Source organism: Blennius ocellaris, assembly GCF_963422515.1.
Source record: "Blennius ocellaris genome assembly, chromosome: 4".
Lineage (NCBI taxonomy): Eukaryota > Metazoa > Chordata > Actinopteri > Blenniiformes > Blenniidae > Blennius > Blennius ocellaris.
The window spans coordinates 33,503,735-33,575,823 of record NC_137653.1 but is presented as its reverse complement, the minus strand read 5'-3'; positions in this window follow the sequence as shown (position 1 = coordinate 33,575,823).

Below are 72,089 nucleotides of genomic sequence, written 5' to 3'. Positions count from 1 at the left end.
GGGAGAGAGAGTTTTAGAAAAGATGGGCACATTTTCTTGAATAGAAATTGAAAGCTTTATTTATATTGTGGTTTTGATTCTCAAAAAAAAAAAAATCAATGTTAGACACCTGATTGGTTACTGAGTTTTGATTGTTCAAAACTTGTTAAGTGCAATTTGTGTCTGCTGTGTATAAGATGTGTCAATACACTGAGCAGATGACACTTTCTATTCTTTCTTGTCATTTTTTTATGTTTTATTAGGGCCAGGCAAGAGTAGAGGCACGGCTTTTCAGAGGTTGATGGACTCGGTGCTGCGCGACCTTGCTTTCGTTTCTGTTTACCTGGACGACATCTTGGTGGCTAGTTCTTCAGTTGAGGAGCATTTTTCACACCTAAAGCAAGTTTTTCAGCGCCTTGAGCAGGGGTGGGCAATTATTTTTCCGAAGGGGCCAAATGAGAAGCAGAAAATATTGTGGAGGGCCGGGCCAAAAGTTTAAACTCTATTCTGCATATGAATTTTATTTCTACATTGAAAGCAGCAAATGGCATTGTTTACACATGCTGGTAAGTGTCTGTGTTATTATTAGGTAAAGAGAAAGTGAGGGTTATTTTAACAAAAAAAAATTTTATTCAGTGCAGTTATTCAAAACAATTGTAAACATGAAACATTTGTAACTCTTTTTTTAATTACATTAACAAACATCATTAACAAGATATGTCACATTATGATTGTCAAACTGCCAAGCTGTGCAGACAAAAAGTAATAGTGAACACACTTTTGTGTATTTTCTTGTTCAGTGAGAGAAATCTAGCCTTTGCTGCCCTTTAACGAGTGCATCAAAGTCAGGTTGAATGTCTGAGGTGGAGATGCGAAGCACAGCTGACAGATGATCATCAGTAAGAGAGGATCTGAACCTGGATTTGGTAAACTTCATTACTGAGAATGTTTGTTCACATATGTAGGTAGATCCAAACAGAACCAACATCTGCTGAGCATGTCTCCTCATGTTTGGAAAGTTCTCCTCCTTAAGAGATGAGTAGAACTCCAGCAGTGATGCTGACTTAAAGTGCTCTGCCAGTACTGTGTCAGACTGCAGGTCAATGAGCTCCAGCTGAACATCACTGGGTGCATCATCTACTCTGCAGGCAAAGGGAGAGGAAACCAGGTGCATTTCATCCTCAATGTTTTTACAATCATCAAATCGCCTTAAAAACTCACCATGCAAATGTCCTAACATGGATGAGTACCTGCAGAGATGATTAGCTGATGGTCTGACTTCTTTAAGGGTTTGCATGTGAGTGAGAGTGTTGTTCTGTAGTTGACTTGAAAGAAACAGCAACTTTCTCATAAAAGCCTTCACCAGGTTATGCATGTCATGAACGAAAAGGCCCTTGCCTTGCAGTTTAGTGTTCAGTTCATTCATCAGTGCCGTCACATCAACAGCAAATGCAAAATCTGCCATCCAGTTCATATCTGAAAGCTCGGGATGTTTTTGCCTTTCATCTCACAAAACTCTTGAATCTCTGTTTTCAGGTCCCAAAATCTTTTGAGCACTTTGCCCAGACTGAGCCATCTGACAGCTGTGTGGTACATGATGTCACCATGTTCATTCTCATGCTCCTCTAAAAGTGCAACAAACTGCCTGTGATTTAATGCTCGTGCCCTGATAAAGTTAACCGTTTTTGTTACAACATCAATAACATGGTTAAGTTTTAGCACAGACCTGCACAGTACATGCTGATGTATAATACAATGTATCAACACTAAATGATGCTCTGTGCCGAGTTCAGTCACTTTATCTTGGATCTGTTTCAAAAGTCCGACATGTTTTCCTGTCATATTCGGACAACCATCAGTAGTGACGCCTACCAGTTTGTCCCATTTCAGTCCAAGCTTGACCATGCATGCATCGACCTCCTTGAACAGATCGCTTCCCGTTGTCGTTCCTTTTATTGACCTCAATGCTGCCAGCTCCTCCGTAATCTTGAAGTTCTGCCTTATTCCCCGGAGAAACACCAGTAACTGGGCAGTGTCACGGACATCACAGCTCTCATCCAAAGCCAAAGAGAAAAAGTCAAAACTTTCAACTCCACTTTTGAGCTGACATTCGAGATTCTCCGCGATTCCTTCCACCCTTCTGGTGACGGTTCGCCTGGACAGCGGGACTTTTTCAAATGCTTCTTTATTCTCAGGGCATATTAGCGCGGCAGAGTCCACCAAGCACTCTTTCACAAACTCACCATCCGAGAACGGCTTGCTGTTTTTAGCGATTTTGTGGGATATGACGAAGCTGGTCTTGGTCGCTGCATCCCGGGCTGTGTGTAGCTTGCTAAAACAGCCTTGTTGTTTTGCTAGCTTTGCTAGCAAGTTTTCTGATATTCGCGCTCTCTCAGCCTCCACCAAGTGTCTGTATTTCTCCGCGTGTTTTGTCTCATAATGCCGACTCACATTATACTCCTTAAACACGGCGACGTGCTCTCCACAAACTAAACAGACGGGTTTACCACCGACTTCAGTAAACAAATATTTAGTGCTCCAAATCTTCTTGAAATTTCGGCCTTCAGCATCCACCTTTCTTTTCTTGATGTGCCCGTACATCATTGAGGGGCGACAATGACCGCTAATCACATGCACTGATTGACTTGTTTTACGGGGTACGTATACGACGTACGTAGGTTACGTACACTGTTCATAAATAAACAGGCTTCAAAGTAAAAGCATTTCCGTTTTAGTTTATACAGCCGATGGTTTTAGTCCACGCATTAAAATTCGAAAGAAGCTTTTGTTTTCTTAATTCTAAGCAATCTTTCGCGGGCCGGTCAGAATCGGGTCCCGCGGGCCTTAAAATGCCCAGGTCTGGCCTTGAGGAACATGGCCTTATTGTCAACCCTGCTAAGTGCCAGTTTGGTCTGCCTGTGATTGACTTTTTGGGTCATCGTATTTCAACTCAGGGTGCCATTCCGTTGCCGTCTAAGGTGCAAGCGGTGACAGATTTTCCTCGTCCAGCCTCGGTTAAGGCCCTGCAGGAGTTTTTGGGCATGATTAATTTCTACAACCTTTCATATTGAGATTACAACTATATACCAAATAAATGTTTTATCAGCTCTATCAATTACAATGGTCAAATTGTCTCAATGGCTACATACAGAAAATCGTGGGGTTAAATCCACCTGGAGGTGTTTGTGGAATTAACTTGTGTGTGCATGTGTTTCCTCAGGGTTCTCTGGTTTTCTTCCACAGTCCAATTAAATGCATGCTAATGGTAATACTAAACTGACTCTCTGTGTATGTCCCGTGGCAGACTGATGACGTGTTCTGTTTCTTTTGTGGCTGTGTAAAACACATTGGTTACTGTGGAACTGTGCTGTGTATTCATCAACAACATCTCACATGTTGGAAGATAAACAAGAGCACGGAGCAACATTTTATCAAAAATAATTTATTTATGAAAAATTATTCATTAGAATAAATTGGTTATTTATCAAATAATAACGACATTGGGCCACCACCAGCTAAACTGGAAATAGTTAATGCCAAAAAAAGTGTTATTTAAATTGATTAATGTTTCTCTTTAGATATAACAATTTTGAATAACAGGGAAGGTGTGAGATTCGAGCGCATGCTGTTTCAAACCAGTGAATTCAGGCCCAGGACCGCTTGACCCCGTCAGCTAGAAAGGGTATGTACTGGGTTTCAGAAGATGGCAGTGCCTCGAGGTCAGTGGGGACGCGCACTGGGTGGGGGGGAGTGAGTCTGTGACTCCCCCCCCCTTTTGTGCGAGTCCCTTGCGAAGATCGTGTGATAATCGCGGGAGACCTCCTCATACAAATGCATCTCCTTGTTTCTGTTGTGGTAAAGCGCTTTGACTCGAAGCCTGAATAAGGTTCTTCTGGTACAGACATGGTCTGTTTACCTGAAATGTCTGTATTCTCTGGTTGAGTCATTGGAGCGTGCACAACCATGTCACCTTCGGTGCTCGGTTTTGTACCATGAAGAACCTGTTCAAGGTTAACATTGTGAGTGCTGGTGATGGTTTTGGTTGTGGAAATGAGGAGAGTTGTGTCATGCGTGTCGTCGCTGGTGAGGGGCGAAGGCAGATTGTCAATGAGATGAGAATTAGTTCAAGATTGTGGAATGAACTGTCAGTTAACATCTCTAAAGGTGGAAATGCGGTCACTTTAATCTGACCAGGTGTCAGATTTTGGACCCGTGGAGTGGCTGAACGATGGCTGTTAGAAGCTGGGTGGCCTAGTTCTTAGCCAATGGGAGTCGGGCTAACGACTTGGGACCATAGGCGCCGTTTGGTGGCAGCGAGTCGGTTTAGAATGTCCTGACCAATAAGCAGTTCTTCTGTGTCCAGATCAGTGACGTGGATGGGATGCGTCGCTGACATGTCCTGGAAAGCTGTTGACCCAGACACATTGAGTGATGTGGTGCAAGTCCTGAGTGAAGCCTCGGATGTTTATGCTACACTCTTCCACCTGAAGTGGCTTTCCTTAAGTGGCATGCGCAAGCGTGGTTCTAGCAACCCGTGCGAAGGTGTCTGAACACATGAGGGGGATTTCTGACCCAGTACCAAGCAGTGAGAGAGTGTCAACAACCCCTACCACCACTGAAGTGTATCTGTGGTTGGCATAGCCAAGATTACCCAAGAATGTCAAATGGGCCTCTTTCACCTCCTGGATCTCCTCCTCCTGCCAAAATGAACCTTGTGTGCAGAGGGGAGGGGCTAAGTCATGCGGTCAGGGGGAGCCAGGTCCCTTCTTACCAGGCGGGTTCAGGTGCTGCTTCACCTCTCTGATGCAGGTTACATCTGCATCCCAGTTGTTTTGAGTCTGACCTCAGCCTCGGTTTTTAGACTTACCTCTCCTCACTTGAGACCTCAGGACACCTGAGGTCTAAGGTGTCCTGACCATCATAGTTTTCACCTGAACGGTGGTGCAGCTCCCACACCATCTGCGCATGTTTGCGGAGGTCTTTCATGGTGGGGTTTTTGGTCCTGCAGAAAAGGGCGACATCGATCCTCACACTGTTGTGGAGGTTGTTAACGAAGAGGGACTTAAAAGTCTGGTCTTTGTCCAATCCTGGTGCATTGTGGCCTTGGAAATAGGCAGCCCTTAGGCACCTATAAATACTATCTGGGAGTCTCCGCCCCCTTTTGAGTGATTGTAAATGCACCAAAGTTTGCAGAGGCAGGATCATTGTGCAGATGATCCTGCTTCCCTAAGTGCATGACAGAGGGCTGAGTAATGGTCTCTGATGGCAGATGGGAGGGACTCTACGTAAACATGGACACTCCTGGATGTCATCTTCCAGAGAAGCGTAAGCTTCTCTCGGGACGAAGGATGAGGCAGGTTGAAGAGGCAGCGTTCAACCTCCCCCAGGTAGTCCGCTACACGAATTTCCGGGTTGTTTGGTTCGAACTGCTCTATGTCCTCTGCAAGGGACTCAAGCTGGCTGGTCCAAAGACCAGGTACCCTTGGGATATCGGAATGGTCAGAGTCATCTGAGCTAGAACATCCTGGTTCTCTCCGGTGGAGAGAGTGAGGGAGCTGATAGCACTGTGAGGTGCTGGAAAATTACAATGTTCCTTCTCCTGAAAAGGAGTGAAAGAGCTGCGAGACCACGTGGTGGTGCGGCTGAGAGCACTGATGGATGTGTGTCATAGCAACTCGCTGTTGAGGTTTCTTCTCTCCTGTGTAGACAGCCATAGAAAACCGGCGACAACAGTCTTCAACTGGGACATGTGGCTCCCGAGGTATCTTTGCTCCGAGCACGCAGTGTCTCTGACGACTCATGGTAGGAGTCACGCAAAAGCTGTTTCGAAAAGTGCGAAAATGTTGTTAATGCACAAGTGGTGGTTACACCTGTGACTTTCACTTCTGTAGTCTATACAAATTGTAACCTCGCAACTATAACACAGTGTTTTTAGCACCTTGGTTGAGCAATAGTTGTGTTAGTGTACATTTATCTGGGTAGATACTTGAATAGTGAAAGTACGAGTTTGTCCTAATGAAATTAAAACTTTATTCTAAAAACATACTCAGTATCTCGTCTGAAGCATCTTTTCGGCAACAACTGATGAAAAGACCATAAGAGTCAAACCTAGCATAATAAAAGAGGTTGAAACTGCTTTAACCTGATAAACACATCATTTAAACTTGAATTGAGAAAGTACTAGTTTGTTCTAATGAAATAAAAACTTTATTCGAAAATCACTCTGTATCCCGTGAGGAGCATCATTTCGGCCACTACTGATGAAATGAAAATAGCAGTTACTCCACTAAATAAAACTGGTTGAAACTGCTTGAACCTGATATACACATCATTTAAACTTGAATTGAGAAAGTACTAGTTTATTCTAAGGAAATAAAAACTTTCTTCCAAAATTACTCTATATCCCGTGTGGAGCATCATTTCGGCCACTCCTAATGAAATGAAAATAGCAGTTACTCCACTAAATATAATTGGTTGAAAGTACTTGCAACTGCTAAGTCCATCATGTTTAAACTTGAATTGAGAAAGTACTAGTTTGTTCTAAGGAAATAAAAACTTTATTCCAAAATTACTCTATATCCCGTGTGGACTATCATTTCGGCCACTCCTGATGAAATGAAAATAGCAGTTACTCCACTAAATATAATTGTTTGAAACTGCTTGAACCTGATAAACACATCATTTAACCTTGAATTGAGAAAGTACTAGTTTGTTCTAATGAAATAAAAACTTTATTCCAAAAGTACTCTATATCCCATGTGGAGCATCATTTCGGCCACTCCTGATGAAATGAAAATAGCAGTTACTCCACTAAATGAAACTGGTTGAAACTGCTTGAACATGATAAACACATCATTTAAACTTGAACTGAGAAAGTACTAGTTTGTTCTAATGAAATAAAAACTTTCTTCCAAAATTACTCTATATCTCGTGTGGAGCATCATTTCGGCCACTAGTGATGAAATGAAAATAGCAGTTACTCCACTAAATAAAACTGGTTGAAAGTGCTTGAACCTGATAAACACATCATTTAACCTTGAATTGAGAAAGTACTAGTTTGTTCTAATGAAATAAAAACTTTCTTCCAAAATCACTCTATATCCCGTGTGGAGCATCATTTCGGCCACTCCTAATGAAATGAAAATAGCAGCTACTCCACTAAATATTATTGTTTGAAAGTGCTTGCAACTGCTAAGTCCATCATGTTTAACCTTGAATTGAGAAAGTACGAGTTTGTTCTAATGAAATAAAAACTTTATTCCAAAAGTACTCTATATCCCGTGTGGAGCATCATTTCGGCCACTCCTGATGAAATGAAAATAGCAGTTACTCCACTAAATAAAACTGGTTGAAACTGCTTGAACCTGATAAACACATCATTTAACCTTGAATTGAGAAAGTACTAGTTTGTTCTAATGAAATAAAAACATTCTTCCAAAATCACTCTATATCCCGTGTGGAGCATCATTTCGGCCACTCCTAATGAAATGAAAGTAGCAGCTACTCCACTAAATATAATTGTTTGAAAGTGCTTGCAACTGCTAAGTCCATCATGTTTAACCTTGAATTGAGAAACTACTAGTTTGTTCTAATAAAATAAAAACTTTATTCCAAAATCACTCTATATCCCGTGAGGAGCATCATTTCGGCCACTACTAATGAAATGAAAATAGCAGTTACTCCACTAAATAAAACTGGTTGAAACTGCTTGAACATGATAAACACATCATTTAAACTTGAATTGAGAAAGTACTAGTTTGTTCTAATGAAATAAAAACTTTATTCCAAAATCACTCTGTATCCCGTGAGGAGCATCATTTCGGCCACTACTGATGAAATGAAAATAGCAGTTACTCCACTAAATAAAACTGGTTGAAACTGCTTGAACCTGATAAACACATCATTTAAAAGTTGAATAGTGAGAGTTTCGTATGTTTCGTGAAATACAAACTTTATTCTAAAAACACACTCAGTTAATCGTCTGAAGCATTTTTTCGGCCATAACTGATGAGAAGACCATAGCAGTCAAATCCAGCATAATGAAGCTGCTTAAACCTGATAAACACTTCATGTTTAAACTTGAATAGTGAAAGTACGACTATGGTCTAGTAAAATACAAACTTTATTCTAAAAACCAACTCTCAAGCTCCTCATCCTATCTCTAAGGGTGCGCTCAGCCACCCTACGCAGGAAGCTCACTTCAACCGCTTGTATCCGGGATCTCGTTCTTTCGGTCATGACCCATAGTTCATGGCTGTGGTGGAGGCAATAACTCGGGTCTGGGAGGAGTTCGGAGAGGCCATGGAAGAGGACTTTCGGTCTGCCCCGAGGAAATTCTGGCAAACCGACTCCATACTCCGGGAGCATGGAGTCCGGGGCCCTTCATCTCTGCAACATCGCGTGACGCGGGGACGGTACCTCTGGACAGGCAGAATGGAGTCGTGGTCCCTCTCTTGTGGTGAGAGGGACCACGTGGTGTGGTGTGTTCCAACTATAGAGGGATCACACTCCTCAGCCTCCCCAGGAAAGTCTATTCCAGTGTACTGGAGTGGAGGGTCCGGCGGTTAGTCAAACCTTGGATCCAAGAGGAATAATGCGGTTTTCATTCTGTTCGTGGAACACTGGACCAGCTCTATACCCTCCACCAGCTGCTTGAGGGTTCATGGGAGTTTGCCCAACCAGTCCACATGTGTTTTCTGGATCTGGAGAAGGCGTTCGACCGCGTCCCCTGAGACATCCTGTGGGGGGGTGCTCCGGGAGCATGGAGTCCGGGGCCCTTTGTTAAGGGCTGTTCGGTCTTTGTATTCCCGGAACAGGAGTTTGGTTTGCATTGGCGGCAATAAGTCGGACCTGTTTGCAGTGGTTTCACCTGATCCACCAGTGGCAGACAGAAAAAAGCATTAGCCAAATCTATACAAGAGAAAAATCTATGTTCAGGTGAGAGATGTGACAACGCAGTTTTGAGATGTCTGGAATCTCGTTTCTCTGCACAGGTTGCCGGGACTGGCAGCCAGGGGGGACTCGGCTGAGATCCTCAACACCAGCCCCTGGGTTCTTCTCAGGGTGATAAAGAGGAAGTGGTCCGAGCCAAGGTGAACGGGTCGATTTAAGGTCGTCAAGAGGACGTCTCACGCTGTTCGGCTGAGTGACAAAGGCTCCCCAGGAAAGTCTATTCCAGGGTACTGGAGAGGAGGGTCCGGCCGTTAGTCGAACCCTGGATACAAGAGGAACAATGCGGTGCCATCTGTCGCAGTGTACTCTGGCGGGAAAACCACATCGCACTCTTCAGGAAACCTCCATCCATCTGAAGCAAGTTGCCCCTGGATCGGCTAATCCAGGAGACAGCTCCACACGTCAAAGGGCAGAATAATCCCTGTACACCGAAGTAAGAAGAACACAGAGAAGTAGACGACAGCAAGGGAGGAGGTGAAATAGCGCTCCTCTCTGTTCATGTGACGTACCAAGTCCATCCATCCATCCATCCATCCATTTTCTGCCGCTTATCCGGGGCCGGGTCGCGGAGGCAGCAGTCCAAGCAGAGTTGCCCAGACTTCCCTCGTCCCAGACACTTCCTCCAGCTCCTCCGGTGGCACCCCAAGGCGTTCCCAGGCCATCCGAGAGACATAGTCTCTCCAGCGTGTCCTGGGTCTGCCCCGAGGCCTCCTACCGGAGGGACATGCCCGGAACACCTCCCTCGGGAGGCGTCCGGGGGGCATCTGAAATAGATGCCCGAGCCACCTCGGCTGGCTCCTCACGATGTGGAGGAGCAGCGGCTCTACTCCGAGCTCCTCCCTGGTGACTGAGCTCCTCACCCTATCTCTAAGGGTACGCCCAGCCACCCTACGGAGGAAGCTCATTTCAGCCGCTTGTATCCGGGATCTCGTTCTTTCGGTCATGACCCATAGTTCATGACCATAGGTGAGGGTAGGAACAAAGATCGACCGGTAAATCGAGAGCTTCGCTTTTTGGCTCAGCTCCTTCTTCACCACGACGGACCGATACAACGTCCGCATAACTGCAGACGCTGCACCGATCCGCCTGTCGATCTCACGCTCCATCTTTCCCCCACTCGTGAACAAGACCCCAAGATACTTTAACTCCTCCACTTGGGACAAGGGCACTCCACCGACCTGGAGGGGGCAAGCCACCTTTTTCCGGTCGAGAACCATGGCCTCGGATTTAGAGGTGCTGATCCTCATCCCAGCTGCTTCACACTTGGCTGCGAACCGTGTCAGTGCACGCTGGAGATCCAGGCTTGATGGGGCCAACAGAACCACATCATCCGCAAATAGCAGAGATGAGATTCTGTGGTCCCCAAGCCGGACCCCCTCCGGCCCCCGGCTGTGCCTAGAAATCCTGTCCATATATATGATGAACAGAACCGGTGATAAAGGACACCCCTGCCGGAGGCCAACGTGCACAGGGAACAGGTCCGACTTACTGCCAGCAATGCGAACCAGACTCCTGCTCCAGCTCGTATTATGTAATCTGATATATGTATTTTTGTAATCTCTTGTTTGTGTGATTATTAAATTCACTATTGAAGATATTAACTCTGTTCCTGCCTCTCCCGGATCAAACGAACAAGCAGGAATTCAGGGGAACACAGGAACGAATTCCAACACTAAGCATCTCTACCTAAAGTCAGTAACACGATTTCTCTAGATTAAACCAGTCTGAGATGCTATATCTAAAGACAGTAACGGGATTGATTTTTTTTTTTTTATTAAACCAGCCTGAGCAGCTCCATCTAGAGACAGTAAGGTGATTTTCTAAATCAAACCAGCCTGAGCAGCACCATCTAGAGACAGTAACGTGATTTTCTAAATCAAACCAGCCTGATCAGCTCTATCTAAAGACAGTAATGTGATTTTCTAGATCAAACCAGCCTGATCAGCTCTATCTAAAGGCAGTAACACGATTTTTCGAGATTAAACCAGCCTGAGCAGCACGTGATTTTCTAGATTAAACCAGCAAGATCAGACAGTAACACGATTTGTCTACATTAAACCAGCCTCAGCAGCTCTATCTTAAGAAAATAACATGATTTTTTTCTCAATTAAACCAGCCTGAGCAGCTCTATCTTAAAGGTGTACAGTAGGATTTTCCCGAATTTTAGGAAAGATTTTGAAAAATGCACATGCGCAAAGCTCTACCTGCTCCCGAGACGGAACGCCTACTAAAACGTGTGCGAGAGACATGAACGAGCCCAGTTCTCCTCGTGCACGCACTGTTTACAAGTCACAAGTCAGCATCGCTTACACAAGCTCACTTTACAAGAAGATTTGAACTTTTTCCACTAATCAACCCTGGAAAGTTACAATATAGACATAGATAACTTTTACTGGAAGTGATTTGAAATGGATTTCTCCAAATAGAATGCCAAACTTTACCTGTCGAGTAGAAACTTCGCGACTGAAGCATCAGTGGGAAGCCCAACCTGGGCTTTCAGCGCACGCCATCGTGTGAAAGAATCTCCCAAAAACACTCTGGTCTTGTTTCTCTCTTCCGAAGCCTTTCTCTTCTTCTCATACACTTCGAAGACACTTTTTCTCTTTTGCGACCCTCTGCCATTTTCAAAGTACCCGGTGAGAACTGCGAGCTCGCTGAAGGCGTAGCTCACCATATACACCTGAAAGCGCGCATGCGCAGAAAGTGAAAACTAATAGATCCACGCTACCTGGGGACGAGCACGTACGACGGCCTTGCGTAATATATCACCAGAATGATTGACAGTTGGGAGGACCAATGATCCACCCGGAAAAAGAAAATCCTCCTGTACACCTTTAAGACATGATTTTACTTGATTAAACCAGCCTGAGAAGCTCTATCTTAAAAAAGTATACTCAAAAATGAAATGACAGAATTGTTTTTTCAGTGTGACATGATTTTCCTCGATTAAACCATGGTCCAAGTGGAGGAACGTGGGAGCAGCGCTTCAAAGGGTTGAGTGGAAATCTCCACCAACGGCTGATTCCACGTTTCATCGGGCTCATCCATCCCTCCGGACAGGGCCTCACAGCCATGTAGGTGAGCCGTTTAGGGACTATTCAGTAACAAGAACTTAGAGCTGTGATTTCACTTGTATATAAGTTAAAGATGTAAAGCAAAGTTGGACTCTTCAGGTGATGAAACATACATTAAATGTCCACCAATGACTGTTGAGATGGTTGATCATTTAGTTTTAAACGTAGTAAACATAGAAAATACTTTGGCTGGTTATTGTGATTAAATTAAATTACATCTCACAACAAAACATGCTTTTAAAATAACAAAGATATTTGATCCAAATTACATTGAATTTAATACAAGAGACCCATTCTACAAAACAAACCTTTCCTCCTGCAATTAGCCTTTCAATACCACCTCACTCCGTGTGTGTTGTCCTCACAATCAATCAAAGTGATCTGGTGTCTCCTGGTGTTGATCTTAAGAGTCTCTCAACTTGTGGAACCTGTGCATTAAACACTTTTCTTTTGTCTACAGTGTGTTGTGGGAATCTCCCAGAACCTGTATCTCGCCCACCTTGCTGCTCCTCCTGTCAACTGCAGTACAAGGTGATTTCGTCTGTCCACTTCTGGCTCTAAAGACTCTTCTGGCTGTTTGTACCTACATGAACATCATTACATGCAGCTTGTTTACCAGAGCTTTACTTCAAGTCATTGCACAGCTAGAAAACTTTAGTTTATTAAGTCTCAGTAAGGTCTGAGTGTGGATCACATGTTTAGGTGCAACCAGGGTTGGGTAGTAATGGAATACATGTAACAGTGTTTCATAACTAGGATACAAAAAACATATAACATATATGTTATATAACATATAACTGTAATCTGTTACAGTACATAAAAAAATGTGTAATCTCGTTACAGGTATATTCGATAAAAACTGGGATTACTGAGCAGGATTACAGTAGAAATCAGATGGAATAAACTAGAAATGCAGCTGTCACATGCGCCATGCACTGGCATTGCGACACTTCCCGACGCTTTCAGGCTGACAATCCATGCTTTGCCATGGATTATGCAGAGAGTTGCTTTCATCACTATGTTTTAAAGTCGGAGAAATCTCTTAACCTCTCTGTACAATGCAAACTATGTCTCCCAGCCGTGAAAGTGCTGTGAACGTCCAGGAACTGGACATCTCACCTGAAGAAACATAGAAACATAAAACCCGCTCACTTTCACTGATACACACATGGACTCTGTTTACTAGTTTTATTAGCTTGTAACATGCTTCCTACCTGTTCTCAATACGTTTAGAGGCTCTTGTGTTTTAGGGATTAATTGGGGCGACACGTGCCATCACTTTTTTCTTTTTACTCAATGAGTGATTCATGCTGCCAGATACAGCCTCTCATCAAACATTCACATTTATTCCGGAAAAAAAACAACATTAAAACTAATGAGGAAGCGGGGCGAGAGAGAGAGAGAGAGAGAGAGAGAGAGAGAGAGAGAGGGAGACAGAGAGAGAGAGAGAGAGGGAGAGAGAGTTTTAGAAAAGATGGGGTTAAAAGCCCGGGAGAAGAGGAGGCCCACTCCTCCACTGAGAGGAGTGTGGTGGCTCAAAACGGCCTCCCCTTTCCACTCCTGCCTCCACTCAGCCTCATTGCTAAAATCACTATGGGTTTCCTGAAGGAACAGGACGTCTATCTTTTTGAGTGTGGCTGTCTCATAGATTGTTTGTCTTTTCCTCAGATCTCTGGCTCCGTTTACATTTAAAGTACCTAGTTTAAAAACATCCATAATAAAGGAGATGTTTAAAACCAGGATAAAAACAATAACATTAGTTAAAATAAACTTGGCTGTCAGCTTCATCTCGTAGCTGCTTTTTTGTTTTCAGCACAAGTTTCCTGAGTCTAAAACCCTCCTGCTCTGTGAGGCCAGACTCCTGTCTGCTGCTCATATGGAGTCTGGCCGAGAAAATAAAAAGACTGAGGTCTGGGAAATGGTCCTCTATTTTCACTCCGTGCTGATTTTTTGTCTGTTGTAAAAAGATTTTAAATTTTTCTGCACTGTAGGGTATTTTTGTTGTTTTTTGAGAACTGTTAAAAGAAATATCGCTGCTGTCTGACACACATTCACTTTCACCGTCTTCTGACACTCTGTTTTCTCCACAGCTTTTCTTTGCATCTGTGTTTTTGGTTTTTTTCCTCCTTTTTGTAGGTTTGTTTTTTGCGCTCTTTTCCTCCTCCATTTCTGCCTCCTCCACCTGCTCAGCCCAGGCTGCACTCTTTTCTGGCTCCTCCACCTGTTCTGCTCTGCAGCTCCTTCCTGCCTCCTCTCCTTCCTCCTCCACCTGCTGCTCCTCAACAAGCTCACTTTTTTTGTTGTCTCCTACTTTTTCTCCTTTTCTTTTTTCTCCCTCCACCTCACCAGTGATATTTACAATTGTTTCATTCACGCTGCATTCAGTGCCATTCACTCTTTCTCCCTCCTCCCCAGCCCCACCCGACACACTCTCCTCACTCACGCTCACATTCACACATTCCCCCGGTGTATTTACATCACTCACCCCGTGCTTGGTGCTCTCCTGGTCGGTCACAGCAGCGCGTCTCCTCGGTGAAGCCCGAGGAGCGGCGATCGGTCGCTCAGATCGAGCCCCGGCCACCGCATCTCCCGGGAGCCCGGACCGCAGAGTCACCGCCGGGGGGGGGGCCCCCCAGGCGGAGGTCCGCGGCCCCGGCACCGGGGTAGCGGCAGCCGCGGCGGCAGCGCCGGGGGTCTCCGCAGAGCCGGGCTGAGTCGACTCAGCTCGCAGCGGACAGGATTTCACCGTGTGTCCCTCCTCACCGCAGCCGAAACATTTCATTCCAGCTGAGCTCGCGAAAACAATGTAGTCATAATCATTTACTCTCACACGGAAACGGAGGCTGAGCTCCTCACACCGGTTGTTGAGTATCATAAAGACTTGTCTCCTGAAACATGTCGTGTGTTTCAGCAGCGGAGACTTAATTCCAGAGGCGATGTCTTTGTAGCTGGAAACTACTTTGCCAAATCTGGAAAGCTCCTTAGTTAGGAGCTCGTCTGGCGCATAAGGAGGGACATTGGACAGGATGACCCGGACAGCCGGCTGAGACAGCGGCTGCACCTGGACAAACCTGTCCGACACGGTGATTCCTGTCTCCACTACGGAGTTGGCCTTCTCCACCTGGTCCACAAAGACCACCACGGCACCGTTCATCCGGGCCGCCGCCTTCAGGCTGCTGTAACCGACCTTCTCCCCCACAGCCAGAGCAACCTGCTCCACATTGCAGGGGAAAGGTGCAGAGATGCGCACCCCGTGTTTGCGGGTGAGCTTCCTGAGCTCTGACATGGCGGCAGCCAGTCCCCGGCAAACACGGACCACACAAACCCACCGAAACCCAAGAAAGATTGAAATAAAACAAAAGGTGCTCTGTGATTATTAAACTACAGTGATTGTGAACATTAACAAAGAACAGAACAAGAAAAAAAATCACATAAAACTGTGACAAACGCTCCCCGCTCACACACGCTCCCAGCCCTTCCGCACTCCCAGCATGCACCGAGAGAGAGAGAGAGAGAGAGAGAGAGAGGGAGAGAGAGTTTTAGAAAAGATGGGCACATTTTCTTGAATAGAAATTGAAAGCTTTATTTATATTGTGGTTTTGATTCTCAAAAAAAAAAAATCAATGTTAGACACCTGATTGGTTACTGAGTTTTGATTGTTCAAAACTTGTTAAGTGCAATTTGTGTCTGCTGTGTATAAGATGTGTCAATACACTGAGCAGATGACACTTTCTATTCTTTCTTGTCATTTTTTTATGTTTTATTATGGCCAGGCAAGAGTAGAGGCACGGCTTTTCAGAGGTTGATGGACTCGGTGCTGCGCGACCTCGCTTTCGTTTCTGTTTACCTGGACGACATCTTGGTGGCTAGTTCTTCAGTTGAGGAGCATTTTTCACACCTAAAGCAAGTTTTTCAGCGCCTTGAGCAGGGGTGGGCAATTATTTTTCCGAAGGGGCCAAATGAGAAGCAGAAAATATTGTGGAGGGCCGGGCCAAAAGTTTAAACTCTATTCTGCATATGAATTTTATTTCTACATTGAAAGCAGCAAATGGCATTGTTTACACATGCTGGTAAGTGTCTGTGTTATTATTAGGTAAAGAGAAAGTGAGGGTTATTTTAACAAAAAATGTTTTTATTCACTACAGTTATTCAAAACAATTGTAAACATGAAACATTTGTAACTCTTTTTTTAATTACATTAACAAACATCATTAACAAGATATGTCACATTATGATTGTCAAACTGCCAAGCTGTGCAGACAAAAAGTAATAGTGAACACACTTTTGTGTATTTTCTTGTTCAGTGAGAGAAATCTAGCCTTTGCTGCCCTTTAACGAGTGCATTAAAGTCAGGTTGAATGTCTGAGGTGGAGATGCGAAGCACAGCTGACAGATGATCATCAGTAAGAGAGGATCTGAACCTGGATTTGGTAAACTTCATTACTGAGAATGTTTGTTCACATATGTAGGTAGATCCAAACAGAACCAACATCTTCTGAGCATGTCTCCTCATGTTTGGAAAGTTCTCCTCCTTAAGAGATGAGTAGAACTCCAGCAGTGATGCTGACTTAAAGTGCTCTGCCAGTACTGTGTCAGACTGCAGGTCAATGAGCTCCAGCTGAACATCACTGGGTGCATCATCTACTCTGCAGGCAAAGGGAGAGGAAACCAGGTGCATTTCATCCTCAATGTTTTTACAATCATCAAATCGCCTTAAAAACTCACCATGCAAATGTCCTAACATGGATGAGTACCTGCAGAGATGATTAGCTGATGGTCTGACTTCTTTAAGGGTTTGCATGTGAGTGAGAGTGTTGTTCTGTAGTTGACTTGAAAGAAACAGCAACTTTCTCATAAAAGCCTTCACAAGGTTATGCATGTCATGAACGAAAAGGCCCTTGCCTTGCATTTTAGTGCTCAGTTCATTCATCAGTGCCGTCACATCAACAGCAAATGCAAAATCTGCCATCCAGTTCATATCTGAAAGCTCGGGATGTTTTTGCCTTTCATCTCACAAAACTCTTGAATCTCTGTTTTCAGGTCCCAAAATCTTTTGAGCACTTTGCCCAGACTGAGCCATCTGACAGCTGTGTGGTACATGATGTCACCATGTTCATTCTCATGCTCCTCTAAAAGTGCAACAAACTGCCTGTGATTTAATGCTCGTGCCCTGATAAAGTTAACCGTTTTTGTTACAACATCAATAACATGGTTAAGTTTTAGCACAGACCTGCACAGTACATGCTGATGTATAATATAATGTATCAACACTAAATGATGCTCTGTGCCGAGTTCAGTCACTTTATCTTGGATCTGTTTCAAAAGTCCGACATGTTTTCCTGTCATATTCGGACAACCATCAGTAGTGACGCCTACCAGTTTGTCCCATTTCAGTCCAAGCTTGACCATGCATGCATCGACCTCCTTGAACAGATCGCTTCCCGTTGTCGTTCCTTTTATTGACCTCAATGCTGCCAGCTCCTCCGTAATCTTGAAGTTCTGCCTTATTCCCCGGAGAAACACCAGTAACTGGGCAGTGTCACGGACATCACAGCTCTCATCCAAAGCCAAAGAGAAAAAGTCAAAACTTTCAACTCCACTTTTGAGCTGACATTCGAGATTCTCCGCGATTCCTTCCACCCTTCTGGTGACGGTTCGCCTGGACAGCGGGACTTTTTCAAATGCTTCTTTATTCTCAGGGCATATTAGCGCGGCAGAGTCCACCAAGCACTCTTTCACAAACTCGCCATCCGAGAACGGCTTGCTGTTTTTAGCGATTTTGTGGGATATGACGAAGCTGGTCTTGGTCGCTGCATCCCGGGCTGTGTGTAGCTTGCTAAAACAGCCTTGTTGTTTTGCTAGCTTTGCTAGCAAGTCTTCTGATATTCGCGCTCTCTCAGCCTCCACCAAGTGTCTGTATTTCTCCGCGTGTTTTGTCTCATAATGCCGACTCACATTATACTCCTTTAACACGGCGACGTGCTCTCCACAAACTAAACAGACGGGTTTACCACCGACTTCAGTAAACAAATATTTAGTGCTCCAAATCTTCTTGAAATTTCGGCCTTCAGCATCCACCTTTCTTTTCTTGATGTGCCCGTACATCATTGAGGGGCGACAATGACCGCTAATCACATGCACTGATTGACTTGTTTTACGGGGTACGTATATGACGTACGTAGGTTACGTACACTGTTCATAAATAAACAGGCTTCAAAGTAAAAGCATTTCCGTTTTAGTTTATACAGCCGATGGTTTTAGTCCACGCATTAAAATTCGAAAGAAGCTTTTGTTTTCTTAATTCTAAGCAATCTTTCGCGGGCCGGTCAGAATCGGGTCCCGCGGGCCTTAAAATACCCAGGTCTGGCCTTGAGGAACATGGCCTTATTGTCAACCCTGCTAAGTGCCAGTTTGGTCTGCCTGTGATTGACTTTTTGGGTCATCGTATTTCAACTCAGGGTGCCATTCCGTTGCCTTCTAAGGTGCAAGCGGTGACAGATTTTCCTCGTCCAGCCTCGGTTAAGGCCCTGCAGGAGTTTTTGGGCATGATTAATTTCTACAACCTTTCATATTGAGATTACAACTATATACCAAATAAATGTTTTATCAGCTCTATCAATTACAATGGTCAAATTGTCTCAATGGCTACATACAGAAAATCGTGGGTTTAAATCCACCTGGAGGTGTTTGTGGAATTAACTTGTGTGTGCATGTGTTTCCTCAGGGTTCTCTGGTTTTCTTCCACAGTCCAATTAAATGCATGCTAATGGTAATACTAAACTGACTCTCTGTGTATGTCCCGTGGCAGACTGATGACGTGTTCTGTTTCTTTTGTGGCTGTGTAAAACACATTGGTTACTGTGGAACTGTGCTGTGTATTCATCAACAACATCTCACATGTTGGAAGATAAACAAGAGCACGGAGCAACATTTTATCAAAAATAATTTATTTATGAAAAATTATTCATTAGAATAAATTGGTTATTTATCAAATAATAACGACATTGGGCCACCACCAGCTAAACTGGAAATAGTTAATGCCAAAAAAAGTGTTATTTAAATTGATTAATGTTTCTCTTTAGATATAACAATTTTGAATAACAGGGAAGGTGTGAGATTCGAGCGCATGCTGTTTCAAACCAGTGAATTCAGGCCCAGGACCGCTTGACCCCGTCAGCTAGAAAGGGTATGTACTGGGTTTCAGAAGATGGCAGTGCCTCGAGGTCAGTGGGGACGCGCACTGGGTGGGGGGGAGTGAGTCTGTGACTCCCCCCCCTTTTGTGCGAGTCCCTTGCGAAGATCGTGTGATAATCGCGGGAGACCTCCTCATACAAATGCATCTCCTTGTTTCTGTTGTGGTAAAGCGCGAGCCTCAGCAGAGCGTTGCTCGGTCTTTGACTCGAAGCCTGAATAAGGTTCTTCTGGTACAGACATGGTCTGTTTACCTGAAATGTCTGTATTCTCTGGTTGAGTCATTGGAGCGTGCACAACTATGTCACCTTCGGTGCTCGGTTTTGTACCATGAAGAACCTGTTCAAGGTAAACATGGTGAGTGCTGGTGATGGTTTTGGTTGTGGAAATGAGGAGAGTTGTGTCATGCGTGTCGTCGCTGGTGAGGGACGAAGGCAGATTGTCAATGAGATGAGAATTAGTTCAAGATTGTGGAATGAACTGTCAGTTAACATCTCTAAAGGTTGAAATGCGGTCACTTTAATCTGACCAGGTGTCAGATAGGTGTCAGATTTTGGACCCGTGGGTTGGCTGAACGATGGCTGTTGGAAGCTGGGTGGCCTAGTTCTTAGCCAATGGGAGTCGGGCTGACGACTTGGGACCAAAGGCGCCGTTTGGTGGCAGCGAGTCGGTTTAGGATGTCCTGACCAATAAGCAGTTCTTCTGTGTCCAGATCAGTGACGTGGATGGGATGCGTCGCTGACATGTCCTGGAAAGCTGTTGACCCAGACACATTGAGTGATGTGGTGCAAGTCCTGAGTGAAGCCTCGGATGTTTATGCTACACTCTTCCACCTGAAGTGGCTTTCCTTAAGTGGCATGTGCAAGCGTGGTTCTAGCAACCCGTGCGAAGGTGTCTGAACACATGAGGGGGATTTCTGACCCAGTACCAAGCAGTGAGAGAGTGTCAACAACCCCTACCACCACTGAAGTGTATCTGTGGTTGGCATAGCCAAGATTACCCAAGAATGTCGAATGGGCCTCTTTCACCTCCTGGATCTCCTCCTCCTGCCAAAATGAACTTTGTGTGCGGAGGGGAGGGGCTAAGTCATGCGGTCAGGGGGAGCCAGGTCCCTTCTTACCAGGCGGGTTCAGGTGCTGCTTCACCTCTCTGATGCAGGTTTTAATCCACTGTGGGACATCTGCATCCCAGTTGTTTTGAGTCTGACCTCAGCCTCGGTTTTTAGACTTACCTCTCCTCACCTGAGACCTCAGGACACCTGCATCACCATCATAGTTTTCACCTGAACGGTGGTGCAGCTCCCACACCATCTGTGCATGTTTGCGGAGGTCTTTCATGGTGGGGTTTTTGGTCCTGCAGAAAAGGGCGACATCGATCCGCACACTGTTGTGGAGGTTGTTAACGAAGAGGGACTTAAAAGTCTGGTCTTTGTCCAATCCTGGTGCATTGTGGCCTTGGAAGTAGGCAGCCCTTAGGCACCTATAAATACTATCTGGGAGTCTCCGCCCCCTTTTGAGTGATTGTAAATGCACCAAAGTTTGCAGAGGCAGGATCATTGTGCAGATGATCCTGCTTCCCTAAGTGCATGACAGAGGGCTGAGTAATGGTCTCTGATGGCAGATGGGAGGGACTCTACGTAAACATGGACACTCCTGGATGTCATCTTCCAGAGAAGCGTAAGCTTCTCTCGGGACAAAGGATGAGGCAGGTTGAAGAGGCAGCGTTCAACCTCCCCCAGGTAGTCCGCTACACGAATTTCCGGGTTGTTTGGTTCGAACTGCTCTATGTCCTCTGCAAGGGACTCAGCTGGCTGGTCCAAAGACCAGGTACCCTTGGGATATCAGAATGGTCAGAGTCATCTGAGCTAGAACATCCTGGTTCTCTCCGGTGGAGAGAGTGAGGGAGCTGATAGCACTGTGAGGTGCTGGAAAATAACAATGTTCCTTCTCCTGAAAAGGAGTGAAAGAGCTGCGAGACCACGTGGTGGTGCGGCTGAGAGCACTGATGGATGTGTGTCATAGCAACTCGCTGTTGAGGTTTCTTCTCTCCTGTGTAGACAGCCATAGAAAACCGGCGACAACAGTCTTCAACTGGGTCATGTGGCTCCCGAGGTATCTTTGCTCCGAGCACGCAGTGTCTCTAACGACTCATGGTAGGAGTCACGCAAAAGCTGTGTTTCGAAAAGTGCGAAAATGTTGTTAATGCACAGGTGATGGTTACACCTGTGGCTTTCACTTCTGTAGTCTATACAAATTGTAACCTCGCAACTATAACACAGTGTTTTTAGCACCTTGGTTGAGCAATAGTTGTGTTAGTGTACATTTATCTGGGTAGATACTTGAATAGTGAAAGTACGAGTTGAAATGTGAAAGTAATAGTAGTAGTTTCACTTTCACACTAAAAGTAGTGAAAGTACTAATGAAATTAAAACTTTATTCTAAAAACATACTCAGTATCTCGTCTGAAGCATCTTTTCGGCAACAACTGATGAAAAGACCATAAGAGTCAAACCTAGCATAATAAAAGAGGTTGAAACTGCTTTAACCTGATAAACACATCATTTAAACTTGAATTGAGAAAGTACTAGTTTGTTCTAATGAAATAAAAACTTTATTCCAAAATCACTCTGTATCCCGTGAGGAGCATCATTTCGGCCACTACTGATGAAATGAAAATAGCAGTTACTCCACTAAATAAAACTGGTTGAAACTGCTTGAACCTGATATACACATCATTTAAACTTGAATTGAGAAAGTACGAGTTTGTTCTAAGGAAATAAAAACTTTCTTCCAAAATTACTCAATATCCCGTGTGGAGCATCATTTCGGCCACTCCTAATGAAATGAAAATAGCAGCTACTCCACTAAATATAATTGGTTGAAAGTACTTGCAACTGCTAAGTCCATCATGTTTAACCTTGAATTGAGAAAGTACTAGTTTGTTCTAATGAAATAAAAACTTTATTCCAAAAGTACTCTATATCCCGTGTGGAGCATCATTTCAGCCACTCCTGATGAAATGAAAATAGCAGTACCTCCACTAAATAAAACTGGTTGAAACTGCTTGAACCTGATAAACACATCATTTAAACTTGAATTGAGAAAGTACTAGTTTGTTCTAATGAAATAAAAACTTTATTCCAAAAGTACTCTATATCCCGTGTGGAGCATCATTTCAGCCACTCCTGATGAAATGAAAATAGCAGTACCTCCACTAAATAAAACTGGTTGAAACTGCTTGAACCTGATAAACACATCATTTAAACTTGAATTGAGAAAGTACTAGTTTGTTCTAATGAAATAAAAACTTTATTCCAAAATCACTCTGTATCCCGTGAGGAGCATCATTTCGGCCACTACTGATGAAATGAAAATAGCAGTTACTCCACTAAATAAAACTGGTTGAAAGTGCTTGAACCTGATAAACACATCATTTAAACTTGAATTGAGAAAGTACTAGTTTGTTCTAATGAAATAAAAACTTTCTTCCAAAAGTACTCTATATCTCGTGTGGAGCATCATTTCGGCCACTACTGATGAAATGAAAATAGCAGTTACTCCACTAAATATAATTGTTTGAAACTGCTTGCAACTGCTAAGTCCATCATGTTTAAACTTGAATTGAGAAAGTACTAGTTTGTTCTAAGGAAATAAAAACTTTATTCCAAATCACTCTAAATCTCGTGTGGAGCATCATTTCGGCCACTCCTGATGAAATGAAAATAGCAGTTACTCCACTAAATAAAACTGGTTGAAACTGCTTGAACCTCATAAACACATCATTTAAACTTGAATTGAGAAAGTACTAGTTTGTTCTAATGAAATAAAAACTTTATTCCAAAATCACTCTGTATCCCGTGAGGAGCATCATTTCGGCCACTACTGATGAAATGAAAATAGCAGTTACTCCACTAAATAAAACTGGTTGAAAGTGCTTGAACCTGATAAACACATCATTTAAACTTGAATTGAGAAAGTACTAGTTTGTTCTAATGAAATAAAAACTTTCTTCCAAAATCACTCTGTATCCCGTGAGGAGCATCATTTCGGCCACTCCTAATGAAATGAAAATAGCAGCTACTCCACTAAATATTATTGTTTGAAAGTGCTTGCAACTGCTAAGTCCATCATGTTTAACCTTGAATTGAGAAAGTACTAGTTTGTTCTAATGAAATAAAAACTTTATTCCAAAAGTACTCTATATCCCGTGTGGAGCATCATTTCAGCCACTCCTGATGAAATGAAAATAGCAGTTACTCCACTAAATAAAACTGGTTGAAACTGCTTGAACCTGATAAACACATCATTTAAACTTGAATTGAGAAAGTACTAGTTTGTTCTAATGAAATAAAAACTTTATTCCAAAATCACTCTGTATCCCGTGAGGAGCATCATTTCGGCCACTCCTAATGAAATGAAAATAGCAGCTACTCCACTAAATATAATTGGTTGAAAGTACTTGCAACTGCTAAGTCCATCATGTTTAACCTTGAATTGAGAAAGTACTAGTTTGTTCTAATGAAATAAAAACTTTATTCCAAAATCACTCTATATCCCGTGAGGAGCATCTTTTCGGCCACTCCTGATGAAATGAAAATAGCAGTTACTCCACTAAATAAAACTGGTTGAAACTGCTTGAACCTGATAAACACATCATTTAAACTTGAATTGAGAAAGTACTAGTTTGTTCTAATGAAATAAAAACTTTCTTCCAAAATTACTCTATATCCCGTGTGGAGCATCATTTCGGCCACTCCTAATGAAATGAAAGTAGCAGCTACTCCACTAAATATAATTGTTTGAAAGTGCTTGCAACTGCTAAGTCCATCATGTTTAAACTTGAATTGAGAAAGTACTAGTTTGTTCTAATGAAATAAAAACTTTATTCCAAAATCACTCTATATCCCGTGTGGAGCATCATTTCGGCCACTCCTAATGAAATGAAAATAGCAGTTACTCCACTAAATATAATTGTTTGAAAGTACTTGCAACTGCTAAGTCCATCATGTTTAACCTTGAATTGAGAAAGTACTAGTTTGTTCTAAGGAAATAAAAACTTTCTACCAAAATCACTCTATATCTCGTGTGGAGCATCATTTCGGCCACTACTGATGAAATGAAAATAGCAGTTACTCCACTAAATATAATTGTTTGAAAGTGCTTGCAGCTGCTAAGTCCATCATGTTTAACCTTGAATTGAGAAAGTACTAGTTTGTTCTAATGAAATAAAAACTTTATTCCAAAAGTACTCTATATCCCGTGTGGAGCATCATTTCGGCCACTCCTGATGAAATGAAAATAGCAGTTACTCCACTAAATAAAACTGGTTGAAACTGCTTGAACCTGATAAACACATCATTTAAACTTGAATTGAGAAAGTACTAGTTTGTTCTAAGGAAATAAAAACTTTATTCCAAATCACTATAAATCTCGTGTGGAGCATCATTTCGGCCACTCCTGATGAAATGAAAATAGCAGTTACTCCACTAAATAAAACTGGTTGAAACTGCTTGAAGCTGATATACACATCATTTAAACTTGAATTGAGAAAGTACTAGTTTGTTCTAATGAAATAAAAACTTTATTCCAAAATTACTCTATATCCCGTGTGGAGCATCATTTCGGCCACTCCTAATGAAATGAAAGTAGCAGCTACTCCACTAAATACAATTGTTTGAAAGTGCTTGCAACTGCTAAGTCCATCATGTTTAAACTTGAATTGAGAAAGTACTAGTTTGTTCTAATAAAATAAAAACTTTATTCCAAAATCACTCTATATCCCGTGAGGAGCATCATTTCGGCCACTCCTGATGAAATGAAAATAGCAGTTACTCCACTAAATATAATTGTTTGAAACTGCTTGAACCTGATAAACACATCATTTAACCTTGAATTGAGAAAGTACTAGTTTGTTCTAATGAAATAAAAACTTTCTTCCAAAATTACTCTATATCTCGTGTGGAGCATCATTTCGGCCACTACTGATGAAATGAAAATAGCAGTTACTCCACTAAATAAAACTGGTTGAAACTGCTTGAACCTGATAAACACATCATTTAAAAGTTGAATAGTGAGAGTTTAGTATGTTTCGTGAAATACAAACTTTATTCTAAAAACACACTCAATTAATCGTCTGAAGCATTTTTTCGGCCACAACTGATGAGAAGACCATAGCAGTCGAATCCAGCATAATGAAACTGCTTAAACCTGATAAACACTTCATGTTTAAACTTGAATAGTGAAAGTACGACTATGGTCTAGTAAAATACAAACTTTATTCTAAAAACCAACTCTCAAGCTCCTCATCCTATCTCTAAGGGTGCGCTCAGCCACCCTACGCAGGAAGCTCACTTCAACCGCTTGTATCCGGGATCTCGTTCTTTCGGTCATGACCGATAGTTCATGGCTGTGGTGGAGGCAATAACTCGGGTCTGGGAGGAGTTCGGAGAGGCCATGGAAGAGGACTTTCGGTCTGCCCCGAAGAAATTCTGGCAAACCGACTCCATACTCCGGGAGCATGGAGTCCGGGGCCCTTTGTTAAGGGCTGTTCGGTCTTTGTATTCCCGGAACAGGAGTTTGGTTTGCATTGGCGGCAATAAGTCGGACCTGTTTGCAGTGGTTTCACCTGCTCCGCCAGTGGCAGACAGAAAAAAGCATTAGCCAAATCTATACAAGAGTGAGGTGTTCAGGTGAGAGATGTGACAACGCAGTTTTGAGATGTCTGGAATCTCGTTTCTCTGCACAGGTTGCCGGGACCGGCAGCCAGGGGGGACTCGGCTGAGATCCTCAACACCAGCCCCTGGGTTCTTCTCAGGGTGATAAAGAGGAAGTGGTCCGAGACCAGGTGAACGGGTCGATTTAAGGTCGTCGAGAGGACGTCTCACGCTGTTCGGCTGAGTGACAAAGGCTCCCCAGGAAAGTCTATTCCAGGGTACTGGAGAGGAGGGTCCGGCCGTTAGTCGAACCCTGGATACAAGAGGAACAATGCGGTGCCATCTGTCGCAGTGTACTCTGGCGGGAAAACCACATCGCACTCTTCAGGAAACCTCCATCCATCTGAAGCAAGTTGCCCCTGGATCGGCTAATCCAGGAGACAGCTCCACACGTCAAAGGGCAGAATAATCCCTGTACACCGAAGTAAGAAGAACACAGAGAAGTAGACGACAGCAAGGGAGGAGGTGAAATAGCGCTCCTCTCTGTTCATGTGACGTGCCAAGTCCATCCATCCATCCATCCATCCATTTTCTGCCGCTTATCCGGGGCCGGGTCGCGGAGGCAGCAGCCCAAGCAGAGTTGCCCAGACTTCTCTCGCCCCAGACACTTCCTCCAGCTCCTCCGGTGGCACCCCAAGGCGTTCCCAGGCCAGCCGAGAGACATAGTCTCTCCAGCGTGTCCTGGGTCTGCCCCGAGGCCTCCTACCGGAGGGACATGCCCGGAACACCTCCCTCGGGAGGCGTCCGGGGGGCATCCGAAATAGATGCCCGAGCCACCTCAGCTGGCTCCTCACGATGTGGAGGAGCAGCGGCTCTACTCCGACTCCTCCCTGGTGACTGAGCTCCTCACCCTATCTCTAAGGGTACGCCCAGCCACCCTACGGAGGAAGCTCATTTCAGCCGCTTGTATCCGGGATCTCGTTCTTTCGGTCATGACCCATAGTTCATGACCATAGGTGAGGGTAGGAACAAAGATCGACCGGTAAATCGAGAGCTTCGCTTTTTGGCTCAGCTCCTTCTTCACCACGACGGACCGATACAACGTCTGCATAACTGCAGACGCTGCACCGATCCGCCTGTCGATCTCACGCTCCATCTTTCCCCCACTCGTGAACAAGACCCCAAGATACTTAAACTCCTCCACTTGGGACAAGGGCACTCCACCGACCTGGAGGGGGCAAACCACCTTCCGGTCGAGAACCATGGCCTCGGATTTAGAGGTGCTGATCCTCATCCCAGCTGCTTCACACTCGGCTGCGAACCGTGTCAGTGCACGCTGGAGATCAAGGCTTGATGGGGCCAACAGAACCACATCATCCGCAAATAGCAGAGATGAGATTCTGTGGTCCCCAAGCCGGACCCCCTCCAGCCCCCGGCTGTGCCTAGAAATTCTGTCCATATATATGATGAACAGAACCGGTGATAAAGGACACCCTTGCCGGAGGCCAACGTGCACAGGGAACAGGTCCGACTTACTGCCGGCAATGCGAACCAGACTCCTGCTCCAGCTCGTATTATGTAATCTGACACATGTATTTTTGTAATCTCTTGTTTGTGTGATTATTAAATTCACTATAGAAGAAATTAACTCTGTTCCTGCCTCTCCCGGATCAAACGAACAAGCAGGAATTCAGGGGAACACAGGAACGAATTCCAACACTAAGCATCTCTACCTAAAGTCAGTAACACGATTTCTCTAGATTAAACCAGTCTGAGATGCTATATCTAAAGACAGTAACGGGATTGAGATTTTTTCTTTTTTTTCTTTTTTTTATTAAATCAGCCTGAGCAGCTCCATCTAGAGACAGTAACGTGATTTTCTAAATCAAACCAGCCTGAGCAGCACCATCTAAAGACAGTAATGTGATTTTCTAGATCAAACCAGCCTGATCAGCTCTATCTAAAGGCAGCAACACAATTTTTCAAGATTAAACCAGCCTGAGCAGCACGTGATTTTCTAGATTAAACCAGCAAGACCAGCTCTATCTCAAGGCAGTAACACAATTTTTCTAGATTAAACTAGCCTGAGCAGCTCTATCTAAAGACAGTAATATGACTTTTCTGGATCAAACCAGCCTGATCAGCTCTATCTTAAAGGTGTACAGTAGGATTTTCCCGAATTTTAGGAAAGAACCGCCCTCTCCACCTTTTGAAAAATGCACATGCGCAAAGCTCTACCTGCTCCCGAGATGGAACGCCTACTAAAACGTGTGCGAGAGACATGAACGAGCCCAGTTCTCCTCGTGCACGCCCTGTTTACAAGTCACAAGTCAGCATCGCCTACACAAGCTCACTTTACAAGAAGACTTGAACTTTTTCCACTAATCAACCCTGGAAAGTTACTATATAGACATAGATAACTTTTACTGGAAGTGATTTGAAATGGATTTCTCCAAATAGAATGCCAAACTTTACCTGTCGAGTAGAAACTTCGTGACTGAAGCATCAGTGGGAAGCCCAACCTGGGCTTTCAGCGCACGCCATCGTGTGAAAGAATCTCCCAAAAACACTCTGGTCTTGTTTCTCTCTTCCGAAGCCTTTCTCTTCTTCTCATAGGACACTTAAGACATAAGACACTTTTTCTCTTTTGCGACCCTCTGCCATTTTCAAAGTACCCGGTGAGAACTGCGAGCTCGCTGAAGGCGTAGCTCACCATATACACCTGAAAGCGCGCATGCGCAGAAAGTGAAAACTAATAGATCCACGCTACCTGGGGACGAGCACGTACGACGGCCTTGCGTAATATATCACCAGAATGATTGACAGTTGGGAGTACCAATAGTCTTGATGATCCACCCGGAAAAAGAAAATCCTCCTGTACACCTTTAAGACATGATTTTACTTGATTAAACCAGCCTGAGAAGCTCTATCTTAAAAAAATACACTCAAAAATGAAATGACAGAATTGTTTTTTCAGTGTGACATGATTTTCCTCGATTAAACCATGGTCCAAGTGGAGGAACGTGGGAGCAGCGCTTCAAAGGGTTGAGTGGAAATCTCCACCAACGGCTGATCCCACGTTTCATCGGGCTCATCCATCCCTCCGGACAGGGCCTCACAGCCATGTAGGTGAGCCGTTTAGGGACTATTCAGTAACAAGAACTTAGAGCTATGATTTCACTTGTATATAAGTTAAAGATGTAAAGCAAAGTTGGACTCTTCAGGTGATGAAACATACATTAAATGTCCACCAATGACTGTTGAGATGGTTGATCATTTAGTTTTAAACGTAGTAAACATAGAAAATACTTTGGCTGGTTATTGTGATTAAATTAAATTACATCTCACAACAAAACATGCTTTTAAAATAACAAAGACATTTGATCCAAATTACATTGAATTTAATACAAGAGACCCATTCTACAAAACAAACCTTTCCTCCTGCAATTAGCCTTTCAATACCACCTCACTCCGTGTGTGTTGTCCTCACAATCAATCAAAGTGATCTGGTGTCTCCTGGTGTTGATCTTAAGAGTCTCTCAACTTGTGGAACCTGTGCATTAAACACTTTTCTTTTGTCTACAGTGTGTTGTGGGAATCTCCCAGAACCTGTATCTCGCCCACCTTGCTGCTCCTCCTGTCACCTGCAGTACAAGGTGATTTCGTCTGTCCACTTCTGGCTCTAAAGACTCTTCTGGCTGTTTGTACCTACATGAACATCATTACATGCAGCTTGTTTACCAGAGCTTTACTTCAAGTCATTGCACAGCTAGAAAACTTTAGTTTATTAAGTCTCAGTAAGGTCTGAGTGTGTATCACATGTTTAGGTGCAACCAGGGTTGGGTAGTAATGGAATACATGTAACAGTGTTTCATAACTAGGATACAAAAAACATATAACATATATGTTATATAACATATAACTGTAATCTGTTACAGTACATAAAAAAATGTGTAATCTCATTACAGGTATATTCGATAAAAACTGGGATTACTGAGCAGGATTACAGTAGAAATCAGATGGAATAAACTAGAAATGCAGCTGTCACATGCGCCATGCATTGGCATTGCGACACTTCCCGACGCTTTCAGGCTGACAATCCATGCTTTGCCATGGATTCTGCAGACAGTTGCTTTCATCACTATGTTTTAAAGTCGGAGAAATCTCTTAACCTCTCTGTACAATGCAAACTATGTCTCCCAGCCGTGAAAGTGCTGTGAACGTCCAGGAACTGGACATCTCACCTGAAGAAACATAGAAACATAAAACCCGCTCACTTTCACTGATACACACACGGACTCTGTTTACTAGTTTTATTAGCTTGTAACATGCTTCCTACCTGTTCTCAATACGTTTAGAGGCTCTTGTGTTTTAGGGATTAATTGGGGCGACACGTGCCATCACTTTTTTCTTTTTACTCAATGAGTGACTCATGCTGCCAGATACAGCCTCTCATCAAACATTCACATTTATTCCGGAAAAAAAACAACATTAAAACTAATGAGGAAGCGGGGCGAGAGAGAGAGAGAGAGAGAGAGAGAGAGAGAGAGAGAGAGAGAGAGAGGGAGAGAGAGTTTTAGAAAAGATGGGCACATTTTCTCGAATAGAAATTGAAAGCTTTATTTATATTGTGGCTTTCTTGTCATTTTTTTATGTTTTATTAGGGCCAGGCAAGAGTAGAGGCACGGCTTTTCAGAGGTTGATGGACTCGGTGCTGCGCGACCTCGCTTTCGTTTCTGTTTACCTGGACGACATCTTGGTGGCTAGTTCTTCAGTTGAGGAGCATTTTTCACACCTAAAGCAAGTTTTTCAGCGCCTTGAGCAGGGGTGGGCAATTATTTTTCCGAAGGGGCCAAATGAGAAGCAGAAAATATTGTGGAGGGCCGGGCCAAAAGTTTAAACTCTATTCTGCATATGAATTTTATTTCTACATTGAAAGCAGCAAATGGCATTGTTTACACATGCTGGTAAGTGTCTGTGTTATTATTAGGTAAAGAGAAAGTGAGGGTTTTTTTAACAAAAAAATTTTTTATTCAGTGCAGTTATTCAAAACAATTGTAAACATGAAACATTTGTAACTCTTTTTTTAATTACATTAACCAAAAACACTTTTTTCTATTAAGACATCACAATGTCTTTGTATGTCAAATATCATTAACAAGATATGTCACATAATGATTGTCAAACTGCCAAGCTGTGCAGACAAAAAGTAATAGTGAACACACTTTTGTGTATTTTCTTGTTCAGTGAGAGAAATCTAGCCTTTGCTGCCCTTTAACGAGTGCATTAAAGTCAGGTTGAATGTCTGAGGTGGAGATGCGAAGCACAGCTGACAGATGATCATCAGTAAGAGAGGATCTGAACCTGGATTTGGTAAACTTCATTACTGAGAATGTTTGTTCACATATGTAGGTAGATCCAAACAGAACCAACATCTTCTGAGCATGTCTCCTCATGTTTGGAAAGTTCTCCTCCTTAAGAGATGAGTAGAACTCCAGCAGTGATGCTGACTTAAAGTGCTCTGCCAGTACTGTGTCAGACTGCAGGTCAATGAGCTCCAGCTGAACATCACTGGGTGCATCATCTACTCTGCAGGCAAAGGGAGAGGAAACCAGGTGCATTTCATCCTCAATGTTTTTACAATCATCAAATCGCCTTAAAAACTCACCATGCAAATGTCCTAACATGGATGAGTACCTGCAGAGATGATTAGCTGATGGTCTGACTTCTTTAAGGGTTTGCATGTGAGTGAGAGTGTTGTTCTGTAGTTGACTTGAAAGAAACAGCAACTTTCTCATAAAAGCCTTCACCAGGTTATGCATGTCATGAACGAAAAGGCCCTTGCCTTGCAGTTTAGTGTTCAGTTCATTCATCAGTGCCGTCACATCAACAGCAAATGCAAAATCTGCCATCCAGTTCATATCTGAAAGCTCGGGATGTTTTTGCCTTTCATCTCACAAAACTCTTGAATCTCTGTTTTCAGGTCCCAAAATCTTTTGAGCACTTTGCCCAGACTGAGCCATCTGACAGCTGTGTGGTACATGATGTCACCATGTTCATTCTCATGCTCCTCTAAAAGTGCAACAAACTGCCTGTGATTTAATGCTCGTGCCCTGATAAAGTTAACCGTTTTTGTTACAACATCAATAACATGGTTAAGTTTTAGCACAGACCTGCACAGTACATGCTGATGTATAATACAATGTATCAACACTAAATGATGCTCTGTGCCGAGTTCAGTCACTTTATCTTGGATCTGTTTCAAAAGTCCGACATGTTTTCCTGTCATATTCGGACAACCATCAGTAGTGACGCCTACCAGTTTGTCCCATTTCAGTCCAAGCTTGACCATGCATGCATCGACCTCCTTGAACAGATCGCTTCCCGTTGTCGTTCCTTTTATTGACCTCAATGCTGCCAGCTCCTCCGTAATCTTGAAGTTCTGCCTTATTCCCCGGAGAAACACCAGTAACTGGGCAGTGTCACGGACATCACAGCTCTCATCCAAAGCCAAAGAGAAAAAGTCAAAACTTTCAACTCCACTTTTGAGCTGACATTCGAGATTCTCCGCGATTCCTTCCACCCTTCTGGTGACGGTTCGCCTGGACAGCGGGACTTTTTCAAATGCTTCTTTATTCTCAGGGCATATTAGCGCGGCAGAGTCCACCAAGCACTCTTTCACAAACTCGCCATCCGAGAACGGCTTGCTGTTTTTAGCGATTTTGTGGGATATGACGAAGCTGGTCTTGGTCGCTGCATCCCGGGCTGTGTGTAGCTTGCTAAAACAGCCTTGTTGTTTTGCTAGCTTTGCTAGCAAGTTTTCTGATATTCGCGCTCTCTCAGCCTCCACCAAGTGTCTGTATTTCTCCGCGTGTTTTGTCTCATAATGCCGACTCACATTATACTCCTTAAACACGGCGACGTGCTCTCCACAAACTAAACAGACGGGTTTACCACCGACTTCAGTAAACAAATATTTAGTGCTCCAAATCTTCTTGAAATTTCGGCCTTCAGCATCCACCTTTCTTTTCTTGATGTGCCCGTACATCATTGAGGGGCGACAATGACCGCTAATCACATGCACTGATTGACTTGTTTTACGGGGTACGTATACGACGTACGTAGGTTACGTACACTGTTCATAAATAAACAGGCTTCAAAGTAAAAGCATTTCCGTTTTAGTTTATACAGCCGATGGTTTTAGTCCACGCATTAAAATTCGAAAGAAGCTTTTGTTTTCTTAATTCTAAGCAATCTTTCGCGGGCCGGTCAGAATCGGGTCCCGTGGGCCTTAAAATACCCAGGTCTGGCCTTGAGGAACATGGCCTTATTGTCAACCCTGCTAAGTGCCAGTTTGGTCTGCCTGTGATTGACTTTTTGGGTCATCGTATTTCAACTCAGGGTGCCATTCCGTTGCCGTCTAAGGTGCAAGCGGTGACAGATTTTCCTCGTCCAGCCTCGGTTAAGGCCCTGCAGGAGTTTTTGGGCATGATTAATTTCTACAACCTTTCATATTGAGATTACAACTATATACCAAATAAATGTTTTATCAGCTCTATCAATTACAATGGTCAAATTGTCTCAATGGCTACATACAGAAAATCGTGGGGTTAAATCCACCTGGAGGTGTTTGTGGAATTAACTTGTGTGTGCATGTGTTTCCTCAGGGTTCTCTGGTTTTCTTCCACAGTCCAATTAAATGCATGCTAATGGTAATACTAAACTGACTCTCTGTGTATGTCCCGTGGCAGACTGATGACGTGTTCTGTTTCTTTTGTGGCTGTGTAAAACACATTGGTTACTGTGGAACTGTGCTGTGTATTCATCAACAACATCTCACATGTTGGAAGATTAACAAGAGCACGGAGCAACATTTTATCAAAAATAATTTATTTATGAAAAATTATTCATTAGAATAAATTGGTTATTTATCAAATAATAATGACGTTGGGCCACCACCAGCTAAACTGGAAATAGTTAATGCCAAAAAAAGTGTTATTTAAATTGATTAATGTTTCTCTTTAGATATAACAATTTTGAATAACAGGGAAGGTGTGAGATTCGAGCGCAGGCTGTTTCAAACCAGTGAATTCAGGCCCAGGACCGCTTGACCCCGTCAGCTAGAAAGGGTATGTACTGGGTTTCAGAAGATGGCAGTGCCTCGAGGTCAGTGGGGACGCGCACTGGGTGGGGGGGAGTGAGTCTGTGACTCCCCCCCCCTTTTGTGCGAGTCCCTTGCGAAGATCGTGTGATAATCGCGGGAGACCTCCTCATACAAATGCATCTCCTTGTTTCTGTTGTGGTAAAGCGCGAGCCTCAGCAGAGCGTTGCTCGGTCTTTGACTCGAAGCCTGAATAAGGTTCTTCTGGTACAGACATGGTCTGTTTACCTGAAATGTCTGTATTCTCTGGTTGAGTCATTGGAGCGTGCACAACCATGTCACCTTCGGTGCTCGGTTTTGTACCATGAAGAACCTGTTCAAAGTTAACATTGTGAGTGCTGGTGATGGTTTTGGTTGTGGAAATGAGGAGAGTTGTGTCATGCGTGTCGTCGCTGGTGAGGGACGAAGGCAGATTGTCAATGAGATGAGAATTAGTTCAAGATTGTGGAATGAACTGTCAGTTAACATCTCTAAAGGTGGAAATGCGGTCACTTTAATCTGACCAGGTGTCAGATTTTGGACCCGTGGAGTGGCTGAACGATGGCTGTTAGAAGCTGGGTGGCCTAGTTCTTAGCCAATGGGAGTCGGGCTAACGACTTGGGACCATAGGCGCCGTTTGGTGGCAGCGAGTCGGTTTAGAATGTCCTGACCAATAAGCAGTTCTTCTGTGTCCAGATCAGTGACGTGGATGGGATGCGTCGCTGACATGTCCTGGAAAGCTGTTGACCCAGACACATTGAGTGATGTGGTGCAAGTCCTGAGTGAAGCCTCGGATGTTTATGCTACACTCTTCCACCTGAAGTGGCTTTCCTTAAGTGGCATGCGCAAGCGTGGTTCTAGCAACCCGTGCGAAGGTGTCTGAACACATGAGGGGGATTTCTGACCCAGTACCAAGCAGTGAGAGAGTGTCAACAACCCCTACCACCACTGAAGTGTATCTGTGGTTGGCATAGCCAAGATTACCCAAGAATGTCAAATGGGCCTCTTTCACCTCCTGGATCTCCTCCTCCTGCCAAAATGAACTTTGTGTGCGGAGGGGAGGGGCTAAGTCATGCGGTCAGGGGGAGCCAGGTCCCTTCTTACCAGGCGGGTTCAGGTGCTGCTTCACCTCTCTGCTGCAGGTTTTAATCCACTGTGGGACATCTGCATCCCAGTTGTTTTGAGTCTGACCTCAGCCTCGGTTTTTAGACTTACCTCTCCTCACTTGAGACCTCAGGACACCTGCATCACCATCATACTTTTCACCTGAACGGTGGTGCAGCTCCCACACCATCTGCGCATGTTTGCGGAGGTCTTTCATGGTGGGGTTTTTGGTCCTGCAGAAAAGGGCGACATCGATCCTCACACTGTTGTGGAGGTTGTTAACGAAGAGGGACTTAAAAGTCTGGTCTTTGTCCAATCCTGGTGCATTGTGGCCTTGGAAGTAGGCAGCCCTTAGGCACCTATAAATACTATCTGGGAGTCTCCGCCCCCTTTTGAGTGATTGTAAATGCACCAAAGTTTGCAGAGGCAGGATCATTGTGCAGATGATCCTGCTTCCCTAAGTGCATGACAGAGGGCTGAGTAATGGTCTCTGATGGCAGATGGGAGGGACTCTACGTAAACATGGACACTCCTGGATGTCATCTTCCAGAGAAGCGTAAGCTTCTCTAGGGACGAAGGATGAGGCAGGTTGAAGAGGCAGCGTTCAACCTCCCCCAGGTAGTCCGCTACACGAATTTCCGGGTTGTTTGGTTCGAACTGCTCTATGTCCTCTGCAAGGGACTCAAGCTGGCTGGTCCAAAGACCAGGTACCCTTGGGATATCGGAATGGTCAGAGTCATCTGAGCTAGAACATCCTGGTTCTCTCCGGTGGAGAGAGTGAGGGAGCTGATAGCACTGTGAGGTGCTGGAAAATTACAATGTTCCTTCTCCTGAAAAGGAGTGAAAGAGCTGCGAGACCACGTGGTGGTGCGGCTGAGAGCACTGATGGATGTGTGTCATAGCAACTCGCTGTTGAGGTTTCTTCTCTCCTGTGTAGACAGCCATAGAAAACCGGCGACAACAGTCTTCAACTGGGTCATGTGGCTCCCGAGGTATCTTTGCTCCGAGCACGCAGTGTCTCTGACGACTCATGGTAGGAGTCACGCAAAAGCTGTTTCGAAAAGTGCGAAAATGTTGTTAATGCACAGGTGATGGTTAAACCTGTGGCTTTCACTTCTGTAGTCTATACAAATTGTAACCTCGCAACTATAACACAGTGTTTTTAGCACCTTGGTTGAGCAATAGTTGTGTTAGTGTACATTTATCTGGGTAGATACTTGAATAGTGAAAGTACGAGTTTGTCCTAATGAAATTAAAACTTTATTCTAAAAACATACTCAGTATCTCGTCTGAAGCATCTTTTCGGCAACAACTGATGAAAAGACCATAACAGTCAAACCTAGCATAATAAAAGAGGTTGAAACTGCTTTAACCTGATAAACACATCATTTAAACTTGAATTGAGAAAGTACTAGTTTGTTCTAATGAAATAAAAACTTTATTCCAAAATCACTCTGTATCCCGTGAGGAGCATCATTTCGGCCACTACTGATGAAATGAAAATAGCAGTTACTCCACTAAATAAAACTGGTTGAAACTGCTTGAACCTGATATACTCATCATTTAAACTTGAATTGAGAAAGTACTAGTTTGTTCTAAGGAAATAAAAACTTTCTTCCAAAATTACTCTATATCCCGTGTGGAGCATCATTTCGGCCACTCCTAATGAAATGAAAATAGCAGTTACTCCACTAAATATAATTGGTTGAAAGTACTTGCAACTGCTAAGTCCATCATGTTTAAACTTGAATTGAGAAAGTACTAGTTTGTTCTAAGGAAATAAAAACTTTCTTCCAAAATTACTCTATATCCCGTGTGGAGCATCATTTCGGCCACTCCTAATGAAATGAAAATAGCAGTTACTCCACTAAATAAAACTGGTTGAAACTGCTTGAACCTGATAAACACATCATTTAAACTTGAATTGAGAAAGTACTAGTTTGTTCTAATGAAATAAAAACTTTATTCCAAAATCACTCTATATCCCGTGAGGAGCATCATTTCGGCCACTACTAATGAAATGAAAATAGCAGTTACTCCACTAAATAAAACTGGTTGAAACTGCTTGAACCTGATAAACACATCATTTAAACTTGAATTGAGAAAGTACTAGTTTGTTCTAATGAAATAAAAACTTTATTCCAAAATCACTCTCTATCCCGTGAGGAGCATCATTTCGGCCACTACTAATGAAATGAAAATAGCAGTTACTCCACTAAATAAAACTGGTTGAAACTGCTTGAACCTGATAAACACATCATTTAACCTTGAATTGAGAAAGTACTAGTTTGTTCTAATGAAATAAAAACATTCTTCCAAAATCACTCTATATCTCGTGTGGAGCATCATTTCGGCCACTCCTGATGAAATGAAAATAGCAGTACCTCCACTAAATAAAACTGGTTGAAACTGCTTGAACCTGATAAACACATCATTTAAACTGAATTGAGAAAGTACTAGTTTGTTCTAATGAAATAAAAACTTTCTTCCAAAATTACTCTATATCTCGTGTGGAGCATCATTTCGGCCACTACTGATGAAATGAAAATAGCAGTTACTCCACTAAATATAATTGTTTGAAAGTGCTTGCAACTGCTAAGTCCATCATGTTTAACCTTGAATTGAGAAACTACTAGTTTGTTCTAATGAAATAAAAACTTTATTCCAAAAGTACTCTATTTCCCGTGTGGAGCATCATTTCGGCCACTACTGATGAAATGAAAATAGCAGCTACTCCACTAAATATAATTGTTTGAAAGTGCTTGCAACTGCTAAGTCCATCATGTTTAAACTTGAATTGAGAAAGTACTAGTTTGTTCTAATAAAATAAAAACTTTATTCCAAAATCACTCTGTATCCCGTGAGGAGCATCATTTCGGCCACTACTGATGAAATGAAAATAGCAGTTACTCCACTAAATATAATTGTTTGAAAGTGCTTGCAACTGCTAAGTCCATCATGTTTAAACTTGAATTGAGAAAGTACTAGTTTGTTCTAATAAAATAAAAACTTTATTCCAAAATCACTCTGTATCCCGTGAGGAGCATCATTTCGGCCACTACTGATGAAATGAAAATAGCAGTTACTCCACTAAATATAATTGTTTGAAAGTGCTTGCAACTGCTAAGTCCATCATGTTTAAACTTGAATTGAGAAAGTACTAGTTTGTTCTAATAAAATAAAAACTTTATTCCAAAATCACTCTATATCTCGTGTGGAGCATCATTTCGGCCACTCCTGATGAAATGAAAATAGCAGTTACTCCACTAAATAAAACTGGTTTAAACTGCTTGAACCTGATAAACACATCATTTAAACTTGAATTGAGAAAGTACTAGTTTGTTCTAATGAAATAAAAACTTTATTCCAAAAGTACTCTATATCCCATGTGGAGCATCATTTCGGCCACTCCTAATGAAATGAAAATAGCAGTTACTCGACCAAATAAAACTGGTTGAAAGTGCTTGAACCTGATAAACACATCATTTAAACTTGAATTGAGAAAGTACTAGTTTGTTCTAATGAAATAAAAACTTTATTCCAAAATCACTCTGTATCCTGTGTGGAGCATCATTTCGGCCACTCCTAATGAAATGAAAATAGCAGTTACTCCACTAAATATAATTGGTTGAAAGTACTTGCAACTGCTAAGTCCATCATGTTTAAACTTGAATTGAGAAAGTACTAGTTTGTTCTAAGGAAATAAAAACTTTCTACCAAAATCACTCTATATCTCGTGTGGAGCATCATTTCGGCCACTACTGATGAAATGAAAATAGCAGTTACTCCACTAAATATAATTGTTTGAAAGTGCTTGCAGCTGCTAAGTCCATCATGTTTAACCTTGAATTGAGAAAGTACTAGTTTGTTCTAATGAAATAAAAACTTTATTCCAAAAGTACTCTATATCCCGTGTGGAGCATCATTTCGGCCACTCCTGATGAAATGAAAATAGCAGTTACTCCACTAAATAAAACTGGTTGAAACTGCTTGAACCTGATAAACACATCATTTAAACTTGAATTGAGAAAGTACTAGTTTGTTCTAATGAAATAAAAACTTTATTCCAAAATCACTCTATATCCCGTGAGGAGCATCATTTCGGCCACTACTAATGAAATGAAAATAGCAGTTACTCCACTAAATAAAACTGGTTGAAACTGCTTGAACCTGATAAACACATCATTTAAACTTGAATTGAGAAAGTACTAGTTTGTTCTAATGAAATAAAAACATTCTTCCAAAATCACTCTATATCTCGTGTGGAGCATCATTTCGGCCACTCCTGATGAAATGAAAATAGCAGTACCTCCACTAAATAAAACTGGTTGAAACTGCTTGAACCTGATAAACACATCATTTAAACTGAATTGAGAAAGTACTAGTTTGTTCTAATGAAATAAAAACTTTCTTCCAAAATTACTCTATATCTCGTGTGGAGCATCATTTCGGCCACTACTGATGAAATGAAAATAGCAGTTACTCCACTAAATATAATTGTTTGAAAGTGCTTGCAACTGCTAAGTCCATCATGTTTAACCTTGAATTGAGAAACTACTAGTTTGTTCTAATGAAATAAAAACTTTATTCCAAAAGTACTCTATTTCCCGTGTGGAGCATCATTTCGGCCACTACTGATGAAATGAAAATAGCAGCTACTCCACTAAATATAATTGTTTGAAAGTGCTTGCAACTGCTAAGTCCATCATGTTTAAACTTGAATTGAGAAAGTACTAGTTTGTTCTAATAAAATAAAAACTTTATTCCAAAATCACTCTGTATCCCGTGAGGAGCATCATTTCGGCCACTACTGATGAAATGAAAATAGCAGTTACTCCACTAAATATAATTGTTTGAAAGTGCTTGCAACTGCTAAGTCCATCATGTTTAAACTTGAATTGAGAAAGTACTAGTTTGTTCTAATAAAATAAAAACTTTATTCCAAAATCACTCTGTATCCCGTGAGGAGCATCATTTCGGCCACTACTGATGAAATGAAAATAGCAGTTACTCCACTAAATATAATTGTTTGAAAGTGCTTGCAACTGCTAAGTCCATCATGTTTAAACTTGAATTGAGAAAGTACTAGTTTGTTCTAATAAAATAAAAACTTTATTCCAAAATCACTCTATATCTCGTGTGGAGCATCATTTCGGCCACTCCTGATGAAATGAAAATAGCAGTTACTCCACTAAATAAAACTGGTTTAAACTGCTTGAACCTGATAAACACATCATTTAAACTTGAATTGAGAAAGTACTAGTTTGTTCTAATGAAATAAAAACTTTATTCCAAAAGTACTCTATATCCCATGTGGAGCATCATTTCGGCCACTCCTAATGAAATGAAAATAGCAGTTACTCGACCAAATAAAACTGGTTGAAAGTGCTTGAACCTGATAAACACATCATTTAAACTTGAATTGAGAAAGTACTAGTTTGTTCTAATGAAATAAAAACTTTCTTCCAAAATCACTCTATATCCCGTGTGGAGCATCATTTCGGCCACTCCTAATGAAATGAAAATAGCAGCTACTCCACTAAATATAATTGTTTGAAAGTGCTTGCAACTGCTAAGTCCATCATGTTTAAACTTGAATTGAGAAAGTACTAGTTTGTTCTAATAAAATAAAAACTTTATTCCAAAATCACTCTATATCCCGTGAGGAGCATCATTTCGGCCACTACTAATGAAATGAAAATAGCAGTTACTCCACTAAATAAAACTGGTTGAAACTGCTTGAACCTGATAAACACATCATGTAAAAGTTGAATAGTGAAAGTACGACTATGGTCTAGTAAAATACAAACTTTATTCTAAAAACCAACTCTCAAGCTCCTCATCCTATCTCTAAGGGTGCGCTCAGCCACCCTACGCAGGAAGCTCACTTCAACCGCTTGTATCCGGGATCTCGTTCTTTCGGTCATGACCCATAGTTCATGGCTGTGGTGGAGGCAATAACTCGGGTCTGGGAGGAGTTCGGAGAGGCCATGGAAGAGGACTTTCGGTCTGCCCCGAGGAAATTCTGGCAAACCGACTCCATACTCCGGGAGCATGGAGTCCGGGGCCCTTCATCTCTGCAACATCGCGTGACGCGGGGACGGTACCTCTGGACAGGCAGAATGGAGTCGTGGTCCCTCTCTTGTGGTGAGAGGGACCACGTGGTGTGGTGTGTTCCAACTATAGAGGGATCACACTCCTCAGCCTCCCCAGGAAAGTCTATTCCAGTGTACTGGAGTGGAGGGTCCGGCGATTAGTCAAACCTTGGATCCAAGAGGAATAATGCGGTTTTCATTCTGGTCGTGGAACACTGGACCAGCTCTATACCCTCCACCAGCTGCTTGAGGGTTCATGGGAGTTTGCCCAACCAGTCCACATGTGTTTTCTGGATCTGGAGAAGGCGTTCGACCGCGTCCCCTGAGACATCCTGTGGGGGGGTGCTCCGGGAGCATGGAGTCCGGGGCCCTTTGTTAACGGCTGTTCGGTCTTTGTATTTCCGGAACAGGAGTTTGGTTTGCATTGGCGGCAATAAGTCGGACCTGTTTGCAGTGGTTTCACCTGATCCACCAGTGGCAGACAGAAAAAAGCATTAGCCAAATCTATACAAGAGAAAAATCTATGTTCAGGTGAGAGATGTGACAACGCAGTTTTGAGATGTCTGGAATCTCGTTTCTCTGCACAGGTTGCCGGGACTGGCAGCCAGGGGGGACTCGGCTGAGATCCTCAACACCAGCCCCTGGGTTCTTCTCAGGGTGATAAAGAGGAAGTGGTCCGAGCCAAGGTGAACGGGTCGATTTAAGGTCGTCAAGAGGACGTCTCACGCTGTTCGGCTGAGTGACAAAGGCTCCCCAGGAAAGTCTATTCCAGGGTACTGGAGAGGAGGGTCCGGCCGTTAGTCGAACCCTGGATACAAGAGGAACAATGCGGTGCCATCTGTCGCAGTGTACTCTGGCGGGAAAACCACATCGCACTCTTCAGGAAACCTCCATCCATCTGAAGCAAGTTGCCCCTGGATCGGCTAATCCAGGAGACAGCTCCACACGTAATCCCTGTACACCGAAGTAAGAAGAACACAGAGAAGTAGACGACAGCAAGGGAGGAGGTGAAATAGCGCTCCTCTCTGTTCATGTGACGTGCCAAGTCCATCCATCCATCCATCCATCCATTTTCTGCCGCTTATCCGGGGCCGGGTCGCGGAGGCAGCAGTCCAAGCAGAGTTGCCCAGACTTCCCTCGCCCCAGACACTTCCTCCAGCTCTTCCGGTGGCACCCCAAGGCGTTCCCAAGCCAGCCGAGAGACATAGTCTCTCTAGCGTGTCCTGGGTCTGCCCCGAGGCCTCCTACCGGAGGGACATGCCCGGAACACCTCCCTCGGGAGGCGTCCGGGGGGCATCCGAAATAGATGCCCGAGCCACCTCAGCTGGCTCCTCACGATGTGGAGGAGCAGCGGCTCTACTCCGAGCTCCTCCCTGGTGACTGAGCTCCTCACCCTATCTCTAAGGGTACGCCCAGCCACCCTACGGAGGAAGCTCATTTCAGCCGCTTGTATCCGGGATCTCGTTCTTTCGGTCATGACCCATAGTTCATGACCATAGGTGAGGGTAGGAACAAAGATCGACCGGTAAATCGAGAGCTTCGCGTTTTGGCTCAGCTCCTTCTTCACCACGACGGACCGATACAACGTCCGCATAACTGCAGACGCTGCACCGATCCGCCTGTCGATCTCACGCTCCATCTTTCCCCCACTCGTGAACAAGACCCCAAGATACTTAAACTCCTCCACTTGGGACAAGGGCACTCCACCGACCTGGAGGGGGCAAGCCACCTTTTTCCGGTCGAGAACCATGGCCTCGGATTTAGAGGTGCTGATCCTCATCCCAGCTGCTTCACACTTGGCTGCGAACCGTGTCAGTGCACGCTGGAGATCCAGGCTTGATGGGGCCAACAGAACCACATCATCCGCAAATAGCAGAGATGAGATTCTGTGGTCCCCAAGCCGGACCCCCTCCGGCCCCCGGCTGTGCCTAGAAATCCTGTCCATATATATGATGAACAGAACCGGTGATAAAGGACACCCCTGCCGGAGGCCAACGTGCACAGGGAACAGGTCCGACTTACTGCCGGCAATGCGAACCAGACTCCTGCTCCAGCTCGTATTATGTAATCTGATATATGTATTTTTGTAATCTCTTGTTTGTGTGATTATTAAATTCACTATTGAAGATATTAACTCTGTTCCTGCCTCTCCCGGATCAAACGAACAAGCAGGAATTCAGGGGAACACAGGAACGAATTCCAACACTAAGCATCTCTACCTAAAGTCAGTAACACGATTTCTCTAGATTAAACCAGTCTGAGATGCTATATCTAAAGACAGTAACGGGATTGATTTTTTTATTTTTTTATTTTTATTTTTTTACTAAACCAGCCTGAGCAGCTCCATCTAGAGACAGTAACGTGATTTTCTAAATCAAACCAGCCTGATCAGCTCTATCTAAAGACAGTAATGTGATTTTCTAGATCAAACCAGCCTGATCAGCTCTATCTAAAGGCAGTAACACGATTTTTCGAGATTAAACTAGCCTGAGCAGCACGTGATTTTCTAGATTAAACCAGCAAGATCAGCTCTATATAAAGACAGTAACACGATTTGTCTACATTAAACCAGCCTCACCAGCTCTATCTTAAGAAAATAACATGATTTTTTTCTCAATTAAACCAGCCTGAGCAGCTCTATCTTAAAGGTGTACAGTAGGATTTTCCCGAATTTTAGGAAAGATTTTGAAAAATGCACATGCGCAAAGCTCTACCTGCTCCCGAGACGGAACGCCTACTAAAACGTGTGCGAGAGACATGAACGAGCCCAGTTCTCCTCGTGCACGCACTGTTTACAAGTCACAAGTCAGCATCGCTTACACAAGCTCACTTTACAAGAAGATTTGAACTTTTTCCACTAATCAACCCTGGAAAGTTACAATATAGACATAGATAACTTTTACTGGAAGTGATTTGAAATGGATTTCTCCAAATAGAATGCCAAACTTTACCTGTCGAGTAGAAACTTCGCGACTGAAGCATCAGTGGGAAGCCCAACCTGGGCTTTCAGCTCACGCCATCGTGTGAAAGAATCTCCCAAAAACACTCTGGTCTTGTTTCTCTCTTCCGAAGCCTTTCTCTTCTTCTCATACACTTCGAAGACACTTTTTCTCTTTTGCGACCCTCTGCCATTTTCAAAGTACCCGGTGAGAACTGCGAGCTCGCTGAAGGCGTAGCTCACCATATACACCTGAAAGCGCGCATGCGCAGAAAGTGAAAACTAATAGATCCACGCTACCTGGGGACGAGCACGTACGACGGCCTTGCGTAATATATCACCAGAATGATTGACAGTTGGGAGGACCAATGATCCACCCGGAAAAAGAAAATCCTCCTGTACACCTTTAAGACATGATTTTACTTGATTAAACCAGCCTGAGAAGCTCTATCTTAAAAAAGTACACTCAAAAATGAAATGACAGAATTGTTTTTTCAGTGTGACATGATTTTCCTCGATTAAACCATGGTCCAAGTGGAGGAACGTGGGAGCAGCGCTTCAAAGGGTTGAGTGGAAATCTCCACCAACGGCTGATCCCACGTTTCATCGGGCTCATCCATCCCTCCGGACAGGGCCTCACAGCCATGTAGGTGAGCCGTTTAGGGACTATTCAGTAACAAGAACTTAGAGCTGTGATTTCACTTGTATATAAGTTAAAGATGTAAAGCAAAGTTGGACTCTTCAGGTGATGAAACATACATTAAATGTCCACCAATGACTGTTGAGATGGTTGATCATTTAGTTTTAAACGTAGTAAACATAGAAAATACTTTGGCTGGTTATTGTGATTAAATTAAATTACATCTCACAACAAAACATGCTTTTAAAATAACAAAGATATTTGATCCAAATTACATTGAATTTAATACAAGAGACCCATTCTACAAAACAAACCTTTCCTCCTGCAATTAGCCTTTCAATACCACCTCACTCCGTGTGTGTTGTCCTCACAATCAATCAAAGTGATCTGGTGTCTCCTGGTGTTGATCTTAAGAGTCTCTCAACTTGTGGAACCTGTGCATTAAACACTTTTCTTTTGTCTACAGTGTGTTGTGGGAATCTCCCAGAACCTGTATCTCGCCCACCTTGCTGCTCCTCCTGTCACCTGCAGTACAAGGTGATTTCGTCTGTCCACTTCTGGCTCTAAAGACTCTTCTGGCTGTTTGTACCTACATGAACATCATTACATGCAGCTTGTTTACCAGAGCTTTACTTCAAGTCATTGCACAGCTAGAAAACTTTAGTTTATTAAGTCTCAGTAAGGTCTGAGTGTGTATCACATGTTTAGGTGCAACCAGGGTTGGGTAGTAATGGAATACATGTAACAGTGTTTCATAACTAGGATACAAAAAACATATAACATATATGTTATATAACATATAACTGTAATCTGTTACAGTACATAAAAAAATGTGTAATCTCATTACAGGTATATTCGATAAAAACTGGGATTACTGAGCAGGATTACAGTAGAAATCAGATGGAATAAACTAGAAATGCAGCTGTCACATGCGCCATGCACTGGCATTGCGACACTTCCCGACGCTTTCAGGCTGACAATCCATGCTTTGCCATGGATTATGCAGAGAGTTGCTTTCATCACTATGTTTTAAAGTCGGAGAAATCTCTTAACCTCTCTGTACAATGCAAACTATGTCTCCCAGCCGTGAAAGTGCTGTGAACGTCCAGGAACTGGACATCTCACCTGAAGAAACATAGAAACATAAAACCCGCTCACTTTCACTGATACACACATGGACTCTGTTTACTAGTTTTATTAGCTTGTAACATGCTTCCTACCTGTTCTCAATACGTTTAGAGGCTCTTGTGTTTTAGGGATTAATTGGGGCGACACGTGCCATCACTTTTTTCTTTTTACTCAATGAGTGATTTATGCTGCCAGATACAGCCTCTCATCAAACATTCACATTTATTCTGGAAAAAAAACAACATTAAAACTAATGAGGAAGCGGGGCGAGAGAGAGAGAGAGAGAGAGAGAGAGAGAGAGAGAGAGGGAGACAGAGAGAGAGAGAGAGAGAGGGAGAGAGAGTTTTAGAAAAGATGGGCACATTTTCTTGAATAGAAATTGAAAGCTTTATTTATATTGTGGTTTTGATTCTCAAAAAAAAAAAATCAATGTTAGACACCTGATTGGTTACTGAGTTTTGATTGTTCAAAACTTGTTAAGTGCAATTTGTGTCTGCTGTGTATAAGATGTGTCAATACACTGAGCAGATGACACTTTCTATTCTTTCTTGTCATTTTTTTATGTTTTATTATGGCCAGGCAAGAGTAGAGGCACGGCTTTTCAGAGGTTGATGGACTCGGTGCTGCACGACCTCGCTTTCGTTTCTGTTTACCTGGACGACATCTTGGTGGCTAGTTCTTCAGTTGAGGAGCATTTTTCACACCTAAAGCAAGTTTTTCAGCGCCTTGAGCAGGGGTGGGCAATTATTTTTCCGAAGGGGCCAAATGAGAAGCAGAAAATATTGTGGAGGGCCGGGCCAAAAGTTTAAACTCTATTCTGCATATGAATTTTATTTCTACATTGAAAGCAGCAAATGGCATTGTTTACACATGCTGGTAAGTGTCTGTGTTATTATTAGGTAAAGAGAAAGACAGGGTTATTTTAACAAAAAACAATTTTATTCAGTGCAGTTATTCAAAACAATTGTAAACATGAAACATTTGTAACTCTTTTTTTAATTACATTAACAAATATCATTAACAAGATATGTCACATTATGATTGTCAAACTGCCAAGCTGTGCAGACAAAAAGTAATAGTGAACACACTTTTGTGTATTTTCTTGTTCAGTGAGAGAAATCTAGCCTTTGCTGCCCTTTAACGAGTGCATTAAAGTCAGGTTGAATGTCTGAGGTGGAGATGCGAAGCACAGCTGACAGATGATCATCAGTAAGAGAGGATCTGAACCTGGATTTGGTAAACTTCATTACTGAGAATGTTTGTTCACATATGTAGGTAGATCCAAACAGAACCAACATCTTCTGAGCATGTCTCCTCATGTTTGGAAAGTTCTCCTCCTTAAGAGATGAGTAGAACTCCAGCAGTGATGCTGACTTAAAGTGCTCTGCCAGTACTGTGTCAGACTGCAGGTCAATGAGCTCCAGCTGAACATCACTGGGTGCATCATCTACTCTGCAGGCAAAGGGAGAGGAAACCAGGTGCATTTCATCCTCAATGTTTTTACAATCATCAAATCGCCTTAAAAACTCACCATGCAAATGTCCTAACATGGATGAGTACCTGCAGAGATGATTAGCTGATGGTCTGAGGGTTTGCATGTGAGTGAGAGTGTTGTTCTGTAGTTGACTTGAAAGAAACAACAACTTTCTCATAAAAGCCTTCACAAGGTTATGCATGTCATGAACGAAAAGGCCCTTGCCTTGCAGTTTAGTGTTCAGTTCATTCATCAGTGCCGTCACATCAACAGCAAATGCAAAATCTGCCATCCAGTTCATATCTGAAAGCTTGGGATGTTTTTGCCTTTGATCTCACAAAACTCTTGAATCTCTGTTTTCAGGTCCCAAAATCTTTTGAGCACTTTGCCCAGACTGAGCCATCTGACAGCTGTGTGGTACATGATGTCACCATGTTCATTCTCATGCTCCTCTAAAAGTGCAACAAACTGCCTGTGATTTAATGCTCGTGCCCTGATAAAGTTAACCGTTTTTGTTACAACATCAATAACATGGTTAAGTTTTAGCACAGACCTGCACAGTACATGCTGATGTATAATACAATGTATCAACACTAAATGATGCTCTGTGCCGAGTTCAGTCACTTTATCTTGGATCTGTTTCAATAGTCCGACATGTTTTCCTGTCATATTCGGACAACCATCAGTAGTGACGCCTACCAGTTTGTCCCATTTCAGTCCAAGCTTGACCATGCATGCATCGACCTCCTTGAACAGATCGCTTCCCGTTGTCGTTCCTTTTATTGACCTCAATGCTGCCAGCTCCTCCGTAATCTTGAAGTTCTGCCTTATTCCCCGGAGAAACACCAGTAACTGGGCAGTGTCACAGACACCACAGCTCTCATCCAAAGCCAAAGAGAAAAAGTCAAAACTTTCAACTCCACTTTTGAGCTGACATTCGAGATTCTCCGTGATTCCTTCCACCCTTCTGGTGACGGTTCGCCTGGACAGCGGGACTTTTTCAAATGCTTCTTTATTCTCAGGGCATATTAGCGCGGCAGAGTCCACCAAGCACTCTTTCACAAACTCGCCATCCGAGAACGGCTTGCTGTTTTTAGCGATTTTGTGGGATATGACGAAGCTGGTCTCGGTCGCTGCATCCCGGGCTGTGTGTAGCTTGCTAAAACAGCCTTGTTGTTTTGCTAGCTTTGCTAGCAAGTTTTCTGATATTCGCGCTCTCTCAGCCTCCACCAAGTGTCTGTATTTCTCCGCGTGTTTTGTCTCATAATGCCGACTCACATTATACTCCTTAACCACGGCGACGTGCTCTCCACAAACTAAACAGACGGGTTTACCACCGACTTCAGTAAACAAATATTTAGTGCTCCAAATCTTCTTGAAATTTCGGCCTTCAGCATCCACCTTTCTTTTCTTGATGTGCCCGTACATCATTGAGGGGCGACAATGACCGCTAATCACATGCACTGATTGACTTGTTTTACGGGGTACGTATACGACGTACGTAGGTTACGTACACTGTTCATAAATAAACAGGCTTCAAAGTAAAAGCATTTCCGTTTTAGTTTATACAGCCGATGGTTTTAGTCCACGCATTAAAATTCGAAAGAAGCTTTTGTTTTCTTAATTCTAAGCAATCTTTCGCGGGCCGGTCAGAATCGGGTCCCGTGGGCCTTAAAATACCCAGGTCTGGCCTTGAGGAACATGGCCTTATTGTCAACCCTGCTAAGTGCCAGTTTGGTCTGCCTGTGATTGACTTTTTGGGTCATCGTATTTCAACTCAGGGTGCCATTCCGTTGCCGTCTAAGGTGCAAGCGGTGACAGATTTTCCTCGTCCAGCCTCGGTTAAGGCCCTGCAGGAGTTTTTGGGCATGATTAATTTCTACAACCTTTCATATTGAGATTACAACTATATACCAAATAAATGTTTTATCAGCTCTATCAATTACAATGGTCAAATTGTCTCAATGGCTACATACAGAAAATCGTGGGGTTAAATCCACCTGGAGGTGTTTGTGGAATTAACTTGTGTGTGCATGTGTTTCCTCAGGGTTCTCTGGTTTTCTTCCACAGTCCAATTAAATGCATGCTAATGGTAATACTAAACTGACTCTCTGTGTATGTCCCGTGGCAGACTGATGACGTGTTCTGTTTCTTTTGTGGCTGTGTAAAACACATTGGTTACTGTGGAACTGTGCTGTGTATTCATCAACAACATCTCACATGTTGGAAGATTAACAAGAGCACGGAGCAACATTTTATCAAAAATAATTTATTTATGAAAAATTATTCATTAGAATAAATTGGTTATTTATCAAATAATAATGACGTTGGGCCACCACCAGCTAAACTGGAAATAGTTAATGCCAAAAAAAGTGTTATTTAAATTGATTAATGTTTCTCTTTAGATATAACAATTTTGAATAACAGGGAAGGTGTGAGATTCGAGCGCAGGCTGTTTCAAACCAGTGAATTCAGGCCCAGGACCGCTTGACCCCGTCAGCTAGAAAGGGTATGTACTGGGTTTCAGAAGATGGCAGTGCCTCGAGGTCAGTGGGGACGCGCACTGGGTGGGGGGGAGTGAGTCTGTGACTCCCCCCCCCTTTTGTGCGAGTCCCTTGCGAAGATCGTGTGATAATCGCGGGAGACCTCCTCATACAAATGCATCTCCTTGTTTCTGTTGTGGTAAAGCGCGAGCCTCAGCAGAGCGTTGCTCGGTCTTTGACTCGAAGCCTGAATAAGGTTCTTCTGGTACAGACATGGTCTGCTTACCTGAAATGTCTGTATTCTCTGGTTGAGTCATTGGAGCGTGCACAACCATGTCACCTTCGGTGCTCGGTTTTGTACCATGAAGAACCTGTTCAAGGTTAACATTGTGAGTGCTGGTGATGGTTTTGGTTGTGGAAATGAGGAGAGTTGTGTCATGCGTGTCGTCGCTGGTGAGGGACGAAGGCAGATTGTCAATGAGATGAGAATTAGTTCAAGATTGTGGAATGAACTGTCAGTTAACATCTCTAAAGGTGGAAATGCGGTCACTTTAATCTGACCAGGTGTCAGATTTTGGACCCGTGGAGTGGCTGAACGATGGCTGTTAGAAGCTGGGTGGCCTAGTTCTTAGCCAATGGGAGTCGGGCTAACGACTTGGGACCATAGGCGCCGTTTGGTGGCAGCGAGTCGGTTTAGAATGTCCTGACCAATAAGCAGTTCTTCTGTGTCCAGATCAGTGACGTGGATGGGATGCGTCGCTGACATGTCCTGGAAAGCTGTTGACCCAGACACATTGAGTGATGTGGTGCAAGTCCTGAGTGAAGCCTCGGATGTTTATGCTACACTCTTCCACCTGAAGTGGCTTTCCTTAAGTGGCATGCGCAAGCGTGGTTCTAGCAACCCGTGCGAAGGTGTCTGAACACATGAGGGGGATTTCTGACCCAGTACCAAGCAGTGAGAGTGTCAACAACCCCTACCACCACTGAAGTGTATCTGTGGTTGGCATAGCCAAGATTACCCAAGAATGTCAAATGGGCCTCTTTCACCTCCTGGATCTCCTCCTCCTGCCAAAATGAACTTTGTGTGCGGAGGGGAGGGGCTAAGTCATGCGGTCAGGGGGAGCCAGGTCCCTTCTTACCAGGTGGGTTCAGGTGCTGCTTCACCTCTCTGCTGCAGGTTTTAATCCACTGTGGGACATCTGCATCCCAGTTGTTTTGAGTCTGACCTCAGCCTCGGTTTTTAGACTTACCTCTCCTCACCTGAGACCTCAGGACACCTGCATCACCATCATAGTTTTCACCTGAACGGTGGTGCAGCTCCCACACCATCTGCGCATGTTTGCGGAGGTCTTTCATGGTGGGGTTTTTGGTCCTGCAGAAAAGGGCGACATCGATCCTCACACTGTTGTGGAGGTTGTTAACGAAGAGGGACTTAAAAGTCTGGTCTTTGTCCAATCCTGGTGCATTGTGGCCTTGGAAGTAGGCAGCCCTTAGGCCCCTATAAATACTATCTGGGAGTCTCCGCCCCCTTTTGAGTGATTGTAAATGCACCAAAGTTTGCAGAGGCAGGATCATTGTGCAGATGATCCTGCTTCCCTAAGTGCATGACAGAGGGCTGAGTAATGGTCTCTGATGGCAGATGGGAGGGACTCTATGTAAACATGGACACTCCTGGATGTCATCTTCCAGAGAAGCGTAAGCTTCTCTCGGGACGAAGGATGAGGCAGGTTGAAGAGGCAGCGTTCAACCTCCCCCAGGTAGTCCGCTACACGAATTTCCGGGTTGTTTGGTTCGAACTGCTCTATGTCCTCTGCAAGGGACTCAAGCTGGCTGGTCCAAAGACCAGGTACCCTTGGGATATCGGAATGGTCAGAGTCATCTGAGCTAGAACATCCTGGTTCTCTCCGGTGGAGAGAGTGAGGGAGCTGATAGCACTGTGAGGTGCTGGAAAATTACAATGTTCCTTCTCCTGAAAAGGAGTGAAAGAGCTGCGAGACCACGTGGTGGTGCGGCTGAGAGCACTGATGGATGTGTGTCATAGCAACTCGCTGTTGAGGTTTCTTCTCTCCTGTGTAGACAGCCATAGAAAACCGGCGACAACAGTCTTCAACTGGGTCATGTGGCTCCCGAGGTATCTTTGCTCCGAGCACGCAGTGTCTCTGACGACTCATGGTAGGAGTCACGCAAAAGCTGTTTCGAAAAGTGCGAAAATGTTGTTAATGCACAAGTGATGGTTACACCTGTGGCTTTCACCTCTGTAGTCTATACAAATTGTAACCTCGCAACTATAACACAGTGTTTTTAGCACCTTGGTTGAGCAATAGTTGTGTTAGTGTACATTTATCTGGGTAGATACTTGAATAGTGAAAGTACGAGTTTGTCCTAATGAAATTAAAACTTTATTCTAAAAACATACTCAGTATCTCGTCTGAAGCATCTTTTCGGCGACAACTGATGAAAAGACCAGTCAAACCTAGCATAATAAAAGAGGTTGAAACTGCTTTAACCTGATAAACACATCATTTAAACTTGAATTGAGAAAGTACTAGTTTTTTCTAATGAAATAAAAACTTTATTCCAAAATCACTCTGTATCCCGTGAGGAGCATCATTTCGGCCACTACTGATGAAATGAAAATAGCAGTTACTCCACTAAATATAATTGGTTGAAAGTACTTGCAACTGCTAAGTCCATCATGTTTAAACTTGAATTGAGAAAGTACGAGTTTGTCCTAATGAAATAAAAACTTTCTTCCAAAATCACTCTATATCCCGTGTGGAGCATCATTTCGGCCACTCCTAATGAAATGAAAATAGCAGCTACTCCACTAAATATAATTGTTTGAAAGTGCTTGCAACTGCTAAGTCCATCATGTTTAAACTTGAATTGAGAAAGTACTAGTTTGTTCTAATAAAATAAAAACTTTATTCCAAAATCACTCTATATCCCGTGAGGAGCATCATTTCGGCCACTACTAATGAAATGAAAATAGCAGTTACTCCACTAAATAAAACTGGTTGAAACTGCTTGAACCTGATAAACACATCATTTAAAAGTTGAATAGTGAGAGTTTCGTATGTTTCGTGAAATACAAACTTTATTCTAAAAACACACTCAGTTAATCGTCTGAAGCATTTTTTCGGCCACAACTGATGAGAAGACCATAGCAGTCAAATCCAGCATAATGAAACTGCTTAAACCTGATAAACACTTCATGTTTAAACTTGAATAGTGAAAGTACGACTATGGTCTAGTAAAATACAAACTTTATTCTAAAAACCAACTCTCAAGCTCCTCATCCTATCTCTAAGGGTGCGCTCAGCCACCCTACGCAGGAAGCTCACTTCAACCGCTTGTATCCGGGATCTCGTTCTTTCGGTCATGACCCATAGTTCATGGCTGTGGTGGAGGCAATAACTCGGGTCTGGGAGGAGTTCGGAGAGGCCATGGAAGAGGACTTTCGGTCTGCCCCGAGGAAATTCTGGCAAACCGACTCCATACTCCGGGAGCATGGAGTCCGGGGCCCTTCATCTCTGCAACATCGCGTGACGCGGGGACGGTACCTCTGGACAGGCAGAATGGAGTCGAAGCAGAATGGTGTGGTGTGTTCCAACTATAGAGGGATCACACTCCTCAGCCTCCCCAGGAAAGTCTATTCCAGTGTACTGGAGTGCAGGGTCCGGCGGTTAGTCAAACCTTGGATCCAAGAGGAATAATGCGGTTTTCATTCTGGTCGTGGAACACTGGACCAGCTCTATACCCTCCACCAGCTGCTTGAGGGTTCATGGGAGTTTGCCCAACCAGTCCACATGTGTTTTCTGGATCTGGAGAAGGCGTTCGACCGCGTCCCCTGAGACATCCTGTGGGGGGGTGCTCCGGGAGCATGGAGTCCGGGGCCCTTTGTTAAGGGCTGTTCGGTCTTTGTATTCCCGGAACAGGAGTTTGGTTTGCATTGGCGGCAATAAGTCGGACCTGTTTGCAGTGGTTTCACCTGATCCACCAGTGGCAGACAGAAAAAAGCATTAGCCAAATCTATACAAGAGAAAAATCTATGTTCAGGTGAGAGATGTGACAACGCAGTTTTGAGATGTCTGGAATCTCGTTTCTCTGCACAGGTTGCCGGGACTGGCAGCCAGGGGGGACTCGGCTGAGATCCTCAACACCAGCCCCTGGGTTCTTCTCAGGGTGATAAAGAGGAAGTGGTCCGAGCCAAGGTGAACGGGTCGATTTAAGGTCGTCAAGAGGACGTCTCACGCTGTTCGGCTGAGTGACAAAGGCTCCCCAGGAAAGTCTATTCCAGGGTACTGGAGAGGAGGGTCCGGCCGTTAGTCGAACCCTGGATACAAGAGGAACAATGCGGTGCCATCTGTCGCAGTGTACTCTGGCGGGAAAACCACATCGCACTCTTCAGGAAACCTCCATCCATCTGAAGCAAGTTGCCCCTGCATCGGCTAATCCAGGAGACAGCTCCACACGTAATCCCTGTACACCGAAGTAAGAAGAACACAGAGAAGTAGACGACAGCAAGGGAGGAGGTGAAATAGCGCTCCTCTCTGTTCATGTGACGTGCCAAGTCCATCCATCCATCCATCCATCCATTTTCTGCCGCTTATCCGGGGCCGGGTCGCGGAGGCAGCAGTCCAAGCAGAGTTGCCCAGACTTCCCTCGCCCCAGACACTTCCTCCAGCTCCTCCGGTGGCACCCCAAGGCGTTCCCAGGCCAGCCGAGAGACATAGTCTCTCCAGTGTGTCCTGGGTCTGCCCCGAGGCCTCCTACCGGAGGGACATGCCCGGAACACCTCCCTCGGGAGGCGTCCGGGGGGCATCCGAAATAGATGCCCGAGCCACCTCAGCTGGCTCCTCACGATGTGGAGGAGCAGCGGCTCTACTCCGAGCTCCTCCTTGGTGACTGAGCTCCTCACCCTATCTCTAAGGGTACGCCCAGCCACCCTACGGAGGAAGCTCATTTCAGCCGCTTGTATCCGGGATCTCGTTCTTTCGGTCATGACCCATAGTTCATGACCATAGGTGAGGGTAGGAACAAAGATCGACCGGTAAATCGAGAGCTTCGCGTTTTGGCTCAGCTCCTTCTTCACCACGACGGACCGATACAACGTCCGCATAACTGCAGACGCTGCACCGATCCGCCTGTCGATCTCACGCTCCATCTTTCCCCCACTCGTGAACAAGACCCCAAGATACTTAAACTCCTCCACTTGGGACAAGGGCACTCCACCGACCTGGAGGGGGCAAGCCACCTTTTTCCGGTCGAGAACCATGGCCTCGGATTTAGAGGTGCTGATCCTCATCCCAGCTGCTTCACACTTGGCTGCGAACCGTGTCAGTGCACGCTGGAGATCCAGGCTTGATGGGGCCAACAGAACCACATCATCCGCAAATAGCAGAGATGAGATTCTGTGGTCCCCAAGCCGGACCCCCTCCGGCCCCCGGCTGTGCCTAGAAATCCTGTCCATATATATGATGAACAGAACCGGTGATAAAGGACACCCCTGCCGGAGGCCAACGTGCACAGGGAACAGGTCCGACTTACTGCCGGCAATGCGAACCAGACTCCTGCTCCAGCTCGTATTATGTAATCTGATATATGTATTTTTGTAATCTCTTGTTTGTGTGATTATTAAATTCACTATTGAAGATATTAACTCTGTTCCTGCCTCTCCCGGATCAAACGAACAAGCAGGAATTCAGGGGAACACAGGAACGAATTCCAACACTAAGCATCTCTACCTAAAGTCAGTAACACGATTTCTCTAGATTAAACCAGTCTGAGATGCTATATCTAAAGACAGTAACGGGATTGATTTTTTTTTTTTTTTTTTTACTAAACCAGCCTGAGCAGCTCCATCTAGAGACAGTAACGTGATTTTCTAAATCAAACCAGCCTGATCAGCTCTATCTAAAGACAGTAATGTGATTTTCTAGATCAAACCAGCCTGATCAGCTCTATCTAAAGGCAGTAACACGATTTTTCGAGATTAAACTAGCCTGAGCAGCACGTGATTTTCTAGATTAAACCAGCAAGATCAGCTCTATATAAAGACAGTAACACGATTTGTCTACATTAAACCAGCCTCAGCAGCTCTATCTTAAGAAAATAACATGATTTTTTTCTCAATTAAACCAGCCTGAGCAGCTCTATCTTAAAGGTGTACAGTAGGATTTTCCCGAATTTTAGGAAAGATTTTGAAAAATGCACATGCGCAAAGCTCTACCTGCTCCCGAGACGGAACGCCTACTAAAACGTGTGCGAGAGACATGAACGAGCCCAGTTCTCCTCGTGCACGCACTGTTTACAAGTCACAAGTCAGCATCGCTTACACAAGCTCACTTTACAAGAAGATTTGAACTTTTTCCACTAATCAACCCTGGAAAGTTACAATATAGACATAGATAACTTTTACTGGAAGTGATTTGAAATGGATTTCTCCAAATAGAATGCCAAACTTTACCTGTCGAGTAGAAACTTCGCGACTGAAGCATCAGTGGGAAGCCCAACCTGGGCTTTCAGCTCACGCCATCGTGTGAAAGAATCTCCCAAAAACACTCTGGTCTTGTTTCTCTCTTCCGAAGCCTTTCTCTTCTTCTCATACACTTCGAAGACACTTTTTCTCTTTTGCGACCCTCTGCCATTTTCAAAGTACCCGGTGAGAACTGCGAGCTCGCTGAAGGCGTAGCTCACCATATACACCTGAAAGCGCGCATGCGCAGAAAGTGAAAACTAATAGATCCACGCTACCTGGGGACGAGCACGTATGACGGCCTTGCGTAATATATCACCAGAATGATTGACAGTTGGGAGGACCAATGATCCACCCGGAAAAAGAAAATCCTCCTGTACACCTTTAAGACATGATTTTACTTGATTAAACCAGCCTGAGAAGCTCTATCTTAAAAAAGTACACTCAAAAATGAAATGACAGAATTGTTTTTTCAGTGTGACATGATTTTCCTCGATTAAACCATGGTCCAAGTGGAGGAACGTGGGAGCAGCGCTTCAAAGGGTTGAGTGGAAATCTCCACCAACGGCTGATCCCACGTTTCATCGGGCTCATCCATCCCTCCGGACAGGGCCTCACAGCCATGTAGGTGAGCCGTTTAGGGACTATTCAGTAACAAGAACTTAGAGCTGTGATTTCACTTGTATATAAGTTAAAGATGTAAAGCAAAGTTGGACTCTTCAGGTGATGAAACATACATTATATGTCCACCAATGACTGTTGAGATGGTTGATCATTTAGTTTTAAACGTAGTAAACATAGAAAATACTTTGGCTGGTTATTGTGATTAAATTAAATTACATCTCACAACAAAACATGCTTTTAAAATAACAAAGATATTTGATCCAAATTACATTGAATTTAATACAAGAGACCCATTCTACAAAACAAACCTTTCCTCCTGCAATTAGCCTTTCAATACCACCTCACTCCGTGTGTGTTGTCCTCACAATCAATCAAAGTGATCTGGTGTCTCCTGGTGTTGATCTTAAGAGTCTCTCAACTTGTGGAACCTGTGCATTTAACACTTTTCTTTTGTCTACAGTGTGTTGTGGGAATCTCCCAGAACCTGTATCTCGCCCACCTTGCTGCTCCTCCTGTCACCTGCAGTACAAGGTGATTTCGTCTGTCCACTTCTGGCTCTAAAGACTCTTCTGGCTGTTTGTACCTACATGAACATCATTACATGCAGCTTGTTTACCAGAGCTTTACTTCAAGTCATTGCACAGCTAGAAAACTTTAGTTTATTAAGTCTCAGTAAGGTCTGAGTGTGTATCACATGTTTAGGTGCAACCAGGGTTGGGTAGTAATGGAATACATGTAACAGTGTTTCATAACTAGGATACAAAAAACATATAACATATATGTTATATAACATATAACTGTAATCTGTTACAGTACATAAAAAAATGTGTAATCTCATTACAGGTATATTCGATAAAAACTGGGATTACTGAGCAGGATTACAGTAGAAATCAGATGGAATAAACTAGAAATGCAGCTGTCACATGCGCCATGCACTGGCATTGCGACACTTCCCGACGCTTTCAGGCTGACAATCCATGCTTTGCCATGGATTATGCAGAGAGTTGCTTTCATCACTATGTTTTAAAGTCGGAGAAATCTCTTAACCTCTCTGTACAATGCAAACTATGTCTCCCAGCCGTGAAAGTGCTGTGAACGTCCAGGAACTGGACATCTCACCTGAAGAAACATAGAAACATAAAACCCGCTCACTTTCACTGATACACACATGGACTCTGTTTACTAGTTTTATTAGCTTGTAACATGCTTCCTACCTGTTCTCAATACGTTTAGAGGCTCTTGTGTTTTAGGGATTAATTGGGGCGACACGTGCCATCACTTTTTTCTTTTTACTCAATGAGTGATTCATGCTGCCAGATACAGCCTCTCATCAAACATTCACATTTATTCCGGAAAAAAAACCAACATTAAAACTAATGAGGAAGCGGGGCGAGAGAGAGAGAGAGAGAGAGAGAGAGAGAGAGAGAGAGAGAGAGAGAGAGGGAGACAGAGAGAGAGAGAGAGAGGGAGAGAGAGTTTTAGAAAAGATGGGCACATTTTCTTGAATAGAAATTGAAAGCTTTATTTATATTGTGGTTTTGATTCTCAAAAAAAAAAAATCAATGTTAGACACCTGATTGGTTACTGAGTTTTGATTGTTCAAAACTTGTTAAGTGCAATTTGTGTCTGCTGTTTATAAGATGTGTCAATACACTGAGCAGATGACACTTTCTATTCTTTCTTGTCATTTTTTTATGTTTTATTATGGCCAGGCAAGAGTAGAGGCACGGCTTTTCGGAGGTTGATGGACTCGGTGCTGCACGACCTCGCTTTCGTTTCTGTTTACCTGGACGACATCTTGGTGGCTAGTTCTTCAGTTGAGGAGCATTTTTCACACCTAAAGCAAGTTTTTCAGCGCCTTGAGCAGGGGTGGGCAATTATTTTTCCGAAGGGGCCAAATGAGAAGCAGAAAATATTGTGGAGGGCCGGGCCAAAAGTTTAAACTCTATTCTGCATATGAATTTTATTTCTACATTGAAAGCAGCAAATGGCATTGTTTACACATGCTGGTAAGTGTCTGTGTTATTATTAGGTAAAGAGAAAGTGAGGGTTATTTTAACAAAAAAATTTTTTATTCAGTGCAGTTATTCAAAACAATTGTAAACATGAAACATTTGTAACTCTTTTTTTAATTACATTAACAAATATCATTAACAAGATATGTCACATTATGATTGTCAAACTGCCAAGCTGTGCAGACAAAAAGTAATAGTGAACACACTTTTGTGTATTTTCTTGTTCAGTGAGAGAAATCTAGCCTTTGCTGCCCTTTAACGAGTGCATCAAAGTCAGGTTGAATGTCTGAGGTGGAGATGCGAAGCACAGCTGACAGATGATCATCAGTAAGAGAGGATCTGAACCTGGATTTGGTAAACTTCATTACTGAGAATGTTTGTTCACATATGTAGGTAGATCCAAACAGAACCAACATCTTCTGAGCATGTCTCCTCATGTTTGGAAAGTTCTCCTCCTTAAGAGATGAGTAGAACTCCAGCAGTGATGCTGACTTAAAGTGCTCTGCCAGTACTGTGTCAGACTGCAGGTCAATGAGCTCCAGCTGAACATCACTGGGTGCATCATCTACTCTGCAGGCAAAGGGAGAGGAAACCAGGTGCATTTCATCCTCAATGTTTTTACAATCATCAAATCGCCTTAAAAACTCACCATGCAAATGTCCTAACATGGATGAGTACCTGCAGAGATGATTAGCTGATGGTCTGACTTCTTTAAGGGTTTGCATGTGAGTGAGAGTGTTGTTCTGTAGTTGACTTGAAAGAAACAGCAACTTTCTCATAAAAGCCTTCACCAGGTTATGCATGTCATGAACGAAAAGGCCCTTGCCTTGCAGTTTAGTGTTCAGTTCATTCATCAGTGCCATCACATCTACAGCAAATGCAAAATCTGCCATCCAGTTCATATTTGAAAGCTCGGGATGTTTTTGCCTTTGATCTCACAAAACTCTTGAATCTCTGTTTTCAGGTCCCAAAATCTTTTGAGCACTTTGCCCAGACTGAGCCATCTGACAGCTGTGTGGTACATGATGTCACCATGTTCATTCTCATGCTCCTCTAAAAGTGCAACAAACTGCCTGTGATTTAATGCTCGTGCCCTGATAAAGTTAACCGTTTTTGTTACAACATCAATAACATGGTTAAGTTTTAGCACAGACCTGCACAGTACATGCTGATGTATAATACAATGTATCAACACTAAATGATGCTCTGTGCCGAGTTCAGTCACTTTATCTTGGATCTGTTTCAAAAGTCCGACATGTTTTCCTGTCATATTCGGACAACCATCAGTAGTGACGCCTACCAGTTTGTCCCATTTCAGTCCAAGCTTGACCATGCATGCATCGACCTCCTTGAACAGATCGCTTCCCGTTGTCGTTCCTTTTATTGACCTCAATGCTGCCAGCTCCTCCGTAATCTTGAAGTTCTGCCTTATTCCCCGGAGAAACACCAGTAACTGGGCAGTGTCACGGACATCACAGCTCTCATCCAAAGCCAAAGAGAAAAAGTCAAAACTTTCAACTCCACTTTTGAGCTGACATTCGAGATTCTCCGCGATTCCTTCCACCCTTCTGGTGACGGTTCGCCTGGACAGCGGGACTTTTTCAAATGCTTCTTTATTCTCAGGGCATATTAGCGCGGCAGAGTCCACCAAGCACTCTTTCACAAACTCGCCATCCGAGAACGGCTTGCTGTTTTTAGCGATTTTGTGGGATATGACGAAGCTGGTCTTGGTCGCTGCATCCCGGGCTGTGTGTAGCTTGCTAAAACAGCCTTGTTGTTTTGCTAGCTTTGCTAGCAAGTCTTCTGATATTCGCGCTCTCTCAGCCTCCACCAAGTGTCTGTATTTCTCCGCGTGTTTTGTCTCATAATGCCGACTCACATTATACTCCTTTAACACGGCGACGTGCTCTCCACAAACTAAACAGACGGGTTTACCACCGACTTCAGTAAACAAATATTTAGTGCTCCAAATCTTCTTGAAATTTCGGCCTTCAGCATCCACCTTTCTTTTCTTGACGTGCCCGTACATCATTGAGGGGCGACAATGACCGCTAATCACATGCACTGATTGACTTGTTTTACGGGGTACGTATACGACGTACGTAGGTTACGTACACTGTTCATAAATAAACAGGCTTCAAAGTAAAAGCATTTCCGTTTTAGTTTATACAGCCGATGGTTTTAGTCCACGCATTAAAATTCGAAAGAAGCTTTTGTTTTCTTAATTCTAAGCAATCTTTCGCGGGCCGGTCAGAATCGGGTCCCGCGGGCCTTAAAATACCCAGGTCTGGCCTTGAGGAACATGGCCTTATTGTCAACCCTGCTAAGTGCCAGTTTGGTCTGCCTGTGATTGACTTTTTGGGTCATCGTATTTCAACTCAGGGTGCCATTCCGTTGCCTTCTAAGGTGCAAGCGGTGACAGATTTTCCTCGTCCAGCCTCGGTTAAGGCCCTGCAGGAGTTTTTGGGCATGATTAATTTCTACAACCTTTCATATTGAGATTACAACTATATACCAAATAAATGTTTTATCAGCTCTATCAATTACAATGGTCAAATTGTCTCAATGGCTACATACAGAAAATCGTGGGTTTAAATCCACCTGGAGGTGTTTGTGGAATTAACTTGTGTGTGCATGTGTTTCCTCAGGGTTCTCTGGTTTTCTTCCACAGTCCAATTAAATGCATGCTAATGGTAATACTAAACTGACTCTCTGTGTATGTCCCGTGGCAGACTGATGACGTGTTCTGTTTCTTTTGTGGCTGTGTAAAACACATTGGTTACTGTGGAACTGTGCTGTGTATTCATCAACAACATCTCACATGTTGGAAGATAAACAAGAGCACGGAGCAACATTTTATCAAAAATAATTTATTTATGAAAAATTATTCATTAGAATAAATTGGTTATTTATCAAATAATAATGACATTGGGCCACCACCAGCTAAACTGGAAATAGTTAATGCCAAAAAAAGTGTTATTTAAATTGATTAATGTTTCTCTTTAGATATAACAATTTTGAATAACAGGGAAGGTGTGAGATTCGAGCGCATGCTGTTTCAAACCAGTGAATTCAGGCCCAGGACCGCTTGACCCCGTCAGCTAGAAAGGGTATGTACTGGGTTTCAGAAGATGGCAGTGCCTCGAGGTCAGTGGGGACGCGCACTGGGTGGGGGGGAGTGAGTCTGTGACTCCCCCCCCTTTTGTGCGAGTCCCTTGCGAAGATCGTGTGATAATCGCGGGAGACCTCCTCATACAAATGCATCTCCTTGTTTCTGTTGTGGTAAAGCGCGAGCCTCAGCAGAGCGTTGCTCGGTCTTTGACTCGAAGCCTGAATAAGGTTCTTCTGGTACAGACATGGTCTGTTTACCTGAAATGTCTGTATTCTCTGGTTGAGTCATTGGAGCGTGCACAACCATGTCACCTTCGGTGCTCGGTTTTGTACCATGAAGAACCTGTTCAAGGTTAACATTGTGAGTGCTGGTGATGGTTTTGGTTGTGGAAATGAGGAGAGTTGTGTCATGCGTGTCGTCGCTGGGGAGGGACGAAGGCAGATTGTCAATGAGATGAGAATTAGTTCAAGATTGTGGAATGAACTGTCAGTTAACATCTCTAAAGGTGGAAATGCGGTCACTTTAATCTGACCAGGTGTCAGATTTTGGACCCGTGGAGTGGCTGAACGATGGCTGTTAGAAGCTGGGTGGCCTAGTTCTTAGCCAATGGGAGTCGGGCTAACGACTTGGGACCATAGGCGCCGTTTGGTGGCAGCGAGTCGGTTTAGAATGTCCTGACCAATAAGCAGTTCTTCTGTGTCCAGATCAGTGACGTGGATGGGATGCGTCGCTGACATGTCCTGGAAAGCTGTTGACCCAGACACATTGAGTGATGTGGTGCAAGTCCTGAGTGAAGCCTCGGATGTTTATGCTACACTCTTCCACCTGAAGTGGCTTTCCTTAAGTGGCATGCGCAAGCGTGGTTCTAGCAACCCGTGCGAAGGTGTCTGAACACATGAGGGGGATTTCTGACCCAGTACCAAGCAGTGAGAGAGTGTCAACAACCCCTACCACCACTGAAGTGTATCTGTGGTTGGCATAGCCAAGATTACCCAAGAATGTCAAATGGGCCTCTTTCACCTCCTGGATCTCCTCCTCCTGCCAAAATGAACTTTGTGTGCGGAGGGGAGGGGCTAAGTCATGCGGTCAGGGGGAGCCAGGTCCCTTCTTACCAGGCGGGTTCAGGTGCTGCTTCACCCCTCTGCTGCAGGTTTTAATCCACTGTGGGACATCTGCATCCCAGTTGTTTTGAGTCTGACCTCAGCCTCGGTTTTTAGACTTACCTCTCCTCACCTGAGACCTCAGGACACCTGCATCACCATCATAGTTTTCACCTGAACGGTGGTGCAGCTCCCACACCATCTGCGCATGTTTGCGGAGGTCTTTCATGGTGGGGTTTTTGGTCCTGCAGAAAAGGGCGACATCGATCCTCACACTGTTGTGGAGGTTGTTAACGAAGAGGGACTTAAAAGTCTGGTCTTTGTCCAATCCTGGTGCATTGTGGCCTTGGAAGTAGGCAGCCCTTAGGCACCTATAAATACTATCTGGGAGTCTCCGCCCCCTTTTGAGTGATTGTAAATGCACCAAAGTTTGCAGAGGCAGGATCATTGTGCAGATGATCCTGCTTCCCTAAGTGCATGACAGAGGGCTGAGTAATGGTCTCTGATGGCAGATGGGAGGGACTCTACGTAAACATGGACACTCCTGGATGTCATCTTCCAGAGAAGCGTAAGCTTCTCTAGGGACGAAGGATGAGGCAGGTTGAAGAGGCAGCGTTCAACCTCCCCCAGGTAGTCCGCTACACGAATTTCCGGGTTGTTTGGTTCGAACTGCTCTATGTCCTCTGCAAGGGACTCAAGCTGGCTGGTCCAAAGACCAGGTACCCTTGGGATATCGGAATGGTCAGAGTCATCTGAGCTAGAACATCCTGGTTCTCTCCGGTGGAGAGAGTGAGGGAGCTGATAGCACTGTGAGGTGCTGGAAAATTACAATGTTCCTTCTCCTGAAAAGGAGTGAAAGAGCTGCGAGACCACGTGGTGGTGCGGCTGAGAGCACTGATGGATGTGTGTCATAGCAACTCGCTGTTGAGGTTTCTTCTCTCCTGTGTAGACAGCCATAGAAAACCGGCGACAACAGTCTTCAACTGGGTCATGTGGCTCCCGAGGTATCTTTGCTCCGAGCACGCAGTGTCTCTGACGACTCATGGTAGGAGTCACGCAAAAGCTGTTTCGAAAAGTGCGAAAATGTTGTTAATGCACAAGTGATGGTTACACCTGTGGCTTTCACCTCTGTAGTCTATACAAATTGTAACCTCGCAACTATAACACAGTGTTTTTAGCACCTTGGTTGAGCAATAGTTGTGTTAGTGTACATTTATCTGGGTAGATACTTGAATAGTGAAAGTACGAGTTTGTCCTAATGAAATTAAAACTTTATTCTAAAAACATACTCAGTATCTCGTCTGAAGCATCTTTTCGGCAACAACTGATGAAAAGACCCTAACAGTCAAACCTAGCATAATAAAAGAGGTTGAAACTGCTTTAACCTGATAAACACATCATTTAAACTTGAATTGAGAAAGTACTAGTTTGTTCTAATGAAATAAAAACTTTATTCCAAAATCACTCTGTATCCCGTGAGGAGCATCATTTCGGCCACTACTGATGAAATGAAAATAGCAGTTACTCCACTAAATAAAACTGGTTGAAACTGCTTGAACCTGATATACACATCATTTAAACTTGAATTGAGAAAGTACTAGTTTGTTCTAATGAAATAAAAACATTCTTCCAAAATCACTCTATATCTCGTGTGGAGCATCATTTCGGCCACTCCTGATGAAATGAAAATAGCAGTTACTCCACTAAATAAAACTGGTTGAAACTGCTTGAACCTGATAAACACATCATTTAAACTGAATTGAGAAAGTACTAGTTTGTTCTAATGAAATAAAAACTTTCTTCCAAAATTACTCTATATCTCGTGTGGAGCATCATTTCGGCCACTACTGATGAAATGAAAATAGCAGTTACTCCACTAAATATAATTGTTTGAAAGTGCTTGCAACTGCTAAGTCCATCATGTTTAACCTTGAATTGAGAAACTACTAGTTTGTTCTAATGAAATAAAAACTTTATTCCAAAAGTACTCTATTTCCCGTGTGGAGCATCATTTCGGCCACTACTGATGAAATGAAAATAGCAGCTACTCCACTAAATATAATTGTTTGAAAGTGCTTGCAACTGCTAAGTCCATCATGTTTAAACTTGAATTGAGAAAGTACTAGTTTGTTCTAATAAAATAAAAACTTTATTCCAAAATCACTCTATATCTCGTGTGGAGCATCATTTCGGCCACTCCTGATGAAATGAAAATAGCAGTTACTCCACTAAATAAAACTGGTTGAAACTGCTTGAACCTGATAAACACATCATTTAAACTTGAATTGAGAAAGTACTAGTTTGTTCTAATGAAATAAAAACTTTATTCCAAAAGTACTCTATATCCCATGTGGAGCATCATTTCGGCCACTCCTAATGAAATGAAAATAGCAGTTACTCGACCAAATAAAACTGGTTGAAAGTGCTTGAACCTGATAAACACATCATTTAAACTTGAATTGAGAAAGTACTAGTTTGTTCTAATGAAATAAAAACTTTCTTCCAAAATCACTCTATATCCCGTGTGGAGCATCATTTCGGCCACTCCTAATGAAATGAAAATAGCAGTTACTCCACTAAATATAATTGGTTGAAAGTACTTGCAACTGCTAAGTCCATCATGTTTAAACTTGAATTGAGAAAGTACTAGTTTGTTCTAAGGAAATAAAAACTTTCTTCCAAAATCACTCTATATCTCGTGTGGAGCATCATTTCGGCCACTACTGATGAAATGAAAATAGCAGTTACTCCACTAAATATAATTGGTTGAAAGTACTTGCAACTGCTAAGTCCATCATGTTTAAACTTGAATTGAGAAAGTACTAGTTTGTTCTAAGGAAATAAAAACTTTCTTCCAAAATCACTCTATATCTCGTGTGGAGCATCATTTCGGCCACTACTGATGAAATGAAAATAGCAGTTACTCCACTAAATATAATTGTTTGAAAGTGCTTGCAGCTGCTAAGTCCATCATGTTTAACCTTGAATTGAGAAAGTACTAGTTTGTTCTAATGAAATAAAAACTTTATTCCAAAAGTACTCTATATCCCGTGTGGAGCATCATTATGGCCACTCCTGATGAAATGAAAATAGCAGTTACTCCACTAAATAAAACTGGTTGAAACTGCTTGAACCTGATAAACACATCATTTAAACTTGAATTGAGAAAGTACTAGTTTGTTCTAATGAAATAAAAACTTTATTCCAAAATCACTCTATATCCCGTGAGGAGCATCATTTCGGCCACTACTAATGAAATGAAAATAGCAGTTACTCCACTAAATATAACTGGTTGAAACTGCTTGAACCTTATAAACACATCATTTAAACTTGAATTGAGAAAGTACTAGTTTGTTCTAATGAAATAAAAACTTTCTTCCAAAATCACTCTATATCCCGTGTGGAGCATCATTTCGGCCACTCCTAATGAAATGAAAATATCAGCTACTCCACTAAATATAATTGTTTGAAAGTGCTTGCAACTGCTAAGTCAATCATGTTTAAACTTGAATTGAGAAAGTACTAGTTTGTTCTAATGAAATAAAAACTTTATTCCAAAAGTACTCTATATCCCGTGTGGAGCATCATTATGGCCACTCCTGATGAAATGAAAATAGCAGTTACTCCACTAAATAAAACTGGTTGAAACTGCTTGAACCTGATAAACACATCATTTAAACTTGAATTGAGAAAGTACTAGTTTGTTCTAATGAAATAAAAACTTTATTCCAAAATCACTCTATATCCCGTGAGGAGCATCATTTCGGCCACTACTAATGAAATGAAAATAGCAGTTACTCCACTAAATAAAACTGGTTGAAACTGCTTGAACCTGATAAACACATCATTTAACCTTGAATTGAGAAAGTACTAGTTTGTTCTAATGAAATAAAAACATTCTTCCAAAATCACTCTATATCTCGTGTGGAGCATCATTTCGGCCACTCCTGATGAAATGAAAATAGCAGTTACTCCACTAAATAAAACTGGTTGAAACTGCTTGAACCTGATAAACACATCATTTAAACTGAATTGAGAAAGTACTAGTTTGTTCTAATGAAATAAAAACTTTCTTCCAAAATCACTCTATATCCCGTGTGGAGCATCATTTCGGCCACTCCTAATGAAATGAAAATAGCAGCTACTCCACTAAATATAATTGTTTGAAAGTGCTTGCAACTGCTAAGTCAATCATGTTTAAACTTGAATTGAGAAAGTACTAGTTTGTTCTAATGAAATAAAAACTTTATTCCAAAAGTACTCTATATCCCGTGTGGAGCATCATTTCGGCCACTACTAATGAAATGAAAATAGCAGTTACTCCACTAAATAAAACTGGTTGAAACTGCTTGAACCTGATAAACACATCATTTAAAAGTTGAATAGTGAGAGTTTCGTATGTTTCGTGAAATACAAACTTTATTCTAAAAACACACTCAGTTAATCGTCTGAAGCATTTTTTCGGCCACAACTGATGAGAAGACCATAGCAGTCAAATCCAGCATAATGAAACTGCTTAAACCTGATAAACACTTCATGTTTAAACTTGAATAGTGAAAGTACGACTATGGTCTAGTAAAATACAAACTTTATTCTAAAAACCAACTCTCAAGCTCCTCATCCTATCTCTAAGGGTGCGCTCAGCCACCCTACGCAGGAAGCTCACTTCAACCGCTTGTATCTGGGATCTCGTTCTTTCGGTCATGACCCATAGTTCATGGCTGTGGTGGAGGCAATAACTCGGGTCTGGGAGGAGTTTGGAGAGGCCATGGAAGAGGACTTTCGGTCTGCCCCGAGGAAATTCTGGCAAACCGACTCCATACTCCGGGAGCATGGAGTCCGGGGCCCTTCATCTCTGCAACATCGCGTGACGCGGGGACGGTACCTCTGGACAGGCAGAATGGAGTCGTGGTCCCTCTCTTGTGGTGAGAGGGACCACGTGGTGTGGTGTGTTCCAACTATAGAGGGATCACACTCCTCAGCCTCCCCAGGAAAGTCTATTCCAGTGTACTGGAGTGGAGGGTCCGGCGGTTAGTCAAACCTTGGATCCAAGAGGAATAATGCGGTTTTCATTCTGGTCGTGGAACACTGGACCAGCTCTATACCCTCCACCAGCTGCTTGAGGGTTCATGGGAGTTTGCCCAACCAGTCCACATGTGTTTTCTGGATCTGGAGAAGGCGTTCGACCGCGTCCCCTGAGACATCCTGTGGGGGGGTGCTCCGGGAGCATGGAGTCCGGGGCCCTTTGTTAAGGGCTGTTCGGTCTTTGTATTCCCGGAACAGGAGTTTGGTTTGCATTGGCGGCAATAAGTCGGACCTGTTTGCAGTGGTTTCACCTGATCCACCAGTGGAAGACAGAAAAAAGCATTAGCCAAATCTATACAAGAGAAAAATCTATGTTCAGGTGAGAGATGTGACAACGCAGTTTTGAGATGTCTGGAATCTCGTTTCTCTGCACAGGTTGCCGGGACTGGCAGCCAGGGGGGACTCGGCTGAGATCCTCAACACCAGCCCCTGGGTTCTTCTCAGGGTGATAAAGAGGAAGTGGTCCGAGCCAAGGTGAACGGGTCGATTTAAGGTCGTCAAGAGGACGTCTCACGCTGTTCGGCTGAGTGACAAAGGCTCCCCAGGAAAGTCTATTCCAGGGTACTGGAGAGGAGGGTCCGGCCGTTAGTCGAACCCTGGATACAAGAGGAACAATGCGGTGCCATCTGTCGCAGTGTACTCTGGCGGGAAAACCACATCGCACTCTTCAGGAAACCTCCATCCATCTGAAGCAAGTTGCCCCTGGATCGGCTAATCCAGGAGACAGCTCCACACGTAATCCCTGTACACCGAAGTAAGAAGAACACAGAGAAGTAGACGACAGCAAGGGAGGAGGTGAAATAGCGCTCCTCTCTGTTCATGTGACGTGCCAAGTCCATCCATCCATCCATCCATCCATTTTCTGCCGCTTATCCGGGGCCGGGTCGCGGAGGCAGCAGTCCAAGCAGAGTTGCCCAGACTTCCCTCGCCCCAGACACTTCCTCCAGCTCCTCCGGTGGCACCCCAAGGCGTTCCCAGGCCAGCCGAGAGACATAGTCTCTCCAGCGTGTCCTGGGTCTGCCCCGAGGCCTCCTACCGGAGGGACATGCCCGGAACACCTCCCTCGGGAGGCGTCCGGGGGGCATCCGAAATAGATGCCCGAGCCACCTCAGCTGGCTCCTCACGATGTGGAGGAGCAGCGGCTCTACTCCGAGCTCCTCCCTGGTGACTGAGCTCCTCACCCTATCTCTAAGGGTACGCCCAGCCACCCTACGGAGGAAGCTCATTTCAGCCGCTTGTATCCGGGATCTCGTTCTTTCGGTCATGACCCATAGTTCATGACCATAGGTGAGGGTAGGAACAAAGATCGACCGGTAAATCGAGAGCTTCGCTTTTTGGCTCAGCTCCTTCTTCACCACGACGGACCGATACAACGTCCGCATAACTGCAGACGCTGCACCGATCCGCCTGTCGATCTCACGCTCCATCTTTCCCCCACTCGTGAACAAGACCCCAAGATACTTAAACTCCTCCACTTGGGACAAGGGCACTCCACCGACCTGGAGGGGGCAAGCCACCTTTTTCCGGTCGAGAACCATGGCCTCGGATTTAGAGGTGCTGATCCTCATCCCAGCTGCTTCACACTTGGCTGCGAACCGTGTCAGTGCACGCTGGAGATCCAGGCTTGATGGGGCCAACAGAACCACATCATCCGCAAATAGCAGAGATGAGATTCTGTGGTCCCCAAGCCGGACCCCCTCCGGCCCCCGGCTGTGCCTAGAAATCCTGTCCATATATATGATGAACAGAACCGGTGATAAAGGACACCCCTGCCGGAGGCCAACGTGCACAGGGAACAGGTCCGACTTACTGCCGGCAATGCGAACCAGACTCCTGCTCCAGCTCGTATTATGTAATCTGATATATGTATTTTTGTAATCTCTTGTTTGTGTGATTATTAAATTCACTATTGAAGATATTAACTCTGTTCCTGCCTCTCCCGGATCAAACGAACAAGCAGGAATTCAGGGGAACACAGGAACGAATTCCAACACTAAGCATCTCTACCTAAAGTCAGTAACACGATTTCTCTAGATTAAACCAGTCTGAGATGCTATATCTAAAGACAGTAACGGGATTGATTTTTTTTTTTTTTTTTTTTTTTTTTTTTATTAAACCAGCCTGATCAGCTCTAACTAAAGACAGTAATGTGATTTTCTAGATCAAACCAGCCTGATCAGCTCTATCTAAAGGCAGTAACACGATTTTTCGAGATTAAACTAGCCTGAGCAGCACGTGATTTTCTAGATTAAACCAGCAAGATCAGCTCTATATAAAGACAGTAACACGATTTGTCTACATTAAACCAGCCTCAGCAGCTCTATCTTAAGAAAATAACATGATTTTTTTCTCAATTAAACCAGCCTGAGCAGCTCTATCTTAAAGGTGTACAGTAGGATTTTCCCGAATTTTAGGAAAGATTTTGAAAAATGCACATGCGCAAAGCTCTACCTGCTCCCGAGACGGAACGCCTACTAAAACGTGTGCGAGAGACATGAACGAGCCCAGTTCTCCTCGTGCACGCACTGTTTACAAGTCACAAGTCAGCATCGCTTACACAAGCTCACTTTACAAGAAGATTTGAACTTTTTCCACTAATCAACCCTGGAAAGTTACAATATAGACATAGATAACTTTTACTGGAAGTGATTTGAAATGGATTTCTCCAAATAGAATGCCAAACTTTACCTGTCGAGTAGAAACTTCGCGACTGAAGCATCAGTGGGAAGCCCAACCTGGGCTTTCAGCGCACGCCATCGTGTGAAAGAATCTCCCAAAAACACTCTGGTCTTGTTTCTCTCTTCCGAAGCCTTTCTCTTCTTCTCATACACTTCGAAGACACTTTTTCTCTTTTGCGACCCTCTGCCATTTTCAAAGTACCCGGTGAGAACTGCGAGCTCGCTGAAGGCGTAGCTCACCATATACACCTGAAAGCGCGCATGCGCAGAAAGTGAAAACTAATAGATCCACGCTACCTGGGGACGAGCACGTACGACGGCCTTGCGTAATATATCACCAGAATGATTGACAGTTGGGAGGACCAATGATCCACCCGGAAAAAGAAAATCCTCCTGTACACCTTTAAGACATGATTTTACTTGATTAAACCAGCCTGAGAAGCTCTATCTTAAAAAAGTACACTCAAAAATGAAATGACAGAATTGTTTTTTCAGTGTGACATGATTTTCCTCGATTAAACCATGGTCCAAGTGGAGGAACGTGGGAGCAGCGCTTCAAAGGGTTGAGTGGAAATCTCCACCAACGGCTGATCCCACGTTTCATCGGGCTCATCCATCCCTCCGGACAGGGCCTCACAGCCATGTAGGTGAGCCGTTTAGGGACTATTCAGTAACAAGAACTTAGAGCTGTGATTTCACTTGTATATAAGTTAAAGATGTAAAGCAAAGTTGGACTCTTCAGGTGATGAAACATACATTAAATGTCCACCAATGACTGTTGAGATGGTTGATCATTTAGTTTTAAACGTAGTAAACATAGAAAATACTTTGGCTGGTTATTGTGATTAAATTAAATTACATCTCACAACAAAACATGCTTTTAAAATAACAAAGATATTTGATCCAAATTACATTGAATTTAATACAAGAGACCCATTCTACAAAACAAACCTTTCCTCCTGCAATTAGCCTTTCAATACCACCTCACTCCGTGTGTGTTGTCCTCACAATCAATCAAAGTGATCTGGTGTCTCCTGGTGTTGATCTTAAGAGTCTCTCAACTTGTGGAACCTGTGCATTAACCACTTTTCTTTTGTCTACAGTGTGTTGTGGGAATCTCCCAGAACCTGTATCTCGCCCACCTTGC